Genomic DNA, 71,844 nt, shown 5'->3' with positions numbered 1-71,844 from the left:
TGCAGAACCAGGCACAACGGGCAGCAGGTGCAGCTGGAACAACTCTGGACCCACAGGTTGTGGTTGCAAGTTCCAATTTCTGGCTCAGTTCCAGGTGTGCCACATTCCAAGCAGGATTTCCTGGCCAGAGGTGTCTGTCTGTGACAGGTTGCTTTGCTGGATCAGAGGCTCACCACTTCTCTCTGACAGGCTCACATGTTGGTGTTCCTCTCATAATCTCATAATCTCTTGTAAGGAAAATTGCAGGGGGATGTTTGGTAGTGGGGGAAAAGGGGGAGGAACATAGATTGACCAAGGAAGGGGCTCTGTGCAGGACAGCAGAGCACTACAAGAATGTTAGAGAAGCTGTTGGATCCTTGGAATTGTCCAAGGCCAGGCTGGATCCACCAACTTTGGAGCAGCCTGGGATAGTGGAAGGTGTCCCTGGCCGTGGCAGGGCATGGAATGAGATGAGCTTTGCTGTCCCTTCCAACCCAAACCAGTCTGGGATTCTGTGACTCTAAGGAGGGGGAGACATTAGGGAACAGGACAGGCACTGGCCTTAGAGCACAAATTCCATCATTCAGTATGGGAATAGGGGGATTGGAGCTCTGGGATTCACAGGGATGTGTTCCATATATTGCACAAAGTGCTGCAATGCCTTCTCTGGATTTGGGCCGAGGCTTTTCACCATATACAATAGGCTGCAAAGACAATTCCTTTGTGGGGCAGGGAAAGGGAATGTGCTCCAGAAACCCAGCGAGGGCAGGGGGTTTGTGCAGGAGTTTCCCACCTCATTCTCTCATTAGATGGGGGCATTCATTATTCTCAATTTGAAGAATGTTTGGGAGATGGGAAGGACACCATTGTGTTTTCTCCCAGACCCTCTCACACCTCATGCTGCTCGTGCTTCACTTTACATTCTTTAACCTCTGGATATTTCTCCTCTTAATGAGTGTTTTGTGTTTTCCTGTCTTCTCTCTTTGTGTCCAACACTGATTTTATTGCTCCTTGAGCATCTTTCTCCATTCCCCGTGTTTTGCCTTCCCTCCCTGTGGCCAGCCAGCTTTGCCTCCATCAGTGAAGTGACAATGTGTCCCCAGTCCCACAAGCTGCTGGGCTCCTGAGAGGCCAGAGCAGCTCTGGAGCACAGCTGCAGAGCAAGGGGAGCCACCCATGGCTCACATTTGTAAACTGCTTGTCGCAGCTCCTCACTCCCCAGCCCGTGATGCTGCCAAGAGCAATCTCATCTCTTAGGCACCCATCCATTTCCTCTCCTCCCAGACCCTCAAGGTATCTGAGTCAAACCCCCCCTCCGCCCTGCCCCATCTGTCTGTCCCACATTCTGCTTTCCTCGGGGCCCATCTTTTCTTTCCAGCAACAGCAGCTCCTGCTGCTTGAGTCCCCACCTCCCAGGGACTTGGGCTGAGCTGCTGAGAAAGAAAAGCTCTAAATAACAGGGGGAGGGGGTGATACCTGACAATCTCTGCAAAGGAGACACTTAACAGAACAGAAAATTGATAAAGGGCTTTAAGGTCCTCAGTGAAAAATCCACAGCTGCAATCAATAGAGCAAAGGAGTTTTTCGAGTATATTAGCAACCAAAATTCTGGTAATGACACAGATCCAATGTGAGGTGAGAATTGCTCAATAAGGATGGAAAAAAAAAGTGTGTATGTCTGTGTCTGTGTGTGCAGATGTTTTGTGCTGTATTTTGGGAAAAAGCAGATTAAAGAACAGTATGTCATTGATGAGATTACTTTATTGTTGGCAAAGAGGATTGTTTGTCTCTAATAGGGAGTTCTTAGAGAACTGGTTTTGAATGAATAGCCTTGGTGGTAGAAAAGCTTCCTGCATGTGATATTACTGGAATCTTCATAACTTTTGATTTTGGCCAGGTGGGCTGGGGCTTGAAGCAACCTGGGACAGAGGAAGGTGTCCCTGCCCATGGCATGGGTGGAAGAGGATGAGGTTTGATGCCCCTTCCAACCCAAACCAGTCTAGGATTCTACGATTTAAACCAAGTTGGCATTTCAAAGTTTAATTCTCCAATAAAATCTGTGTAGGATTTTCTGGTGGACATCCTTGTGGTCAGTTCTGGAAGAACTTTTGGTCAGTTCTTCAGAGAACTGAAGCCAAGTTGGGTGTTACATCTCAGACCTGTGGAGGATGAACCATTGGCTGGAGTGGCAATTAATTAATTAATTACACACTGATGAGCAGATACAGGCAGAAAGGAGCAAATAACATTTGACAAAGTCTAGTGAAAATGTTTTTATGCAGGCAGATCTACACCACTGGTAAGAAGCAGTGGACACTGGTGTGCTGGTCCCAGTAAAAGGCCAAACTCCTGCCCAGCTGTTCACTCACTGCTCCCTGCAGCAGGAGGGGAGAAGGTTTGGAAGATCAGGAATGAGAAAACTCATAGGTTAAAATAAAGATGGAAAACCTCTTACTAAATATCATGGAAATCATCCTAGAAATCACGGAATGGTTTGGGCTGGAAGGGACCTCAAAGATAATCAAGGAGGGATGGCCTCCACTAGATCTGGTTACTCAGGGTCCCATTGGTGTGGACTAAACAGACTCAGCTTGGGGAAATTATTTTAGTGCCAAATTACATATAAAAACATAAATATATATATATATAATTTAAATAGTTTTAATTTTTGATTCAGGTAGTGAGAATCAGAAAGACAATCATTAACCCACAAAGGGAAACAACCTTTCCTCCTCCTTTCCTTGGCTGACCTCATTCCAAGTGCTGCTCTGCCCCAAAGGTCTCACCCAAGCCTTTCACTGCAGAACAGGCAGTGCAGCACGGGGCTGCAGCTGGGATGTACAGGCTCCTTTCCCTCTCATTCTCTCCCTCTGCTCTGGCCTGGCTCCTCCACAGGCTGTGCTTGCAGCCTGTGACCAGAACTCCTGGTCTCCCATGGAGTTCTCCCCATCAGAACCTTGCCACAAACACCCCACAGACACCTGTTCAAAGGGGGTCTGTCTTTTGAAACAGCAATTTGGGATCCAAGTAGGCAAAAGAGGTCTCTTTTCGTGTTTCTGCAGTGCTGTTTTGAGGGCACATAGAAACAAAATGGTTCTCGTGGGTTCATTTGCTTTGGCCCAGTTTGCAAATTATCCTAAGTCCAGTCTAAATCTGTTTTGATTTCCTGGTACTAGAACCATCCATCAATGCAGACAAGTCTTGTCCACTGTTATTAATGTTCAACTCCTTCTTCTTCCCCTCTCATCCCTCATCATGACAACACTCTTCTGGCTGAATTCATGATGGACTCCTGCTCTGTGGTGTCTCTCCCCAAACTGAGGAGCAGCAGCCCAGTTCCAGGGATGGAATTTGCAATGCTGAGTTGGGGGGACAGAGAGCAGGGATGATGCTGAGCACAGGGATGTCCATAGCCCTGCCTTGGAGATGACAATGACACAGGATGTGTGGAGCTTCTTCCACATGAGTTCACGTGTCTATCCAAGAGCAGCACTTAGGCAACTTGTGAAATTGGGATTTGGAGCATGAAACTTATTCCTATGTTTAGACACTTAGACCTCTGTCTTCTCATAAAACACGTACGGCTGTGTTGTACCCTGCAGTGAGAGCACCTGCTCGAGGGACAGAGGGCAAATCCTCCATCCCTGCTGGGACCTGGGGATCACTGCAAGCATTTGGGAAAGGGAGAACAGCAGTACCTCCCCCCACCACCCTCACTGTCTGTGAGCATTTACAGTTGGAAAAGGAGCATCAATACATTGTGCGTGTGTGTTTTGAAACTGAGCATAAAATCTACATGTTATTTGAACGAGCAGGTGGGAAATCTCTTCTGTGGGACCTGCTGGAAAAAAACTATGCCTTGAGGTTCTGCTCTGACTGTTAGGTGTTTTACATCTGACATTTACTGTGTAAGGGAAAAAACCACGACATCCAAAGGGCAGAGACTCAACGGCAGATCTCTGGGATGCACTCAGCTCAGTTCTGTGCTGTAGGCTGAGAGCAAGACACGTTCTGCATTTCAGATCTGTGCCCAGCAGCACCAGCTCCTCAGTTTGGGTCCAGGGAAGCTGAGAGCAGAGGACGTGCCATGGGATCTCTGTGTGTGGCTGCTCACTTGTCCAGGGCCAGGCTCTGCTGCAGCTCAGAGAGGCCCTGGACTCATGTAGTGAATGAAACCAGGGCCTCAGGGAACCAACAGCTGAACCCTCCAGGAGGGGAGGAGAAACAGAAACATGGTAAGTACATTAAAGTATCATTTCAGCTCTTAGAGAGTGTCCAAAGGAAGTGTAAGAGAAGCCTTTTAAAGAGGGGCTGAGGACACAGGAGGAGACTGAGGGGAGACTCATCCCAGTTACAGCTTCCTCTGAGGGGAACAGGAGACAGACACTGATCTCTGCTCTGGTGACAGCAACAGGGCCAGGGAACGGCTGGAGCTCTGTCAGGGCAGGGTTAGGCTGGAGATCAGGGCAAGGTTCTTCCCCCAGAGGGTGCAGGCACTGCCCAGGCTCCCCAGGGAATGGGCACGGCCCCAAGGCTGCCAGAGCTCCAGGAGCCTTTGGACAAGGCTCTGTGTGGGATTGTTGGGGTGTCTGTGCAGGGTCAGAAGTTAGACTCAATGACACCAGTGGATCCCTTCCATTTCAGCACATTCCACAATTCTATCACCTCCTGTTACACAAGAAAATGCCCCTCCTCAGCTGTTTTCAGGAAGGTTTATCCTAAAGGTTGATCTTGAGCGAGGTCATGGCATGAATGTAAAACAGGGAATTGTGGTTTGGATCCATCTGTTGGCTTTTCAACTTCCCTACCTCTTCACATGCCACATGGTATGGAATAACAATGGAAGTTGCCAGCTTTCATGTGGAAGGGGGTAAAGCAGCCCCAGCTCCAACCCCAGCCCCAGCTCCCACCCCAGCTTCTGTCCCTGTCCCTGTCCAGCTTCCAGTTCCACTCCCAATTCCAGATCCAGCTCCATCCTCAGCTCCAGTCACAGTCCCTGCCCCATCCATAGTTCCAGTTCCAGTCCCAGTCCCAGTCCCAGTCCTGGTAGTCTCAGTCCCATTCCCATTCCCAGTAGTCCCAGTCCCGTTCCCATTCCCAGCCCCAGTAGTCCCATTTCCAGCCCCATTCCCAGTCCCAGCCCCATTCCCAGTCCCAGTCCCAGCTCCATTCCCATTCCCACTCCCAGTTCCAGCAGTCCCATTTTCAGCCCCATTCCCATTCCCAGCCCCATTCCCATTCCCAGCCCCATTCCCAGTCCCATTCCCATTCCCAGCCCCATTCCCAGCCCTGGCTCTCTCTGCTCCCTCCTGGGCTGCTCTGAAGGCTCCTGGGAGGCTCTGCCTCAGCTCTGTGCCTTTATGAATGTGACACATCACTCAATATCCTCGACCAAAAGCCACTCTGTTGCCATGGCGACTGCATCCTTAGCCCAATTCCTGGGGCTCCTCAGGACTGTTTGATATTCACCTTGACACCTTCACAGAGACCTCGGGGAAGCACATTAATGTGAGAACCCCTCATATTCCTGGGCCAAGGTGATTCCTGCCAGCCAGGCCTTGGTCCCAGTGCAGGAGAGAGGCTCCCACCCCTGACTCCCATCCATCCCCCCTTCCCTCTCTCCCTCCATGGCTGATGAGCTGCAAAGCCAAACCTGGGAAGAGCCTGGTCTCCTCTCTGATCAGAAATGCTGAATTCTCAGAGCTCTGCCCAGGCTCCTGCTGGAATATTGACCCCAGCCAACAGATTTCCCTGTGTTCTGAGCCCTGCATGTGACTGGCTCTCCTTGCTTTGAGCATTCCTTCTTTCTTGATCAGTTGTTCTTTTCCCCTCATTTTCTGGGCTAGACATTCAGTTTTCTGATTCTCTATCCTTCCCAGGGAATTCTTCTGGTAACTTTTCCTTACACATTCCTGGACTCTGCTCCTGTGTGTGTCTCTCCAGTGGCTGATCCACTGCCCACACTGTCCCAGTTCCCTGACTCCTGACAGTTCATGGGTCTGGCAATTCCATACCCTGCTTCTGGATCCTGCCCTGGCTCCTTACACCCATCACAGAAGGATCACAGGCAACCAGAAAAAAAGATCTTTAATAACAGGCAAGATGCTCAGTCGGGAAAATTGTGGTTGCCCTGTGCAGGACCAGAAGCTGGATTTTATGATCCTTGTGAGTTCCTTTCCAGCTCAGGATATTCCAATTTGATGATTCAAAACTTTCAGGAGACATGGTCAGTGGGAATGAGGAATGGATTTGTCTATAGCCATTCCCCAGCCTTTCCCACCAGCTGTTACTGATGGCACCTGTGTCCTTGTGCTCTGTCTCATCCTGCCACGTGTCTCTCCAGCACTCCTGCCTATGGATAATTTGGGTTTCCCTAATGCTGTGCCCCCCACTGGACATTTCCAGAGATCTGCTTCAAAAACCAGTCCCAGAGTGAGTGAGAGCCAGAGCTTTGCTGTAAGGCAGAGATACTCTGGAAGGAGGAAGACTTTGGGCTGCTAGGAATGTCTTCCTTTCTTAGTGGTGGCCCTGGCAGTGCTGGGATAATGGTTGGATTAAATGGTCTTAGAGAGCTTTTTCCACCTAAATACTTGTGTGATTCTGTGAAAGATCTCATCCTACTCATCCTATATCCTGTTTCCTCTTCATTTGGATGTGAAATTGTGGTATTTTTACAGTCCCCTGTGGCAGGAAGGAAATTATGAATCTGACTCCGTGTTCTTAGAAGGCTAATTTATTATTTTATGTTACTATGTTATATTAAAGAATACTGTACTAAGCTATACTAAAGAATAGAGAAAGAATACATTAAAAAGGCTTAACAAGATACTAATGAAAAATCTGTGACCTTCACCAAAGTCCTGACACAGCTGGATCGTAATTGGTCATCGAGTAAAAACAATTCACATGTTGGATAAACAATCTCCAAACCACATTCTAAAGCAGCAAAACACAGGAGAAGCAAATCAGATCATTATTGTTTCCATTTTTCTCTGAGGCTTCTCAGCTTCCCAGGAGAAGAAATCCTGGTGAAGGGATTTTCCCAGAAAATATGACAGTGACATGAGATCTCCATAAAAAAGCTCTAAACCACATGGAATCTATAACAGGTGTCAGGAAGCTGCAGAAGGGAGGATTCGGCTGGATATTAGAGAAAATTTCAGCACAGGAAGGGTGGTCAGGCATTGGCACAGGCTGCCCAGGGCAGTGGGGAAGTGTTCAAACACGTGGGTATGGCACCTGGGGACATCATCTGGTGATGGCCTTGGCTGTGCTGGGGGAAGGGTTGGACTCCATGATCTTAAAGGGCTTTTCCAACTTCAGTGATTCCATGACTCTGTGAAAGGCAGAGGAGTTTCTGTTCCCAGGTTTGGAGCACACACTGATGCCAAGGAAGGTTTTTGATTGTGCCTTGTTTGGGGATCTGGAGTCCTGTGTGCCCAGCAGCCACTCCTTGTTATCTCCTGGAGCAGAAGGATGTTATCCCACTTGTTCCTCAGCATGCTGGAATTGGGAAACTGAGGCACACGACACATGAATAGCGAAAAAGCAGCACTGTGTTGTCCACACTGCTGTGGAGGGGCTGGATCAGGTGGATGGAGGGCAGGGGGTGTTTGATGATTCCCTCGTGCTCTGGGCTGGTGCTGGGAGAGGAACAATTTAAGCTCAACCCTGAGGAGATGGGGCTGCCCTGAACTGGCCTCACAGCCAGTCCCTCAGTCTCCTCCTGTGATGTTTGGGCTACTGCAAAGGTTTACACTTTGCTGGGAAATAATCAAGGGAACCTTTTTGATAGGAAATGCTATTTGAGCATTTGAGCACAAGAATCCCTTGCTTTTGATGGTGCTCTCCCCAGGAAGGTGGCTGAGGGCAGGAGAGCCTCCTCTGCTCTGTGGCTGTGGCTGCTGCAGCAGCAGGGTGGCCAGGCTGGAGCCTCTTTTCCAGCTCTGGAGAAGGGAATATGCATGAGCTTCCCTCAGAGCACCCCTCACCCTCCCATGCTGCCGCCAGCCCACTGCTGTTCCCTCTGCTTTCTGCCTCTGGAAGGTTTCCAGCTGCATTTTACTCATATTTACCATCCCAGGGCTGTGTTCTGTGTCCTCCTGCACGGGCACTGTGAATTCCCAGCCTGCCAGCAAAGCGCTCCAGAGGAGCTCTGCATCAGCCCCATCACTGCACCCTCCTTGTAGTGGGGCACTGTCCTGGGGAAGGGCAGCTCTGGATTTGGGGATCACACACAGCTTTTGGTGTTCTTTCATGTATTCTCCCCACTGGGCTTTTCTACAAGGCACTGGGTGTTGTCCCCACCTCAGCTCAACTTCAGTGAGGCACAGAGCCAAGCCCTGGCACTGGAGAACTCCAGCTTCAGGGGGATGTCTCAAATGCAGGCAGACACGAATCTGAGCCATCTTTTGTGCTTACAACTGGCACGTTGTGCCACCCCCACACTCCCCATGTGACTCCATCCCACACAACTCACTTTCCTGGATCACAGACACACAGAATCACAGAATGGTTTGGGTTGGAAGTGACCTGAAAGGTCTTTTTGTCCCCCCCACCTGCCATGGCAGGGGCACCTCCCACTGTCCCAGGCTGCTTCCAGCCCTGCCCAGCCTGGCCTTGGGCACTGCCAGGGATCCAGGGGCAGCCACAGCTGCTCTGGGCACCCTGTGCCAGGGCCTGCCCACCCTCACAGGGAGGAATTTTTTCCCAATATCCCATCCATCCCTGCCCTCTGGCAGTGGAAGCCATTCCCCCTTGCTCTATCAATACCTGCCCTTGTCCCAAGTCCCTCTCCAGCTCTCTTGTTCCTTCACAGACCGTGAGGACAGTGAGGTGCCTGTCCTTGCTCCAGGCTGTCCACGGCAGCCTGGGGATGGAGCCCAGCATGGAGCCCCTGCAGGGATCAGCCTGAGGAAACCCTTTGGTGATGGTTCCAGGGACTGTGTAAACTGCAGCCACAGGGTGAGAGCCTGGAAATGGCAGCAGCAGTGGGAGCACAACAGCCACAGGCTGTGCTGTGTGCTGGGTCCCCAGGGTGAAGGAGGAATTGAGAATCTGACTCCATGTTCTTAGAAGGCATATTATATTATATTATATTATATTATATTATATTATATTATATTATATTATATTATATTATATTATATTATATTATATTATATTATATTATATTATATTATATTATATTATATTATATTATATTATATTATATACATTACATTACATTACATTACATTACATTACATTACATTACGCTATACTAAAACTATACTAAAGAATAGAGAAAGGATACATACAAAAGGCTTAACAAGATACTAATGAAAAACTTGTGACTGCTTGACTGCTTTGAGTCCCAACACAGCTGGCTGGGATTGGTCATTAAGTCAAAACAATTCACATGAAACCAATCAAACAGCCACCTGTTGGATAAAACAATCTCCAACCACATTCCAAAGCAGCAAAACACAGGAGAAGCAATCAGATCATTATTATTTTCATTTTTCTCTGAGGCTTCTCAGCTTCCCAGGAGAAGAAATCCTGGTGAAGGGATTTTTCCAGAAAATATGACAATGACAACAGGCAGGATGGGGAAATCAGTGGTGGCTTCTGCCCTGGAGAAGGAAGGTCTGGGTGGGCTGGGAAATTCCTGCCAAACCCTTCTCTAGTGGTTGTTACTTCTGAAATACTTGGTGTACCTGTGAGAACATTTGACCTCTGATAGAGCAGGTTATCAGGAGACACTGAGGGGCTGAGTGGGTGCTGGGCAGGGAGAGAGGAGGGCTGGGAGCATTGGGGTGGGTGCTGGGAGCACTGGGTGGGTACTGGGAGCATTGGGGTGGGTGCTGGGTAGGGAGGGAGGCAGGCTGGGGACACTGGGATGGTGCTGGGAGCACTGGGATGGGTGTTGGATAGGGAGGGAGGTGGTCTGGGAACACTGGGGTGGTGCTGGGGGCACTGGGTGGGTGCTGGGACCCTGGGGTGGGTGTTGGATAGGGAGGGAGGCGGGCTGGGACCCTGGGGTGGGTGTTGGATAGGGAGGGAGGCGGGCTGGGACCCTGGGGTGGGTGTTGGATAGGGAGGGAGGTGGGCTGGGAGCACTGGGTGGGTACTGGGAGCATTGGGGTGGGTGCTGGATAGGGAGGGAGGTGGTCTGGGAACCCTGGGGTGGTGCTGGGGGCACTGGGTGGGTGCTGGGACCCTGGGGTGGGTGTTGGATAGGGAGGGAGGCGGGCTGGGAGCACTGGGTGGGTGCTGGGAGCACTGGGGTGTCTCTGCTGCCAGGACTGGTTTGGGCTGGGATTGGGATGTGCTGTCCCAGGACTTGATGCAGGGCCAAGCATCAAGTTTAGAGCAATTGCTCGAGGGCATATCTGAGCAAACAGAGCCAGTCTGGATGCAGAGCAGTCTCTGGGGCTGTACTTGGAGACCCAGAGGCCGTGTTCCTGCAGGTGGGAACACCAGGATGCTGCAGGCAGTTTGTGATGAGCAAACGAGGTGATAGCACCCCCCCACCTCCTGAAAGCTTGCAGACACTGTTCTGCTCTCACACCACATCCAGCAATGCCTCACAAGCCTGGAGATACCTGATTTTACACCCAGACCCTTCAGACAGACTCTGAGGATGCCCACCCCTGAGCCCCCAGCAGCTGCTTGATGTGTGCAGACACGAGAACTGACCCAAGATGGCACAGAAAGACAGAATTCTCTTGTCATCTGCCCTTCCAAGCTTTGCTTTCAGTCCATCTGCTCTCTCTTTTGGCATGACTCTTGGAACCACAGGAAGACATGGATGTTCTCCCCAGCATGGCCTCTCCTGTTAGGAGGGAAAACAGGGTCAGGCAAAGGTGTGGTGTGCAGGCAGAGCCAGGGATGGTCCCTGCATGATGTGGCAATTGCTGCTGGCACAGGAGCCTTGGCAGGAACCACTGGGAGAGTTCAGGAGAGGAATGCAAGCAGCACATCTTGTAGGAAACAGGGAATCTTGTTCCCAGAGGGTGATCACCTGCTGCCTTTCTTAGCTAAACTTGTATGAGAAATGACCAGGGCTGGTGCAATCCTCCCACTCCTGCCAGCCCAGGGCCAAACACCTGTAAGGAAACATGAGGTGGTGGAAGGTGCAGTGGTAGTAACAGCCTAGAGAAAACCTCCACTTTCATGTCAGGAGGGAGGAAAATTCTGAGAAGGTTAAAAAAAAGGATGGCAAATTCCAAAGAGATCTGCCTGGAAGCAGGGTGGTACCCTGGAGAATTTGGGCAGGGTTGTCATGGGTGAGTGGGAGCTGGCAGGATTTCCTGACAGACACCCAGATGGCTTAACAGAACCCAGTGTGCCCCATTTGGCCCAAGTTGCTCACACCTTTCACACACAAGTGTGAGCCCCTGGATTTCTTGGTCTTCTTGGAGCTGCATCACATTCCTGTGAGCTCCAGGGACCCAGCACAAATATGGGAATTTGGAGTTTAACAGTTTTCTCTGATCCTGTAACGTGGGAGTTTAAGGCAAGAAAAATTAAAGGGATATTCCACGGGTCACTGGGGTGATTGCGGCCAGTTCCCCAGCTGAAATTTGTAGATTCATATTGGGGGCAAATAGGAGAAGAATGAGAAAATGAAAGGCACATCTCCAAAGCTACATAAATAAATATATATATATATAAAAGGAAAGCATTTCATCCATCTGCTTGCATTTTCCTTGGTGCTTCCTTTCCAGTGCTTTAATAAGCAAGACTCCTAAAGAAATGCTACGGAAGAAATTTCCTTCCCCCAACAATCACTGTCCCTTATCAATTCCCCCCAAATGAAAAGACTCTTTTTAAAAAATAGCAGAGAAAGAAAGGAAAGAAAGGAGAAAAGCCGCAAAGGTTTCTGTGATTTAACAAGGCCATTGTGGGATATATGAAAGAAACTGAGGAACCCACGGGCTGACTTTGATGTGGAGCCTTTGAGACGCTGAGCAGGGAGAAGCAGCCCTGACCCAGGCGATGAAAGGGGCGAGCAGGGCTGGGCACACCGGGCCGGGGCTCGGTCTGCCGGCGGTGCCAGCCCCGAGCACGGCTCGGCCCGGGCTGGAGCATGGGCTGGGGGTGCCAGAGCTGCCCGATCCGCTCCGCTGGGAGCAGAGAGGGATCACAGCGCGCCCGGGAGGCGCAGGGACCGCGGGGAGCGCCGGGCTGCGGAACGGCCGGGGATGAGCCCAGGCGGGGAACGGCCCCGCGGGAGGCACGGCTGCCCGCACCGAGGGGGGTACTCACAGGATACACACAGCGAGGGGTGGTACTCACAGGATACAAGTCACAGTCAGGGATGGTACTCACAGGATACACACAGCGAGGGCGGGTACTCACAGGATACACACAGCGAGGGGGGTACTCACAGGATACACACAGCGAGGGGTGGTACTCACAGGATACAAGTCACAGTCAGGGATGGTACTCACAGGATACACACAGCGAGGGGGGTACTCACAGGATACACACAGCGAGGGGTGGTACTCACAGGATACAAGTCACAGTCAGGGATGGTACTCACAGGATACACACAGCCAGGGGGGTACTCACAGGATACACACAGCGTGGAGTGGTACTCACAGGATACACAGCGAGGGGTGGTACTCACAGGATACAAGTCACAGTCAGGGATGGTACTCACAGGATACACACAGCCAGGGGGGTACTCACAGGATACACACAGCGAGGGGGGTACTCACAGGATACACACAGCGAGGGGTGGTACTCACAGGATACAAGTCACAGTCAGGGATGGTACTCACAGGATACACACAGCGAGGGGCGGTACTCACAGGATACACACAGTGACGGGGGTACTCACAGGATACACACAGCGGGTGGTGGCACTCACAGGATACACACAGTGACGGGGTACTCACAGGATACACACAACGGGCGGTGGTACTCACAGGATACACACAGCGAGGGGCGGTACTCACAGGATACACACAGTGACGGGGGTACTCACAGGATACACACAGCGGGCAGTGGTACTCACAGGATACACACAGCGAGGGGGGTACTCACAGGATGCACACAGCGAGGGGCGGTACTCACAGGATACAATGCACACAGCGCGGAGTGGTTCTCAAGGGATTCACACAGGAAGGGTGGTGTGTGAATCCCAGGATACAATGCACACGGGGAGGTGTGGTACTCAAGGGATGCACACAGCGAGGGGGGGTTCTCGCAGGATACAGCACAATAGGAGGTGTGCTACTCACAGCATACAGCACACACAGGAGATGTGGTACTCAAGGGATGCACACAGGAGGTGTGGTACTCACAGGATACAATGTACACAGCGAGGTGTGGTACTCACAGGATACACACAGCCAGGGGTGGTATTCACAGGATACAAGTCACAGTCAGGGATGGTACTCACAGGATACACACAGCGAGGGGCGGTACTCACAGGATACACACAGTGATGGGGGTACTCACAGGATGCACACAGCAAGGTGTGGAACTCACAGGATACACACAGCAAGGGGTGGTACTCACAGGATGCACACAGGAGGGGTGGTACTCAAGGGATGCACACAGCAAGGGGTGGTGCTCACAGGATACAATGCACACAGGAGGTGCGGTACTCACAGTATGCACACAGGAGGTGCGGTACTCAGATGATGCACACAGGAGGTGTGGTACTCACAGGATGCACATAGGGAGGTGCATACCTCTCACTGTACACAGTGAGTTGCATTACTCACAATGCACAGCACACAGTGAGGTGCATTACTTAGAAGATACACCGTGTGCAGCGAGGTACATTACTCATAGGATGCACTGCATGCAGTGTGCTGCATTACTCACAGGATGCATCACTCCCATGATGTATTACTCCGAGGATGTATTACTCTGGGGATGCATTACTCCCAGGACACATTACTCACAGGCTGCACTGCATGCAATGGGCTGCATTACTCACAGGATGCATTACTCTGGGGATGCATTACTCCCAGGCTGCACTGCATGCAATGTGCTGCATAACTCCCAGGATGCATTACTCCCAGGCTGCACTACATGCAGTGTGCTGCATTACTCACAGGATACACACAGTGAGATGCATCACTCTGAGGTTACATTGCACGCAGAAGGTGACATTACTCATAGTAACACAGTGGGGTGCATTACTCCCAGGATGCATTACTCCCAGGATGCATTACTCATAGGATGCATTACTCCCAGGATGTGCTGCATACAGTGTGCTGCATTACTCCCAGGATGCATTGAGCTGCAAGGCGTGTTACTCACAGGTTACACTGCACAAATGGAGGCGTTTCTCCCAGGATGCACCCCGGAGTGAGAGGCAGGACCCCCTGTGGGTGCCACGGGCACCCTGGAGGTGGTGCCAGCCCCCAGAGCCAGCGCTGGCCGGGCACGGTGCCCACGGCTGGGGGCTGGCAGCTGGGAGGGGAATGCCAGAGGGCACTGCTGGGACACAGCCCTGGCCCTTCTGAGCCCAGCCCTTGCTCATGGCAGCCTAAAGGACACACGGACACGCTGGGGAGGCAGCAAAAAGCAAAAGCAAAAAGCCCTGAGGATGCTGAAGGGATTGGAGGCTCCTTGTGGAGAGAGGCTGGGAGAGCTGGGCTGCTCCAGCTGGAGAAGGCCCTGGGGTACTCCCAGCGTGGGGGAATCCGGGAGGGAGGGTGCAGTGCAGACCCAGCCTCAGGTGGGATGAACTGGGAGAATCCTCCTCCAGCGCTGCTCAGGGTGAGAGACCAGGGCACAGAACAAAGGGTCCAGAAAACCACAAAAAATGGGAAAGGGTGGAGCACTGGGAAATCTCAACAGAACCTGAGGCTTCAGCTCACTCTGCTGGAGCTGAACTGTTAACTTGGAAGATGTTTTATTCCTAGTCCTCCCTGAAGTCTAATTTCCAGATGAGTGGTATGGGTAGACACCTTTCAGTCCAACTTCCAACCCTGCTGTCCCACAGGAACTCTCCAGATGGCCACTCAACTCCCACCAAGACCTTGGGAGTGGATGCCTTGGGGTGGATGCAAGAATAGAATAAAACTATTCTTTAAACCTCCTCTCAGCATCTGCAGTTTATGCATATATTTTTAAATGCATTAAATATTTTTTTAAAATTATTTAAAATAATTTTAAAAAATATTTTAAATTATTAGCCCACCTATTGGTTTTTGGAACCCAAGAAAACCTGCAGCACAAAGGCACCCTGTGCTGTTAATTCTGCAGCTGAGTTAGTCCCGTGTGGCTCTGGGCCACTCAGGTTTGCTGAGGTGTGCCCCAAGCAGCACATCTGCACACAGGGCTGGGCTGGCAAAGCCCCAGGGAAACAGCAGAAAATCACAGAATGTCAGACTGGTTGGGGCAGGGAGGAATCTCTGGAAATCATTTGGATTTCTGAAGGCCATTCCAATGTCCCCTGTCCTTGTTGCCCAGGACAATTTCCAGATTACTTTTGGTTACCTCCAAGGATGGAGATTCCACAACTTCGCTGGGCAACTGTTCAGTGCAAAGTGCCAAGTCTTGTCATTGGCAGAGAGGAATCCAGAGTGGGAGCCCAGGAGTGCCCGGGTGCAGCTCTGGCTGCATTTAACCCATTGGGGGCTGCAATCCCATGGCTGCAGTGCAGGTTGGACTGGACCCATGGCATGCAGCTGCCTGTGGCTGAGGGTGATCCCAGGAATAAAACATCCCAGGCCCAGCTCCAGGAGTCTGTGTGTGACACCAGGATCAGAGCTGCCACCTCACTGCCCAAAGCCACCAGCTGTGGGCTTTGGGTGTCCATTAGCACCAAGGTGATGGGGATAAATGGGAACAACACTGGGATAAAAACGTGGCAGCAAGGCATCCCCAGGAGCCCCAGCCCCATGACAGGGAAGTTCAGAAGTTCAGGAGCATGGCTGGCAGGGAAACATGTTGGAAAATATAGACCTTAATTACAATGACCACGTGTGACCCTGCCTTTGCTGAAGTGCCACTCAGGCAGGGGCTGTGCAGCCCTGGCAGCCCTGGCAGCAGGGACGGAGCAGCAGCACTGAGGGCCAGGGCTGCAGGACACAGCTCCCCACTAAAAACCCCCCTTCAGTCCTTTGGGGATGAAAGTCCCCCAGGCTGCAGGTCTGTCTCCAGGGGAAGAGCTGGAGTAGCAGGGGCTTTGCATGAAAATGTGTCAGGAAACACAGGGAGAGAAGATTTCACCGGCAGAGCATGAGCAGGAAGCCACAGGGGAAATTTGTTGAGATAAGTGCCTGATTTTCAGGTACTTACACAGAATTTCTGTGGTGCCTCTAGCAGTGACTTTAACTTACAGTTTGATTATGTGAGAGACAGCAAGGCTGGAAATAACATATTCATAAAAACATAGGATGGTTTGGGTTGGAAGGATCCTTAAAGCCCATCCAGTTGCTGGGCAGGGACACCCCAGGTGGCTCAGAGCCCCATCCAGCCTGGCCTCGGACACTTTCAGGGATGGGGCAGCCACAGCTGCTCTGGGTAACTCCTTGTAAAAGTAAAACCAAAGAAATCATCAGTGCCAAGTCCTGAGCTGGGAAAAATCAGTTGTGGGAAGTACCAGCCTCTGCAGCAGCCAGGCAGAGCCAGGGCTGAGCCATGGGCAGGACCCCAGGGTGCTCTGATGATGATGCTCAGCAGCCTCTGCACTCACAGAAAGCTCCAGTAAACATTAATATTGATTACCAATTTACAAATGACCAAAGGGCATGGGCTGAAACCCAGCACTGGCAAAACCTCTGCTCTCAGCTATCACAGCTCCCTCACATTCCCCACGAGACCAACCCAGACCCTGGCAGCACTGGGATGTGCTGGGCAGCTCCAGACTCCGTGTGCACAGTGAATTATCTGTGAGGTACCTTCCACATCCTCACTGAGTCCCTTGCAGAGGGGGTGCTTATAAATAAATTAACTCCTTGCAGCTCTGAGGCATCTGACAGCAAATCCTCCTCTTTTCCACATTGTCTAGGGTTTGGTAAGGCAGCATAAGACTTTATTTCCTTAACAAATTATTTTGTATGATCTAAGGTGCCCTGGGTCTGAAATTCACCTGTCACAAGAAGAAAACCCACAATTATGTCACCCTCCTGTCTGCAGCATGCAATTTATCCAGCAAACTGATCTCCTTTTGTCTTAGGCTGCTGCTTGCCAAAGTGCCTTTGGAACTGGTTTCCTATGGGAAATGGCTTGATGAGTTTGTTAGGAGAACAGTTTCCTCCGCTGAGTGAGCTGATTCCTGTCTAAATCTTTTCCCTTGACTGAGACAGATTTTATTAAGCTATAAGGCACTTCTGAGCTCCGTGATGAATATTAGAGCTTGTGCAAGAAGGGGTGGGAGGGACTCGATGCAAGAAACACAGCGGGGTCTGGGGAATGTTCAGGTTAAACAGGTGTTTAAAGGGCCTGTACAGGAGGGAGGGGATCTTGAAGCTCTGTGCAAACACAATGCAGCTGGACAATGAGCAGGAAGGGTCAGGAGGAGCAGTAGCACTCCCAGACAGTGAAGGCTCCAGCCCCTCTGCTGCCATTAGTGGTGCTGTTAAAATTCCCACAGATTCCCAGCTGACCCCAAAACCTCCAAATGTAATTGAGAGCACGTCAAAATGTTTCTGAGCGGCTTTTCTGGGCTGCCTGGGAAACACCTCACCTGGACCTGAGCAATCAGCTGGCCCTGGTGGGGCACTTGGGTAATGCCAGGTGTGAATGGATGCAGCTCCTTCCTCAGCACCGAGCTCTCTATTGCTGCAAACAGGAATTCTCTGTCTCCCCCGCTCCCTGGTGCTGAGCCTGGCTGGCAGCACCGATGGCTGGGTGAGATATTCACTTGTTCCCAATTGCAGGTCGTTGTTCTGAGCCTCCTGTTCTTGGGTAACAGCTGAATTTGGATCTGGTGACTGTTCTGCCCCCCTCACCCCCTCCCCTCCAGGGATTTGTTCTCCCTTGGTCTCACAGTGGTGCTGAGCAGTGGGATGTCTCACCGCCATCTCACCCCTGAAGGAAATTGTATCTTTTATTTTGTTTTATTTTTCACTGCTGCTGAACTAAGGATCAGGGTTTGTGATGGGAACTTGTTTAGACATACTCTTTTACACCCTGTTTTTCCTCGGTGTTTTCCCTGGCTCTTACATGATCCTCTTGGCTGGGACTGCAGTGTTGGGAAAGAAGGAAGTGTTTCACCATAAGGAACATCTGAGTCAGTGGGAAAGACTGAGGTGGCCTTTATCAGAGTGCTCTGCCCTGTCCTGAAAATGAGTTCCCAGATGCCTCAAGCCCAGGTGAAGGCACCTTGTGACAGGTCAGTGTTTTCCCACTCCAGGAAGGAAGCTCAGCACAGAGGCAAAAATCAGAGTTGGCTCCCATTGAACTGGGTGAGCAGCTGGGGAGCAGCTGTGGTCAGGCATCATTGTGTGTCCAAAATCACCCAGCACAGAGAAAATGGTACTTGGGGCAGAAGCAAAGAGTCAGAAAATCACAGAGTCAGAAAATCACAGAATCCCAGACTGGTTTGCTTGGAAGGGACCTCAAAGTGAATCTCATTCCAATCCCTGCCATGGCAGGGACACCTTCCACTGTCCCAGGTGCTCCCAGCCCCAGTGTCCAGCCTGGCCTTGGGCACTGCCAGGGATCCAGGGGCAGCCACAGCTGCTCTGGGCACCCTGTGCCAGGATGGGGAACATTCAAGGTGGCAGTCCCACGGTGAAGCCAGACTGGCATTACTGATATTCTGTGATTACATCCTCCAGCCCCCTCACCACTGTGCAACACTGTGGGAGGATTTAGTGACATAACTGGGGCTCAGCTCTTCCACTGGGGGCTTCCCACAACAGCTTCTTCCTCCTTCAGAGAGCACTGTGCTCCTCGTTCTGGCTACTGGGATTATTCCACAAGTAAGGAGTAAGTCCAGAGAGGGAAGGGGGACATGAGGTGAGAGCTGGAACTCCTCTGCTATGAGGAAAGGCTGGGAGAGCTGGGCGTGTTCAGCCTGGAGAGGAGAAGGCTCCAGGGAGAGCTCAGAGCCCCCACCAGGGCCTAAAGGGGCTCCAGGAGAGGGACTGGGGACAAGGGATGGAGGGACAGGACACAGGGAATGGCTTCAAATGGACAGAGGGAAGGGTTAGGTGGGATATTAGGAAGGAATTCCTGGCTGTGATGGTGCTGAGACCCTGGCACAGGGTGAAGCTGTGGCTGCCCCTGGATCCCTGGCAGTGCCCAAGGCCAGGCTGGACAGGACCTGGAGCACCCTGGGCTATGGAAGGTGTCCCTGCCACGGCAGGGGGTGGGATGAGAGGGTTTTAAATCCCTTCCCACCCAAACCATTCTGTCATTCCATGGATTCTGTGAGTTCCTTCCATCAGTGCTGCTCTGGTAAGGGCATTTTCCACATCAGGCCCTCCTGGGCTGCCTCTTGCCACAGCCACTGGGCTCAGCCAGGAATGTCTGTGAGTGATGCCCTGGTGGGACAGGCCTTGGCTGCTGGCTGGGCACTGCTCTGTGCCCAGTGCCACATCTGGGGCACTGGAATTCTCTCTCTGGAGGAGACAGGGGGTGGTTGGAGCTTGTGGACAGGGTAGTTGGAGCCTGTGGACAGGGTATTTGTGTGGGTGCCATAGCCTGTCCCTGCAGCTGAACTCCACTCACTCCTTGGTTCCCTCTGGCCCTGAGGAGAGAAAGGAAGGTACAGCAGAGCAGGAACCAAAGCTGCATTTGCCTGTAATTTAATCACAGCACTGCTGAATCTCCTACCACCATCAGCTCCCTTGCCCTTTTTGTACAAATGAAACAAAGCAGAACACGCTGGATCTTGCAGGAAGGAGGCCTCAGATGCCCAGAGTTCTGTGCTCAGGGGTGCAGAGAGAGGATTGTATGGATCACCACAGCCCCACTTCATCACCAGGGAACCCCAAGCCATCCTGGAACCCCAGGATAGGTTTTCTCCAGTGATGGACACGGTGGTGAGGGCACACATAAAGCCCTGCTGAGCTGGGGTGAGCAGACCCCAGGGAGCTGAGCACTGCTGGAGCTTTGGGAAGCACAATTAAACACCTCCAGGCCTGTGACTTACAGTCTTTGGCCCCTTCACAAGCTACCAACTTATCACAGAAAATGATGTGTCATCCTCAGGTCTCAACTTGTCCCTTCCTGCTGCCTGCAGACACAGATTTTTGGCAGTGTTTCCCTCCTTCACAAGCCCTCTGTCTCTCTCCCTGCTCCCCAAGTTCCTTGTTTCCCATCTCTCCCATAAGACACTTGCTGTCTGCAGAGAAAGGCAAATAGGAGCTTGGAATTGGGATTTTTTGCTCTTTTTAATTTTTTTTTCCCCTAGGGGCTGAGCCCTTCCCCCTGTGCTGCCAGGGAGCTGCAGACCAGCCAGCCAGGCCTTCCCCCAAGCCCTGGGGAGCTCTGGGGCTGCTCTCCCCTCACACAGCTGCAGAAATACATCTTCCCTGGGATTCACATGCAAGCTGGGACAGGCACCCCCTGGTTCAGGGAAGGGGGACAGAGCTCTTGAGGCAGGAAATCTCTCCGTTCAGCCATGCAAAGCAGCCCTGAGGAGCTTTTGCAGGAATGCAGGAGAAAGGTTCTGTCCCACAAGGGAAGAGTCTGGACTGACTGTGGTGAGTGTGCCAAAACTCAGTGAGAAACTGTCAGGAAGCAGAAAAGGGTCTGATTTAATTTAACTTCCAGGGGAGCTGATCCTGCCCCCCTGCATCCTCACATGCACATGTACAAACACCAGGATTGTACCTGTGTGCCTGGGTGGGGCACACTGCAATAAATTGGTATCCAAAATCCATTTTCCACACTAATGCAGGCACACAGGGAGGCACTGTCAGGACACAGCAGCTTTCCAGATGCAGCACAGAAAGGGTGTCAGCTGCTGTGTCCTGACAGTCCCTCCCTGGGTGCTCGTGATTGTCAAGGATAAGAGGCTTTTGGGCAGTAGTTTTGACCCAGAAGTCAACATTTATTGCAGTGTGATCTTTTGTTTTGGACTTTTTCTTGCCTCACCCTCAGTAAGTCTTAAGTGAGATTGATTTCTGTTGCCTGTGTTTCCTTGTTTGGGCCCCTGGTGGATGTGGTGTGTTTGTTGGGATAACGTGATGAGAAATAGCACAGATGCTGTGGTGTTTGTCTGCCAGAGCTGCTGGGGGACAAGTTTCTGCTGCCAAGTCACCTGGGCCTTGGGCTTTGTACAAGCAACACTCTCCTCTTGTGCTGTCACTCACGTCCCCTCAGTCAGCCTGTGCTCACCTGGAGACAGCCCCCACAGTTCTGAGAGCCCAGGGAGCGTGAGCACCATGGTGCTGGTGCATCTCACAGAGTCAGGGAATTATTATTAGGGCTGGAAAAAACCTCCAAGATCATCAAGGCCAACCTTCACACCACTTAACTCCTGTTGGGGAAGGTGAAACAGGAAAGCCTTATAAATATGATTGTCTGGCAAAAGATTTTGAGAATATGGAAACTATAAGCGAGATTGAAATGAAAGCAAGCTTTGAGATCCCTCAGTTACTGAACAACTGGAAAACAATGGCATGGCCAGCTGAAGGTGATCCCCTTTTGATGGAACAACACCCTCTGCTTGCAGACAGGCCCAAGGGTCAGAGCAGACCCTACAGCTTGGCAGAAGGGGCCCAAAGAGGAGGTTTTAGGGTTTAAAATGTAACACAGTGTGGTAATGTAATGATTCTTATAGGTTGTATGGAAATTCTATAGGATTTGTATCTTGTACTAGATTGGTTAGTGAGAATGAGAATATTCAATGCAGAAGAAGATTTATGGTATTGTAACGGGAACCTCACTCTCTTACCCCCTCACCCTCTCTCCCCCTCTCTTCTCTCAGCCCTGCTCCAGCTGTGTTTGGCAGCTCCTAGCAGGGCCCTGCACTTGGCCCTTTGCAATAAACCCCAAGTTCCTGACCTGGCTGCAGAGATCTCTGGTCTCTGTCTGTCCCCACCGTCCTACCCCCCAACACTCCTACAAACTCCCATGGCCACCAAACCACAAGTTTTTGAACACTTCCAGAGATTGTGACTCCACCTGGGCAGCCTGTGCCAGCGCCTGGGCACCCTTTCAGTGAAAGATTTTTCCTTGGTATCCAACCATTTCCTCTTGTTCCTTGGGAACAGAGCCCAGCCAAGCCCCCACCCCCAGCTCTTCTCTCCTGCCAGGGAGTTGTGGAGACCCAGAAGATCCCCCCTGAGCCTCTTTTACTCCAAGCTCAACAACCCCAGAAGGAAATATTTAATTTGAAGAGCAGCCTCTCAATTTTCTTGGCTCACCTGTGAGCCCCAGACCACACCAGGGGAATCCCTGCTCAGCCCCTGCCTGGCTGGATTTTGTCATACACCAGAGTTTCATGAGAAGCTTTTGGTTCTCTGTGACTTTTGAGAAGAACTTTGACAAAGGCTTTTGAAAGACTCAGTAAATTGCATCCTTCAAAACTGCTTTGCTGACACACTTAAAGCAGGCAGAGGAACACAATTTTCCTTTAAAGAGGACATGCTGGGTTCTCTGTCTTATGTGCCATAACCAGTAATGAAAGTCAAGCACATCCCCTGCACACTCCCAGGCTTGTTTAACCCTTCTTGCTGCACTGCCTGCTGTGAGGTGCACAAGGCAAGGCAGCAAACTACTGAAAACCTGAGCAAATCTGCAGGTGAAATGAGAGAAGAAGGCCAAATCCAAAAAAGTCTGATTCCAGAGAAGCAGGAGGAATGCCTTTTGAGGAGTGAGTAGGGCTTTTCTTCTTGGCTGGAGATCATATTTACAGTTTGCCCTCCTAGAGTTTTAAAAACAGCAGAGTAAATTGCTAATTAAAAGATACAGCTTGACAAACCAACTCTAAATATCAGTTATATATTGTTTGTAGCTAAAACTCAAGTATTTAACACTAGGATCAGTAGATAACTGATCCATCAGGATCATCCCACTCCAGCCTCAGCTTCTCCAAGAGCCTGAGCTCTCCTTGCTCAGAACTCCCCTGGCTCAGAAGGAAATCCTGGCTCAGAGGGCCTCACCTCTTTGTGCTGACATTTATTTACGTGCCAAGTTAGGAGCAATCTTCAGGTTTTCCTCAGGAGTTTGATTACACAACTCAGGTACTTGATTAGATTGGTGGTTTACAGTTAATAGTGAGCACAGCTTCAAATAATGAAATATTTCACCTGTGACTTAAAAAAAAAACCCAAAAATACCATCTCCTGGCATGGCAACAATGTTCTATAAGGGGGGAAATGAGAGAACATCCCCATCTCTGTCCCACTGACTCCAAACAGTCCTCTCCTGGTTGCTGGAGGAGATTTTCCCTCTCATGGGTTATCATGAACAAGCTGTGTCCAGGTGCTTGGAAAGGCTCCTGCCTCTTCCCTGCTGCCCATCAATCAGTGTAAGGACATCCTGCCCTGCACTGAGATGGCAAACTGTAAGAGCCCAAATGAGGGATGCAGGGCTCCAGGCAGCTCTTTAAAATGCAGTTTATTGTATCCAAGAAGGTACAGCAGTCCAGGGTTGTGGGTGACAGAGCTGTGCTACAGCTGTCAGCTCCAGCTGCAGGCAGGCCTGGAGACCCTTTGGTTTTGGTTACAATCAATTATATACTTTTCTTTACTGTGCATCTTAATGCAGTAGAACCAATCTATACCTTAACTATTATCTCTAGCCTATCATAACTACTATAATTACCATATTCATGTTACTGTTCTCCAGTCACTAAAAGTTAGTACATTACAGTTTAAGCCAGAAGTTGTTTTTCAGTTTTCTTTCAGTGGAACATTCTGAGACCTTTTTTCTACTTGCAACATTTGCTGAGTTGTTTGCCTGTGCTATCTTTCTGCTTGGTAAAAAACATCTTCTTGTTTGAGGTGGGTTTATCCTTTTCTCTAAGGCATAAAAACCTCTTCTAACTAACACACCCTTTGCCTCCTTGGTTATCCAGCAAGACTGGCTCAGCAATTCTTTTCTTCTATATCAAAACTTGCTTCCGTCTCTATGCCTTCATCAGACTCTACATTCAAAAATCTTTCTGCTAAGCACACATATCTGTGAGACTTCTTTGTCAAACTTTCATCCTCCCCAACAGCAACAACTGGGACAATGCCTCACCAGAGAGAGCAGATCCACATGGGAATGCGTTCCATCTTCCCAAACCCTGGGCAGCATGGTTGGGCAAAGCCCATGCCCCAGACCTGGGCTCACTCTGGAGGGAAGGGCTGGGGGTGCCTGGCAAACCCATCTCCTGCCAGGACAAGCAGGGACCCCAGAGCCACAGGCCATGTTCAGTGCTCCCAGGAGGGGAAGAGTCAGACTCCAGCCAGGAAGGGCATCCAGCAGGTGGGGGACTCAGTTAAGTGGAAGGGAAGCAGTGGAATGGAAAGAACTGGAGTAACTTGAAGGTGGTAGAACAGAAGAATAATGTCAGGACAGTAATGGAATAATGGAATATATAATAATGGAATATCCTGAGCTGGAAAGGACCCACAAGGACCATCCAGTCCAACCCCTGCCCCTGCACAGACACCCCAACAATCCCACCCTGGGCATCCCTGGGAGCTCTGTCCCAATGCTCCTGGAGCTCTGGCAGCTTTGGGGCTGTGCCCATTCCCTGGGGAGCCTGGGCAGTGCCAGCACTCTCTGGGGAAGAGCCTTTCCCTGATATCCAACCTAAACCCTTCTGACACAGCCTGGACACCAGTGATTTAAAAATCTTGGGTTAAAGACTGTTCCATGGACAATCCCTAAGGAAGGGCAGTGGGCACAGTCAGACTGGAGTTTGATTAACCTCAGGGGACAATCTGAGCACCCCAGGGCTAGTTCAGTAACTCCATGTGCTCTCTGGGTGACAATTCAGGTGCAGCCCCATTATGGTTGTAGGCAACACCAGGGATGAAGCAGCTGGCACAGGAATGGCCGAGCTCTAGCCCAGAAGAACCTCAACAAACTTCAGATCTGGGCCAAGGGGAGCCTCTCAAACTGCCCTGGGCCAGGGCAGGGTAACCCTGGCCAGCAGTGCAGCCAGGGAAGGAACGGATCAGCCTGCTGGGAAGGACCAGGAGGACAGATGGAACATGAGTCAACAGTGCACTCTCATGGCAAACCAGGGAAACCACAAACTGGGCTTCACAAGGACTGGGACCAGAAGGGAGGAGTTCCTCTCCTCAGTGCTGGGATCCCCTGTTCTTGTCCATCCCCCAAGGCCCCTTCTCCACCCTGAACAAGAGAGTGTGACAGAAGCACACAGGAGATGTGGCAGGGGATGGCTGAGGTGTCAGGGGATGGCTGAGGTGCCAGGGGATGGCTGAGCTGTCAGGGGCTAGCTGAGCTGCCAGGGCTCTGACTCGTGGCCCTGCACAGGTGGAAGGAGTTGGTTTGTGCTGTCACACAAAGCTGATGCTGAGATCCTGGAGATCACAGATCACAAACTGTTGGACGGCACTTAGAGAATGACACCAAGGAGACAACCCGGTGGGATATGAGGGGAAAATGCCAACACAGCATTAGCTCTCACTCCATCAGGTCACAGAGTGAAATGAGAAAAAGAAGGCCAAATCCAAAAAAGTCTAATTCCAGAGAAGCAGGAGGAATGGCTTTTGAGGGGTGAGTAGGGCTTTTTTTCTTGGCTAGAGATCATATTTACAGTTTGCCCTCCTAGGGTTTTGTAAACAGCAGAGTAAATTGCTAATTAAAAGATACAGGCACAGGAATGGCAGAGCTCTAGCCCAGAAGAACCTCAACAAACTTCACATCTGGGCCAAGGGAAACCTCTCAAACGTTTCCCAAAATATCTGCTGTTCCCCAGAGTCCCAGTGCTCCCTGCAGAATGAGCATTCCCCGACCATGGTCTTCCATCCAACTCCCTCATCTGCACAGCAAAGAGCTCCCAGGATAATTGTCCCTCAACATTAAATTGTGTGGAATTCTGTTTACCTAAAACTTCTCACCAAGCAGATGTCAGTATTGAGACCTGCTCCTCCAGGAAAGGAAATGAAAAGTGGAGCATATTAACATCAGTCTGTGAACCATCAGTGTTGTGCAAATTGGACAGCTAAAGGTACAGTTTGGGATATTGCCTGCTTTGTGCACAACTGAGGGAATAATTTATGATAACAATTTTCATATAATGTAAAAAAAAGAAGAATAGATCACCATAGTAGCTGAGAGTGGAAGGGAGGTGGGAAAAGCAATAGAAATGGAAGAAAATTAATTAACCAGTAGCTGAATTTTTTCACATTTGTGTATCTGCAAAAAAGAAAACTAAAGTAGAAAATTTGACTCATTCAGAGCAGACAATGTTTTGCTTGTTCTTAAAGGCATCTCAGGGAATGAATGCAAACTGAGAGGGAGATGTATGCAAATTCATGCAAATTCATCTGCAAATCAGCACATACCATCAGTCTCTTGGCACATTCCCAACGTCTCTGTGCTGGAGCCGGAGGGACTGAGGAGGGACTGAGCAGGATGAGGGGCTGTGGAAGTGTTGTGGTCCCTCCCAGCAGGACCCAGAGCCCTGGGACAGGGCTGGCTGCACTGGGGCTGTTTTCCTGCTGCCCTTTTCTCCCTCCTGCACCATCAGCACCTCCTCCCTCTGTCCAGGGCCACAGGGGAAAGCTGGAGCACGGGAACCAGGCAGGGACTGACACCTGCAGTTCAATTTGCTGACCATCATCCTTCCTCCTCCATTGATTTTACCCTCTGAGGGAACAGAAATCTTCTGTATTTTGGCTTCTCCAAGCCTTGCTCAGAAGTGTCTGTGTTTTTATTCTCACACTCACGTTTCCTTGTACTTTAGATTTCTCTGCATTTAAGGATTCACCTCTTCTGTTTGCCAGCATCATTCCTCACACCCCCACAAAGAAATGCTCATAGTTGTTTATTCTTTGCTTTTCTTCCCAGATCACTTTTTAAAAAATATTCTGTCAGAATGAAACATTTATGAGTGTTCTTCATTATGGGCTTCATTCTTATCTCCTGAGACCAGTGGTCCTTACTGACATCCAAACAGTAGGATTAAATTATTTCTCTTTTTTCCAAAGGAAAATAACAATTTATTGTGAGCTTTTTGGGTATTTTGTAGGGGATTTTTTTTCTTCCTTCTGCTTTGTTGAAGCAGCTTTGTATGAATTGTTCTGGGAAAGTGAAGTATTAAAATGTATTAAGTTACTCATCATTTACCAATACATCAAATCCACCAAGACACATTTTTTTTGGCAGTGTCTGTCAGTACCAACACCAGCTTTGAAGACCATCTGAACATCTTCCCAATCCTTTCTACCATCCCACCCTTACCTGTGGTGCTCCTCACCTGCAGAATTTTGTCTTTTAGGACAGGAAAAGGGACTGGGAGTAGCACAGGGCAGAAACCAAGATTTATAGTTGCAGTCAAATATTGGACTTGACAATCTTGGAGGTCTTTTCATACCTTAATAATTCTGTGGTTCTATAAAATAATAAGAACATTTTTAGGGCTATATTTTTATATAGCCCCATATACATATATTTTATATATGTATTTTATATTTTTAGGACTATATTTTAAATAAATATGCTGTCATGCATTTAGGAGCTCCACAAATAAAGGAATAAGGTGCATCTGGGTTTATGTGTAGAATCAATTGTCAGCAGAGTTTGTCCAGAGAGACTGTGGAGTCTCTGCCCTTGGAGGTTTTGGAGGCAGAATTGGAAAAAGCCCTGAGAAGTCCTTTCTGACCTCACATCTGACCCTGCTTTGAGCTGGAGGTTGGAGCAGAGACATCCTCAAGTCCCTCCAACCAATTACCCCATAAATTTGTGAATAGGAATATTTCCCCATGCAAGCTGTACTCGAGCTTATGGAACGTGTGATCTGAAGGTGAATTCCCCACAGCTCAAAGATTTAGTCCAACTCTGTTCCTCCGCCACAAACCCATGGACAATCACCCTCAAAGATCCCAGTGGGCCCAAAAATCCCAATCCCAGCCCAATGCTGTTGGGGAGACTTTGTTCTTTGGATAGCACAGACATGAACCCCAGTCCTGTGTCCCCTGGCACTCGAGGCTGCCCATGGGTGCCAAGAGAAGGTGTCAGCCAGGCTCTCCTGGTGGCTCACATGTGGCTTGGACCAAATTATTTTTAAGTCTGCTCCATCTTTGGAAATGCCTCTGAGCTCCCAAATCAAGAGCCAAATCCTCCCTATTCCTGCCCCATCCTGTGATATTGATACAGCCTGGAAGTGCCTGGAAGGAGAGTCCAGATCCAACCCCCCTGCACTGTGTGTCATGGGATCACAGACTGCTCAGGGCTGGAAAGAGCCCTGCTTCCAGCCCCCCTGCATGGGCAGGGATGCCAACACTGCATCAGGTTGCCCAGATTTATGATCCAGGTACAGCTATTTATGGATGATGGAGGGTCACAAATGTATCAATGTTTAAATTAAAGCATCCTATTCCTTCACCTCCCCTTCCCTGTACTGGTTTTGTTCAGAACTGCACAGCTTCCATTTAAACCTGCTGTTTAGCTTCTTCCATCTGGTAGTTTCTGGGATATTATTTCCAAACCCTGGAAGCATCCAAAGCCAGGCTGGATGGGGCTTGGCACAGCCTGGTCTAGTGGAAATTGTCCTTGCCCTGGGCAGGTTGTGGATCCCTTTAGGATCCCTCCCAGCCCAAACAACTCTGATTTTAGGATTTGATGATATTTGAAGTTACCTGCCAACCCAGGCTGTGATTCAATGACCCCCAGTCAGACTCTGTGGAAGACCCAGCTCCAAGTGCTGCAAACATCTGGGAAGATCTGTCCTCCATGGCTGAGGATTAGCCTGGTACTGGGCTCCTCTTTACTCTGCACCCCGAGTAAAGGGTGCACTTCCTACATTTCTGATATTTCTAACATGTGCAAACAATAAACAACGTGGCGTGGACAGGCTGGAGTTACACTTCCCCTGTTAGACAGGTGAAGCACAAGGAATCAGTAGGAGGCTCACAAACACTCCATATGCTGTTTCTGAGGGTTTGGACATGGTATCAACACCTTTACTGCCTTAGGAGAGAAAGGATAACCCTGTTGAGGCTGTGAGCTCCAGGACAGCCCAGTGTGGACAGTGGCACCCTGTGACAGGCTGCAGAGGAGCCCAGCACTGCTCTAGGAACTCAGGAGTTGATCTTCACATCTCAGCACTTCAGCCACCCTGAGTTCATGGCTTGTTTCCTTCCCATATGCCACAAGCAGAGCAAACTCAAGAGAAAATGATAAAAAGAAATCAGTATGACCATATTTACCATAGATGAGAGCAAATGCAAGAGAAATTATTAAAAATAAGAAGTGGAAAGGGCCACATTTACCATAAAACAAGACAATTTCATTAGTCATAGAATTCCAGAATGGTTTGGGTTGGAAGGAATCTTAAAGCTCCTCTTGTTCCACCCCCCTTCCACCAGGGCAGGTTGCTCCACGCTCTCTCCAACCTCACCTCAGACACTTATGGATAGTGAAAGTCACTCTGAAGCTTAGGGAACAGCTCAAACAGAGCCAAGGCTGGCTCGTAAGGGCTGGCTATTCCTGGCTATATCTTGGGAGCTGTGGGAAGCATCCCAGGGTCTCAGTCCTGCTGCTTGACCAGCTTCCAGTGGAACTGCTGCAAAGAGGTTTTCCTCATTTTTGATGTGTTTGTGCCCCCCCATCAGCAGCACGGGGATCTCTGGGCACCCAGCCTGCTCCTGCCCTGGCCCTGGCCCATGGGAAGCCTGAGTGAAAGCAGGTCCGTGTCACTGTGTCCCATCTGTGCCACAGGAGAGCAGGAACCTGTCGGAACTCAGCACATCCCTCCAGGTGTCCAGAGTTACCAGGACCCTGCTGGGGAGCTCAGAGACCCTGGCATACAGCCCAGAACATCTGTGGGTTTGATTATGACCCCTGGAGCAAGTTGCCAGCTTTGTATGAGGACCTGAAAGTCACAGAGGTTCGAATAGTGTAATAATAAAATTATGACAGGGTGAAAATGTAGATTTTAGCATTTTTGGTATGGGGGTTATGGGGACAAGATGGAGGAATCTGGGTGTGTCCAGCCTTTCTTCTTCTTCTCCTTGTTCTCCATTTTCTGCAGTGATGTTGGCACTTTGAGATTAGTTTAGAGTAGAAGTGCACTGTCTAACACAGGTGATGGGTATTGAGAATTAAGTGTAAATATGTTATATGCAATTTGTAGTATAAAAGGACAACACACAGAGTGCCTGTGGCTGCCTTGCTGAGCAGACCTCGGCTGGGCAGAAGGAAAATTTTATAGATAAGAATTTAATAAACAACTTCAAGACTGAAAACTGAAGAGCTCTGACTCGTTCTTCAGACATACAGGCTGAAACAGAGACACCCTGCACATCTCGGGGCAGCAATTAACAACTAAACTCCAAGAGGAGCCCTCCTCTCCTCCCTGCCTCAGTTTCATCCGTGTCCAGCAGGATGGACATGGAAAAGTGGTGTTCCCCCTCTTCCAGGCCTGGGGGGCAGGAATGCCTCTGCTTGCATGCAGGCCATCACCTGGACAGGACAATAAGATTTTCAGTCATGTCCCTGAAGGGCAGACCAATGGGACACAGAGGTCATTGGCTCTCTCATTCAGGAATTCATCTTCCTTAAGGAACCTTCCAAAGAACCAAAGTGATACAGCACCAGTTCATTGAGTATAGAATGCCCTGAGTTGGAAGGGATCCACAAGGATCATTGAGTCCAACTCCTGCCCTACAGGACAATCCCAGGAATTTCGCCATGCTGGCAGAAGACCAGAAGGCTTTGTGGGTTTCCAAGACCTTACAGGAAGGAGCCTTAGGTAGCCTGGTGTGATCTCAGAGCTGACACTTGTCTGAGTTGTAGGTTGGACTAAATCACTTCCTGACCTCAGGACATCCTGAGGTCTTCCACTCTGAAGGACATCCTAGGGAAAAAAAAAAAAAAAAGAAAAAGAAAAAGCCCAGATACAGCTCATGGAGGTGCAGTGTCTCCCCCAAGCTGTTCCAGGACATGAGTAAGTTCATCCCACTTTTTGAAGCAAAAGGAATTTTCTTCTCTGGACTTGAAAGACCATTCCTTTACTAATCTCACACCTGCAGCATTTGTCCAGAGCTGCAGCTGTAAATCTGCTGTGACAGCTCAGCACAAGGGGGAGGTCTTGTCTTACCTTCCAGTGTTCCAGAGGTGCTCAGCACACTCCTCAGAGGTGCTGGGATTTCCTAGAGTGGGTCTGGGAGCTGAAACCCCTTGCAGAAAGGTGGATGAGCACAGGAGATACTGGGGGAACTGGGACTGGGGTCAAGGAAGAATGGGGAAGGTGAGAAGACAAACAAGAGGAGAGGATGCTTCCCCTTGCAGGTGGCAGGAGCTGAACTGCCCTTGTTTCACCCTCTTTCCTCTCTGCTTTGTGGGTTAACTGCTGGGATCTGGAGTTTGCCAGTTCCAGAGACAGTGGATCCCCTCAGCAGCACTGCTGGTCTGTTCTGGCCCTGGGACCACCCCAAACATCATCACTCCTCTGGCCCTGGGACCACCCCAAACACCATCACTCCTCTGGCCCTGCTTCCAGTACAAACAGGGCTGGCCTGCACTGTCCCTGCAGTCACTGGGCACCTTGTTTGTTCTCAACAGCAGACTTGAAAAAGCAGCTGCCTGTGCCAGCCCTGCTTCTCCAAAGGGTCTGCTGGAGACTGGGGGAAAGAGCAGCTGGATTGACCATCAGAACTCAGGGGATAAAGACAAGTTGGCCTCTTTCAGTCACTCTGAGAGGATTCACTGTCCTTCTGTCACATGCAGCTCACTGAGCACCTGGCACCACAAGCCAGCTCCAGCTCTGGGCCTGTTCTGAGCCCTCAGCCTGCTTTTTTGCCCAGTGGGACAGCCCTGCCCTCATGTTCACCCATGACCTGCCATCGTTTTCTCCACCGCTCAATCCCCACCCCTGCTTCCCCTGCTGCCCTGTTGTGTCCCATGTCCATACCCTGATGCTCAAGTCATGTCTTTACCCTCTGACAAAAGTCCAGCTGCACACAGTGACACATGAAGAGCTGTGTTTACCTCCAGAAATTGAGAGATTTAGATCCCTGGGCTTAACTGGCACGTTGCTGTCACAGAGCTCCCCCCACAGCTGCTGGGCTCTTCACTGACCCAGGGGAGCACAGGGAGAGGCTTTGGGCTTTGCACCAAGCCCCAGAGCTGGGTTTGCACCCCTGTGGTCCACAGTGGTGTCTGGGACGTGTTCCTGTGCACGTTTAGGGCAGTGGCACCATCCTCCCAACCCGGCCGGTGCTGCCTCGTGGCGAGGCCCACAGCGCGTGAGGAGTTAATGAAAACTGCTGGATTAAAATCATTACATTGTCACTGGCAATCCCTGCTGTTAGCCACGGGAAGGGCCTCGTCTGCAGCTCCCTCACAATAAAATGAAGGGTAATTTCATCCAGTCACCTGCTGCTGACCTATTTAAAGTAGCCGGAGCAGGGCAGAGCAGGTCGCTGCTGCCTCAGCCCCTGGCAGCCGGGTGACACTGCTGGTGACACATCCTGGGGGCACCTCTGTGGGGCACAGGGCGCCCACAGCACCCTCTCAGTGTGGGCAGGGTGGTGCTGTTGGCGTGGCCTCAGGCAGGCTCTGTGCCTGGGCAGGGAAGGGGCTGCACAAACACAGCTGAACCCAGCCCAGGGGTCATAGAGCCCATCCTGTGCACCCAGGGCTCCCTGTGCCTCCCTCCTCTGCTGCTGCCCAAATCCCCCCAGCCCCTGGGGGCTGAGGGAGAGGAACCTTCCCTGTAACCATTGCCACTGGAGCTGCAGCTTTCCAAACTGGGCTTTTAAGACTTGAATTAACTCTTCTTTCTTGGTTGCACAACCAAATCTCTGCAGTAGTGACCTGCACACTGGTGTCTCTCTGGTTTGGAGGTCAGGCTGGGAGGCCCCCAGACAGCAGCTCCAGCACCCTGGATGTGCCAGAGGACAGAGCTCTGCTGAGAAGAAGCACAGCTGTGCTGAGCCCCCTCCTTGGGGTCACACTGGTCACCAGCAGGGATTGCCTGGTTGGGCTGGGTGACTTCAGGGAAACACAGAGCACAAGCCTCCCATCCACCCTATAGAGGATATTATAAGGTTATCATGTCTCTTATATTATTCAGTCTTTTTCAGCTCTTGGAGTCCCTTGGCGACTATGGGAGAAGTGCTGCTTTCATTGAAAAAATTCAGAAAGCTCTTGCAGCCCCACTGGCACAGAAAAAAAGCAGTGGATGTGATCCCAAGGGCCCCAAAAGGCAAATACAGGGGGAAACACTCCTAAAACCCTCATGGCCCTAAGCCAGTCATGGGCAGGCATGAATCCACCAGAACCTTCTCTGCCGGTTGCCTCAGCCCTCTCCAGGGTTTCTCTTACCCATGCGCATCTTCCCTCAGGCTCCCATCTCCTCCCACCCTGAAGCCTCTCTCACCATTTTCTCTCCACCCAAGCAAACTGATATTCCCCTTTTCCACAGGCCACTCCATGGCTCCAAACTCTTCTGGTGTCACTGGAGACAGGTGGAGGAGGCAGCACAGGGGAGGCAGGAAAAAGGACTAATGGGGTGGGTGACACTGGGCACGTGCAGGGTGATGCCACCACCTGTCACAGGGACACTTGGGACCACTTCCAGTGTTAACTCATCCTGGCTGGAGAGAGTCAGGGTCTTACCCAGCTCAGCCTGATCATGTACAAAGCTCCAAAAAACCCACTGCTGGCTGTGACAGGGGTGATGGAGCTGCTGGATGGGTAGAAATCATGGACTCAATCAATTAAATAATTAATAATCCCAATCATTAGGGTTGGGAAAGCTCTCTAAGATCTCCATGCTCAAACACCACTGCCAGGTCTGCTCCTAAACCACATCCCCAAATGCCACATTGGCAAGGTTTAGAACCCTTGCAGGGATGGTGACTCCACCACAGCCCTGGGCAGCCTCACCACCCTTTCTATGAGGAATTTTACCTCTCATCCAACCTAAAGCTCCCATGGCACAACTTGAGGCCATTTCCTCTACTCCTGTCACTTGTTACCTGAGAGCAGAGCTCAACCTCCTGCTGGCTCCTCCCTCCTTAATGCTTTGTAGTGGCAAGCTGTGTATTTTCTTAAACTGATGGAGAAGGAAAGGGTGAGAGCCAGTGGCACAAAGATCATGGGGACAGGGCTGAGTGGAGCTGCACCAGGGCTCCCTGATGGATCCAGGGGAAGACCACTGGGATGGACAGAGCTGGACAGAGCTGGAGAACTGTACCCATGAGGGGAGAACTGACTACACCTTCACCCACTGCCTGAAGGGCTGGAGAGAGGATGGAGCCAGACTTGGGTTGCAGAGAAGGGACAGTGACAATGGGAAAAGGTTGCCCAGAGCAGCTGTGGCTGCCCCTGGATCCGTGGTAGTGCCCAAGGCCAGGCTGGACAGGGCTTGGAGCAGCCTGGGACAGTGGAAGATGTCCCTGCCATGGCAGGGGGTGGAAGATGAAATGAGCTTAAAGTTCCTTACAACCCAAACCAGTGGGGGATTTAGGGGTTCTGTATTACTGTACACAGAAAAACTTCTTTATCTCGGAAATGGACAAGCACAATCACAGAGTGCCAAAAATCTCTGCTGCAGACCATGTGAAGTGAGTCCTGTCCTTGAAAACAGGCTTCCCTTTTTTTCTTGTGAGGAAGATTAATAACTTTCAATTTTTAAAACATATAAAGTTTTCTTGTAAAGGTTTCAGGTTACTCTGTAAAAAAGAATTGTTTAAAAAAATTAAATTTAAAAAATATTTAAATATTAAATATTCACACATTTAATATATTTTTATATATAAATATATATAGTTAATATTTAAATTATCAAATATTTAAATATTTTAAAATATTTTAAAACTCCAGTATTTTGAAATGTTAAAAACTGTTCTGCTGGGCCAGGCCATGTCATTTTAACACTTTTGTGATTGTGTGTGTTTTCCTGCCTTACCTGCAATGGGAAATCATCATTTCCAAGGGCCTTTGCTGGAGGCACAAGGTGGATTACCAGACCTGTGTCCTTCGTTTAGGAATAATAGCCATTAAACTCCTTGTTGCTATGGGGCCGCAATTTCCAGAGGCGATCCCCATTATCGGAGAGCTGGCTGCTGGCAAGCAGTTAATGAGGGAGCTTTGAAATGGCTCAGTGCAAACCCAGCTCCCTGCAGGCTTCAGAGCAGCAATGAAAGAGGAGAGGGAGCCCAGGCTGGGCCCAGCTGTGAGAGCCCCGCTCTGGGATGGGGAGGCCTCGCTGCTGCTGCAGGGACTGGAGCCAGCACAGGGGATTTTCTGCAGAGATTGATCACAGAATCACAGAATTCCAGAATGGTTTGGGTTGGAAGGGACCTTAAAGCTCATTCAGTGCCCCCCCTGCCATGGCAGGGACACCTTCCCCGGTCCCAGGTTGCTCCAAGGCCCATCCAGCCTGGCCTTGGGCACTGCCAGGGATCCAGGGGCAGCCACAGCTGCTCTGGGCACCCTGTGCCAGGGCCTCAGTGCCTCACAGCCAGGAATTCCTTCCCAATACCCCCCTCTGTCCCTGCCCCTATCCCCCCTTGCCCTGGCATTCCAGCTTTTGTCCCAAATCCTTCTCCATCTTCTTGGAGATGCTTTAGGCCCTGGAAGGGCTTTGAGGCCTCCCTGGATCCCTCTCCAGGTGAGCACCCCCACAGCTCTCCCAGCCCTCAGAGCAGTTTCTGCTCCCAGTGCCCTGAGGCAGCCTGGAGTTTTCCAGTGGCACAAAAACTGAACTTTCTCCTGTGTGTAACAACCTGTGGATAATTAGGGAGGTTGTGGCATCCAGGACGGATCTGTTTGCCCTCTGGGTGCAGGTCCAGGAGCAGGGAGAATTTTTGTCTCAACATGTGGGCAAATTGAGAAAGATAAAAAATATGTGGTTTGTGTAAATGCATTAAATAAATGAAATGTATAGAAAGAAAATGCATATAATGAAATGTACATAATGAAATGTACTCTTGTCAAGGAGCCAGAGAGCTCCATGCTTCCTGAGGGACCACGAGCTGGGAGCCAGGAATGGTGCTGTGGGCAGAGAGTCAGGGATTGCCCCAGCCCCATGGCACCTGAGCAGGGGGAGCAGAGCAGCCCCAGCCCCATGGGGAGGGGAAACCCAGAGCCTCCTTCATCAGGGGGGCTGGGGATGGTGAGGCAGATCCAGCATCAATTCACACACCAGGGTCGGCATGAGTGGAACCCACAGCCAAGGAACGGGCACGGCTGCACTGGGGGCCAGCACTTACAGCAAATCCCAGGTGAGGACCAACGGCTCAGGTTGAGGGTTAAACTCAGCCCTTTGGGCCAACAGGCAGGGAGGGGAGGGGGAGGATCCAGGCGAGGCTGGCCCAGGCCATTGGTACTCCCAGGGCCTTGGCAAATCCCCCTGGAAATGAGGCATATCCAATCCTTAGCAGGGAGCAGTGTTCCTTGTTTAGTTTGATTTTATCACCAATCTGTTTTCAAAAAAAAACCCAAATCCTTAGGTGTTGGGGTCATGACATGTGAAAAAAAGAGTAAAACCGTTGTGTCTGTGTTACTTACTTTGAATAAACCTTTGAAAACTTGTCCTGGCTGCCTCCAATATGGAATATTTCCTCTCAGGCTTCTGGCTCTTGTTTCCTGACTCTCTGAGCTGGGCAATGACAGCACATGGCACTGCTGGCCACCCCTCCACTGCCATCTGAGCCACCCCACTGCCACTAATCCTGGACACAGGAACGTGCAGCTGGAGCCCCTCTGCAGCTCAGCTCCATCTTTTGACTTTGAAAGCTCACTTCAACTGCACAAAACCATCAATAAAATGAACCAGCTGGTACCAGGACACAAAGGCTGACAATGGTGCCTGCTAGGACACAAAGGACACCCAGTGGGACAACAAAGTCCTGGCTGGGCTCCGCAATGTGGGGCTGTGGGAGGGGGAGAGCCCCCCTCACCCCCCTCCTGGTTCAAAGGGCAGTGAGGAGAGAAGGGCAATTAGAGCTGGCAATTGCCTTCCCCCAGCACCCCCCGTGTCACTGAGAGAGACTGACAGCCCAGGGAGGAGGGGACGGTGCAGCCAGCCCTGTCCCTGGGACATGTCACTGCTCTCCTGGCATCCATCAGTGCCTGCACCCCTGAGAGCCCCCCTTGTTCATTTCCTAATTCCTTCTTTAACTGCTCAAGCACCTGGACCCGATTCATCTGCTCAGTCTGTTTCATTTGAGGTGCTTTTTCTTCCTGCCAATAAAAAAATCTGACCGCAAAATATCCCCCTCAGTCCCCTCTAGCCAGCAGAACCAGACCTTGCCATGTTCCCTGTGTGGGGACCTGCTCTGAACCAGGGCTGGGCAACAGCTGGGGCCTTCCTGAAGAGCTGTCGGTGCCTCTTCTGGCAGGAAAATGGCAGGAGATACTGGAGAACAGGACTGGGGGAAAGCCAAAAGGGAGACCTTTTCCTTATGTGATTGTGGAATCACAGAATCCCAGGATAGTTTGGGGTAGAAAGGAGCATCTCATTTCAACCCCTGCCATGGTTGTGGTGATGAGAGAGCCTTGGGTGAGCAGAACTACCACCCAGCTGCTCACTTCCCCAGAAATTGGGGGAAAAGAGGGGCAAGAAAACTCACAGGCTGGGATAAGATGGGGAATTCACCAATTACTGTCACAGGTTTAAACAGACACAATTTGGGGAAATGTAATTTAATTTATTGCCTTAAAATTTGGGTGGTGGGAAACATCAAACCAGCATGTTTCCTCCTCACTCCCCAGTCCTTTCTCAGATTCAGTTTTGCTTCTTTACTCCAAACTCCCCTAATCAGCCCCCTCCAAAAAAAGTCATGCAAGGGACATTGAGGGCAGCAGGTCAAGGTCAACACAGAGTGGTTTCTTCCTCTTGCTCCATCCTCCTCACCTTTCCTGTGCTCCAGCACAGGAACCCACAGGCTGCAGCCCTTCAGGAAAACTTCCTGCAGTGTGGGCTCTCATGGGCTGTGCTTTCATCAGGAATATCCATTTTCCCTGGAGTGGTTCCCCATGGGATGCTGTGTGAGTGTCTGCCATGGCACGGTCCCATCCGCAGCTGCAGGGAACATCTGCCCTGCTCTGAGTCCTCCTTGGGCTGCAGGCAAAATCTACAGCCCCATGGAGCCCCTCCTGCTCCACCTTGCTGCTACTCTTCCACTTCTCACTGTGCTTTTTCCTTCCTCCCATCTGGCATCTCCTCCCCTTTCTGAAATGTTTCCACAGAGGCACCATCAGCTTCACTGGTGGCTCAGCCTTGGCCACAGAGCTGATTGGGACCAGCCCCCTGAGGGGGCTCTGTTGGCTGGGACCCCCCCACTGCACACCTCACCCCCCCAAATCCTTCCTGTGAAAGCCCATGTGGGATGGCTGCACCCCCAAATTCAGCCAGGGAAATGGGATGGGAGCTCAAGGAGAAGGAGGAGTTTCTGGAAGCAGGAGAGGTGTGGGGGGCCCAGCAGGTGCTGCAGGAGGGAAGGGGCTCTGTGTGGGGCAATTTCCCACACTGCTGATTTCCAAAGTCTCTGCATCCGTCACCTTAGTGCCAAAGGTTGTTTCTGGGCAGGGATGGAAAAATAATTCAGCTGGAGGGAGCCTGATGGGCATTGTGGCTCTCTGCTGCAGGACAAGCTGTGTAAAACACCTGAGAATGCAGCTTTCCTTGGCTGGCAGTGGAGGCAGATGCAGCCAGACTGGAGAGCTCAGGAGCTGGGCAGATCTTTGTGCCGATCTGCAGCTGAGTGGGGGGAGAGGCCTGAACAGCCCCCAGCCAGCTGTTTGTTTTGGTCATTCCCCATCCCACTGACTCCTGCTCAGAGCTATTCCACAGATTGACCTTTGCAGCCTTTCGGTGTTATGAAACACAAAATCCTTTGGCTGCAGTGCCTGCCTGATGTTCCCTCCTGGCTGTGGCTCCCTGGGTCACAGGGATGCCCTGGGAGCAGGAGGGAGAGGCTGCCCTGGAAACCACAACATCATCTTATGCCCTTTCTGAGGTTTGTCTAAGCTGGGACCCAGTGAAAACCATTTAGTGGAGGCCACTCTCAGGTCCCCTCAAGGATGGGTTGAGAAATATCTGTTGTTTGGCTTAATAAGTAAGTTTTAAATCAGAATAGGTCACTTAGAACTAAAACATTGTGTGGTTTAGCTGCTTGCTTAGCTTTCCTTTCTTGGTCTGAGTAGCTGGATTTGCAGAAGCCTCAAGTCACAAGTTCTGAACTCTCACCCAGATGTGCTTTTGGGTGGAATGGAGTTCATTTTCTCAGTAATTTTCCCTGTAGCTGGTACAGAGCTGTGTCTTGAATGCAGTAGGAGGATAAGGCCGATAACACACTGCTGTTTGAACTGTTGCTGGGCAATGCTTTCCCTGAATCAGGAAGGGTTTGGGCTCCCGAGCTCTGCTGGCTCAGGGAGTCTCAGGAAGCACAGAGCAGGAGATAAGGACGCTCCAGCCACCAGTGGAAGCTGCAACTACACGAGATAAGAGAAGTCAATGGCCTGTGTGTGTGGAGACAGCAAGAGTCCACTAAGGTGTTAGAAGACCCCAGACCAAAAATCACCACTGGAGGCATGAAGAGCATGTGCACAAACTGTGAGGGTAGAAAAGCCCAGGGATCTTTTTTCATGGTCCCTCTGCAGAGACACCTAGCTCAAGTTGCTCCCAATGCTGTAGTACTCAATTTTATTTTTTTTCTGGATGTCTGAGACTGTGCTGCAGGGAGCCAAGGGCAAAGAAATTTTTTTAACAGTTTGACATCTCAGATGGGACCTAAGACCACAGTCTGGGATCCTTTAATCTCCAAAGATCCATTACCAGCAATGTGTGAGCTGGGACCTTTGGCGTGGGAGGCTGTTTAGGAATGGAATTCTCCAGTTTAGTGCTCCCATGCTGCCCCTTGCTTCCCTCTCACCCTCCATCTGTGGGTGGCTGAAGAAGACAATTGGAGGCATAAACGATAAAGATGGAGGGTTGAAATAAGAACAATTTACTGGAAACAGCCATGAGATGAGAAAATAAACAGCAACAGCAACAATACTAAAGACAAAGGGTGTAAGAAACTATTCACTGGGAGAAAAAAACACCCAATAATAGACAATATCCAACCACTTCCTCAACTGAAAGGGATACCTTTCCCCCTTCTCCCAAAAGAGTCCCGTTCCCTGATCCCAGCGATTCCACAAGGTGGTACAGAGCAACCTTCAGGTCCTGGTCATGCCCTTTCCAAGCTACTGCAAAAACTAACACTGTCCTTGTCAGAACCAGGAGCCAGGCTCCAAAGTTGAAATTCCATCAGTAGATTTGGTGAAAACACTGGAGTTTCTTTATACTGGGGGCTGGGGGATTGAACCCCTCTCCTGCTGCTTCCCCAGGCACAGCCTGGTCAGCACAAGGCACACACAGAAAAGGATTTAAATCCCTCTTAATTCTGAAAATGATGGGAAAGTAGACCCAGCACTGAGAAAGGAATGCCTTTAACAGAGGGACTACAAAACTGTGGAGAGAATCTTTGGCACAGCAGCTCTATCAGAAAAGCACACAGATATTTCATATGGAGGAGACAGGCCATTTATAACCAGAGATGGAGCCCCACAGAGCAGTGGCCACCACAAGGGACCTTTGACAGCACAGACTCACATTTCTGAGGCATTGACTGGGTTCCCAGGACAAAGGGATTGTTGGTAGGTGTGGGATAACTGGCCATGAGGCCACCATAAAGAACGTTGGTAGCAGGGACAGAAGAAAACCAGAGTTCCCAGAAATGGGGAATGACAGAACCATGAGGAGCCTGATCTACTCTAATCACCAAAATCTGGGCACAGCTCTGGGGCACAGGAACAAGTTCCACGGGATATTTTGGGCACTGTCAGATTCTGAGATGCTATTGGAGATACTGGAAGGAAGGGATGGTACTGGGGAGAAAGCCCCTACCTGTGAAGATATGAAGAAGGAATAGGATGGCAGGATCTCCTGAGGTGCACAGTCCCCTGGATCTGGAATGTGACTGAGTGCAAAACCATGCTGTCCTCCTTAGAGAGCATTTATGATGTACTTTATGTATAATATAATATAATATAATATAATATAATATAATATATTGATATGATATTATTATATGATATATGACATGACATAATATATATTATGTAATATGATATATTATATAATATTTTAAGATGTCATATATTTATTATATTATTAATATATATGATGATGATAATAATATAATATTATATTAATATAATAGCAGTCTATTATCAACATTTCAGTTCATACCCACATACCACAGCTCCCCATTTTCCACTCTGCAGTACCACTGGAGCCAGGAAATCACCAGCAATCCTCCCTCTGGCTGCATGGCTGGACAGATGCTGTGCTGCTTGTGGAGGGGTGAGGCCTGGCCCATTAATCTGTACTCAGAGAGGCTGGCAGCTGGATTAGTGCTTCAGATGCTCTTAACATCTGCAGCTGCAGGACAGCCCCCAATTCCTCAGCTGGAAGCCGGAGGTAGCAGCAAGGCTGGTAAGAGCTCTTTTTGGGGGGTTGGGGATTGAATTGCTGCTGCCAGGTAGATGGATGATGGAGATTTTATGGCAGATTTTTTGGGAAAGATGGTGGTGGTGCTATTTTCCTGGCACTTCCAATCGTGTCATGCTGTGGGTGGGATTCCCAAGGGTAAGGGGGTGTTGTTGGCTGTGTAGAGGGAACAGGGCAAAGGAGCCTTGCAGGGGGGCTGGCTTGAAGGACCCTGTGGAGGAGCCACAGTGAAAATGTGTCAGACCTGAAGGTCTCAAAGCCTCAGTTTCTTGTGTTTGGAGGCGAGGATGGTTGAGAGAAATGGGAGTCCCAGAGCTTAGGGCTAAACACAAGATGCTGCCAGACCAGAGGCAGAGAGAGGGAAGGTTCTGCTGAGGACTTTTGTGGCTACTGTGTTTTATCTCATAGAATGGTTTGGGTTGGAAAGGACCTTTAGGACCACCTAGGACCACCTCATTCCAACCCCCATGTCCCCCGATGTCCCCCATGACCCCAAAGCCAGTCTTGTCCCTGCAGCTCTTCTTACCTGAGCTGGGCTTTGTTACCTCTTTGCTCTGACTGCTTTTTTCCTGCACCAACTGTGTTCTCTCCATCGCAGAGGTTTATAAACCCTTTATTTGTGGGGACCAGCAGCACAGGGGATGAGAAGAGCCTCCTGAGCAGCCATGGAGGGGTTACAGCTGCGGGTAAGGATGCCCTCATGCACCTCCCACTATCCTTCAGAGTGCCTGGCAGAGAAGGCGGGAGAAATCTCAGCTCCATCTCTGTTCTGTGGGCCTGGGAGCTGGGAATGACTCCCTTGTGTGTCACTGTGGGAGAACTCCAGGAGGCTGTTCAGGATTAAGCCCAGAGAGTGCCTGAGCTCCCGGCTTAGCTCTCCGTGTCCCCTCCCCGTGAGCAGCTCCCCAGGCTGGCTGGAGGCACTCCGGGACCGGCCTTCTGCTGCTTAATCGCCTCCTGTTCAGATGTCAGGAGGAGATGAAGCTGCTATAAATAGATGGTGAAGCCCTCCTGGTTTCAGCTGTGATTCACACACATGGCACAGAAGCATTAAGAAGAATTAACATCCAATCTCTCAGGCACTTTCCTGTGCAAATGCCATGCTGTCCCTGTCACTTAAGCTCCTTTCCCAGGGGAGATCAGCAGCACTCTCTGGAGGGCCTGGATGGGCCAAATGGATGGGGAAAGCAAGAGCAGGACTCCTGGGAAGATAAACCCGGAGCAGGACCCGTGGGGAGAGAAAGGGGGCTGCTCCAGCCGGTGCCAGAGCAGTGCCTGCCCCTGAGGCAGAGCTGCCTTTGGGAGATGCCCGGGGCTCCTGCTGCCCCCTGCCCGGGCTGAGGCTGCCCAGGATGGGGCTGCTCAAGTGCCCACACGCCTGGAGGAAGGACAGCAGCCTTTGGGACTGAGGCAGCTCCTGGAGGTGGTACGTGAGGGGCTGGGGGGGTTTCTGGCTCTCCCTAATCCCTGCTGAGCTGTGCCTTGGCCCAGGAACCCTGGTGGGGCAGGACTGTGACCTGGGTGGTCCAATGGGAATCCCCAGTTTTTCTCCCCATCCTAATTTTGAAAAGCTCGGGGGAAAAAATGTATCCTGCTGCTAGGCTGTCCCCATGGGAAGCTGTGTGTGCTCATTCCTGCAAGTGTTTGCATTCATTTGCATGTGTTTAAGTGCTCGGTGTCCCCCTCCCCCTGCCTTGCTGTGTCTGTGCTGTGAGCTGTGACAGTCACAGAGACACAGAGTCAGGGGAAAACGAGAGGAAAGAGAGACCAGACAGGTCCTGGAGTGGGAATTGTGAGGAGGGTTTATGGGGGATCTATCCATCAGTTTCCCAGGTGTTGGGAATAAGAGGTATTTTCCCTGGAAAAGTAGTTTGCGTGGAGGAATATTCCTCACACATTCGGGTATCTGATGTCCCATCAATAAGGGAAATCCATATCTCTAATCCTGGTATTGCCTGGGTTTTTTTGCTTTCCCACCAGATCACAGGGCAGAGAAGGAAAAATTCCTTTCAGGGCACTCATGATCCACATGAAGTAAAGGGGAGTTTGAACAGAAGGATAAGTTTGACTAAAAGATGAGCTCAAAGTTGGTATCTTTGTGTCCTCAGTTAGTGGCCCAGGGAGTCTGGAGTCCATGAGATGAGGAATATAGACGGAAAATAGTCTTCTCACCTTGTTCTTTGGCACTCAGGAAGCAGGGCTTCTCAGTGAAGCAAGGAAAGAGGCAGGAAAATGGTCAGAGGAACTGAAAATTTGTGGAGGAATCAATGTTATTTAGATGGAACTAAATCCAGGGTAGTCACCCATGAGCAGAGGGCTCTGTCCCACTCCTTGCTGCAGGAAAACAGCTCTGGGTGACATCCTGGAACACACACTGAGCCACAATGTGAGGGGATTAAAGAGATCTCAGCACAGGCTTTTCCTTGGGTGATGGAATCACCTGCCTGCTAAGGCTCTGAAGGAGGTTGTTATATCCAAACAAGAATGGGATTGGTGTCAGAATGGAATTCCCCTATTTAGAAACAAGTCACAGGCTGGAATAGGGATGTGGAGCGCTCAGGCAGGCTCAGGTGTGACTGGGTCTGCAGGCATCTGCACAGTCTTAAGCCATCCTTGAATTTTAATTATGTTATGGAAGAACCTAACATAAACTGCTTTCAGAAATTCCCATAGGAATGCCTGACCAGGCTGAAGGTTTTCAGGAAAAAATTATGATATATTTCTGTTATTATGCAGAAAGTGGAACTGCAACTCAGAGTTCCAGTGAAGGCTGGAAAACCCAGCTGGATCCACAGAACCATGTGCGAGCCTGGGAGAGGCTCTGCAGATTCCCTGGCTGTGAGTGACAAGGCTCAGTTGGTTTGCAGAAGCTTTTGCATGAGCTATCCTGTATCTCCAAAACAGGGGGGGTGTGTGGGAATCTAAAGGGAATATTTCAATCTGTCTATCCTACAAGTGAGTCCAGACAACCTGAAACAGCATAGGAATGTGGAGCATATTGGATGCAAATGGCAGGCCATATGTTTTATAACATTAATTGCCAAACTTTCAAAAGCACCCTCCTGACCTCCTGCAGGCAGTGAAGGAGCACAGCTCAGGCTCAGGCACCTCCTCATTTGTCATCTGTTCCTTGTTTTTCTTCAACATTGATCTGGTTCTCTCACCAACCTGGATGGTCTCCAGTGTTGTGAGAGCTGCACACACTCAAATATCAGGCAGTTTTCCAAAACATGGCATCTGTAAATGCCAAGCTTACAGATGGTACGTGATAGAATGGGATTTACAGACACAACAGAGAAGGGTAAGGGCAGCACAGAGTGAAAAATTCCATCATTCATCTAGAAAAGCTGGATCTGCTCAGATGGTCTGGCTGGTGACTGCCATGAACAGATGCTGGACTCTGGAAAAAAGGGGCTGGAAAGGTATCCAGGAATAAGTCATGGTGATTGAGAAGGGAGGAAGTGAGAGCTGTAACTGAGACTCCAGCCAGGCTGGGATGATGAGCTTCACCTGCAGGGAGGGGAGAAGGCAGAAGGAGTAGTTGGTGTTCCACAAGAACCAGCAAGGGGAAGAGAGTTAATGGCTCACAGAGCTCACAGAGCTCACTGAAAGCCAGGAAGTAATTCCTGGTTCCAGTTACCCCAACAGGAGCTGGTCTGCCCTGCCCTGGCTCAGCAATGTTACCAAAATTATCCAGAATGGTTTGGGTTGAAGAGACCTTAAAGCTCGTCCCATTCCACCCCCTGCCATGGGCAGGGACAGTTCCACCAGACCAGGTGAGTCCTGTCCCTGCAGCAGCTTTGTTCTCCAGCACAGGGGCCTCTCTCCCAGGTGACACAGCAGGTGTTTTCTCTCTCCTAGCCCATTCCTTTTCCATTCCAGCAGGCACCCTGCAGCCGGAGCTTCCTCAAGCTCACTGCCATGGAGCTGAAGTGGATCCATGTCTTGGTCGTGTTCCTCCTCCTGCTGTCTGTGGCCATGACCGGCTGCTTCCTGTGGCAGTACAGCCTCCCCAAGGTGGAGCCCAGTGAGTAGGGGGTTTAGCCTTGGTCATGGTGTGCCACAGAGATGTGGAAGACTAATGAAAGCTTTCTTCCCAAAGAGCACTTCCCCAAACAGAGATTTCCCCAGAGGGCAATAAGGCAAGGCCACAGACGAGGTGAAGGCTGGGTCAATGGAGGCACCACATCACTCTGCTGCTGTCCAAAGAAGCTCCATCACTCCTGGCCTAGGTTTGGATAGGATGGGCTGTTGAAGTGCTAGAGAGGCATTTTATGCCTCTTTTTAGATTCTTTATCTTTTATTTTTCCTGTTGTTACTCCAGTTAGTTACTCCAGTTTAGAAACAGGTTTTTTTAATACCTTACTATCTGCTTCAGCTTCAGGGTTTGCTGTCTTCCTATTCCCCAAATCTTTGCCCTGGTTTAAGCCTCCTGGTTCACACGAGAATTCATGGAATCACAGAATCATAGAAAGATTTGTGCTGGACAGACCTTAAAGCCCATTCTGTTCTACCTCTGCCATGGCAGGGACACCTTCCACTGCCCCAGGTTGCTCTAAACCCCATCCAGCCTGGCCTTGGACACATCCAGGGGCAGCCACAGCTTCTCTGCGCACCCTGCGCCAGGGCCTCAGCATCCCCCCTCACAGCCAGGAATTCCTTCCCAATATCCCATCCATCCCTGCCCTCTGGCAGTGGGAAGCCATTCCCCCTTGTCCTGTCACTCCATCCCTTGTCCCAGGTCCCTCTCCTGGAGCATCTTTAGGGCCTGGGAGGGGCTCTAAAGTCTCCCTGGAGCCTTCTCTCTCTAGGAGAACACCCCCAACTCTTCCAGCCTGGCTCCAGAGGGGGTTCGGCCCATGGAGCATCTCCATGGCCTCCTCTGTTGATTATAGGAAACTCAACTGATCCACTCAAGGCACTGCATGCACAAGGATTAAATATACACAGTGTCAATGGATCAGAGTTTTAAGTAGCTGAAAGGTGTCATAAAATCCACGATGAAGGTGCTAGAAGTATTTCAGAGACCAAGGGTTGAGAAGGTTTCAAACCACACATTTTTGTCTCAGAGTACCTGACTGCCTGTAGGCTGTGCGTATCCATGCCTGTCCATCTCCAAGATTTCCATTTCTCTCCTAATCCCAGTTTCTGATGCTTCATGTTCACATGGTAAGCAAGAAGATGGCATTTTGTCCCAGCTGTCAGAGCAGGGTAGCTGTATTTATGAACACCTTGGAATCAGCTGGGAAAATAGTGCCTCCAAGTAAGGGAGTTCCCATCTCTCTCAAAGTTTAAAGACCTTTGCTGGCCACAAAAATTTTGCTGGCCACAAAAATTTAAGCTGTCTGTGGGATATGGAGGATGCAGCTGATTCAGGAGACAATGAAGTGGATGTGGGGCCTACCAAGTGTTGTAGTGCTGGATTTCAGGTGGCTCTCACAGGTCACTCCTGGCCCCATTTCTGAGGTTATCATACAGGGATGACTCTTTGCCACTGCTGTCCTGAACCCCAGCTCACACTTCCCTTTAGACATGGGCAGGCCGTTCCAGGGGGCTAAACCCACTGCCAGGCACTCCTGCAGCCCCAGTTCTTTACTGTTGCAGAGTTAGTTGAAGCACATCCTGTGTCCATCCCATGTTGAAATAAGCAATAACAGGGCACAGTGCCCCTGCCAGCCATGTTTATGTCAGACAGAAATAATTCAGCAATGTCCTTTCTCTATGCAGAAATATCCCTTAAACAATGCAAGCAAGAAAGCTCATGGGGGCTGCTGGGTGAGGTTCAAGCTTGCCCTTGTGTCTGCTGAGGTCACCTGTGTCACCCTGAACTGTTTTCCAGATCCATCCGTGATGGAGGTGAGGTCAGAAGCTGTGCAGATGTGTCCCCGCTACCCTGAGCCAGTGCCACTGGAGCACCCCCTCCCCATCCTGAAGGAAGCACTGGAGAAGGTCTGTGGGGAGGAGGGAGCAGAGGGACACACAGCTCTGGGCTGCTCTTCTGCAGGGGAGATGGGGGATTTTGCCATCCTGGGGAAGGAGGTGGGGAATTGAGGAAGGGAGAACATGCAAACCTAGAGATGGGTGTGAGCTCCTTCAGGGAGCAGTTCTCTTGCCCAGAGGGTGAGCTGGGATGGACAAACATCATCATTGTCCATCAGAAGGTATGGTGAGCTTCCACCTGCAAAAAATAATGGCTCTTTGCATCTGGTCTACTATTAGGCAGCCCTCATGTCTTTGAAAGTACCTGGCTCAGCTGCTCTCTGGTTCCAATTCATCAGCCAGGACCAAATTTTCTTTCTTTTCTGGCTTTCCCCACAGCTCTGTTTAAAAATTAAAAAGATGCTTATAGATAATTCCAGGGAAGGGAGTGGAGGGGAAAGGAAGGAGGAAGGAGAAGGGGAAGGGGAAGGGGAAGGGGAAGGGGAAGGGGAAGGGGAAGGGGAAGGGGAAGGGGAAGGGGAAGGAGAAGGAGAAGGGGAAGGGGAAGGGGAAGAAGGTCTGCATCTGTCTGGAAGAGAGTGTGATACACTGTCATGATATTTTCAGTATGAGATGGATCTGACATTTTAGCACTGCCTGAACTTCTGGCAGGCTCCATGAGCTCTGAGGAAATACTACTCTGATTGTCTGGACCATAGGAATAATCATGCTTTGACAGGACATTCCCTATTTTTAGCCCCTCTCACGTGCTCTCTCACTTGTCTCCTTCTCACAAGTAGAGGGCAATCAGCACTGTAAACAATATTCAATGTGCAAGTGAATCAGGGATTTACAAAGTGAAAAAAAAAAGGTTTTTGTTGTATTTTATGTTACTTCTCTAATAATCCCTCCTATCTTATTTGCCTTTTTGTTTGCCTTAAGGCACTGAGCAAATGTTTCCATAGGAACATCCACCACAGCCCTGAGGTCCTGCTGCTGAGAGCTCAGGACCAGGTTTGGGCAGTTTCCCTGCACACACCTGGCTTTATCCACACTGAATTTCAATTCCCATCACTTCATATCCACTTTTATGAAGTCTCTGCCTGCCTGCAGGTCCAGGCAGGTCTAAAGGTCAGACTCTGAGAAAAAGAGGACCATGATTGTTGACATGAATCTTAGACTGACATGGGTTGGAAGAGACCTCAAAGCTCACCCAGTGCCACCCCTGCCATGGCAGGGACACCTTCCACTGCCCCAGGCTGCTCCCAGTCCCATCCAGCCTGGCCTTGAGCACTTCCAGGGATCCAGGGGCACCCTGTGCCAGGGCCTGCCCACCCTCACAGCCAGGAATTCCTTCCCAATATCCCATCTAACCCTGCCCTCTGGCTGTGGGAAGCCGTTCCCCCTTGCCCTGGCACTCCATCCCTTGTCCAAAGTCCCTTTTCATGGTCTCCATGAGAGCAGAACCTTCTCAGGAGGTGCTGGGGCACCAGATGAACACATCTACAGATGTACCAGATAGGCCACTGGTCCATGGGGAGGGAGGGCAAAGGACGCTGACAGAAGGGCTGGACACAAGCTGGATGTTTCCACTTGCTGCTCTCAGTGCACTTCCCCTGGCCATTCAGTGAAGAGATCCCGAGGACATGAATCAGTTTGGCTTTTCTTGCCTCAAATTCTGGGTCTGGAAGTGCATTTCTTATGTCTTAACCATGGTGTGCAAAACAAAATGTGTGCCTGCAAATGCAAACGATATGTGCAAGATGATGACATAGCTTTGAAAAAGTCCCAAAAGGGCAAGATTGATGCGTTCTGCTTGCAGGGGGTGGGTGCAGAGCTGATGAGGAGTTCTGTGCAGCTCAGTGAAGAGTTCTGCATGGCCCTGACACAACAGGGAGCCAGGAGCAATCACAGCCCTTCAGCTGCTCAGAGCTGTTTCTCAGGTTGTGGTTTAAACAGAAGCCCGTGGGAAACAGTAAAAGAAAAAAAAGTTTCTAGAAATTGGGAAAAGTAGGCTTTAGAAATAGAAAGAACAGAAAACTTGGAGTTAAGTTGTAGCTGTAAAGTCTGAAAGTAGAAAAAGTTGAAATTGTATAGCAAGCAAGGACATTAAACAATAGCTTGAATCTCAGGTTTGGTTAAGATAGACCTCAAGACTGTAGGAAAATATGTTTAGCAAGACAGACGAAGGTTTTAAGCTTAGTAATGTAGTATTGTGTATTGTTAATAGAAAGAAGACAAGCAAGCATTTTGTGAAGTAGGTGTATGTGTACTTCTAGTAATTGGCTAAAACAATTGTCTGTAAGCTTTAGCAATATGCTATTGGCTAGAAAGTTTTTTAAATGTTCTATGACAAAGAAATCTTTGGTTGTTGCTGGCTGTATGTGAGCTTTGTCATCTTCGTATTGTCTCAGCCATGTGATGAGGCTGATGCTGCAAATAAAGCTCAAGGAACGTATCCCAGCAGTTCTGTCCCATTCATGAATGAAAGAGAAAAAATAAGAGCCCAAGCTCCAGAGTGTTTCATGGCATGGGAAGTGTCATGGGATATCTGAAAAACCTTTTTCTCATACATCTTTGACCCTAAAATACCAGTGCAAATAACAGATGTGTAGAATACAAATTTAAAAATAAGAAATTGCAATTATTACATGTTTATATTTGGTTTTAATCATAAATATTACAAGCATAAGCACCACATTCATCTACACAGTGGATATGTAGACTGAAAAAGGACACAGGATAATTCAACAGAAGCAATTCTAGAAGAAATAGATAAACAGTTAAAATACCTTTTTTTCCAGAACACCATTCATAGGACGACTCTCGAATGCTTGGGAGTGATGAGGGTGGTAGATTTCTATTTCTTGGCCTTCTATTTCTTGGTACAGAGTGGATGCATTGTAAGACTTGTTCTGGGAGCTCATGGTTTCCCTCTCTCCCCAGGTGGACCAGATGCTGCGGCAGAAGATGCACAACTCGGGGCTCCCGGCCATGTCGGCCATCGCCATCTACAACGACACCGTGCTCTGGACGGGCAACTTTGGCAAGAGGAACGCCTCCGACCCTGCCTCGGGGGCGCCCAACGAGTACACCATCTACAGGTGAGGCTCCTGGCACAGAGTGAGAGCCAGGAAAGGGAACACACCTACGGAGAGCTGCTACCTCTGGGCAGGGAGGAATGGTGCACCTGACTCCATGTTCTCAGAAGGCTAATTTATTATTTTTTTATGATACTATATTATATAAAAGAATACTAAACTAAACTATACTAAAGAATACAGAAAGGATACTTACAGAAGGCTAAAAGATAATAATGAAACTCGTGACTCTCTCTCCAGAGTCTGACACAGCTTAACCGTAATTGGCCAAAGAGTCAAAATAATTCACAGCAGAAACCAACTAAACAATCACCCATTGGATAAACAATCTCCAACCACATTCCAAAGCAGCAAAACACAGGAGAAGCAAATGAGATAATATTGTTTTCCTTTTTCTCTGAGGCTTTTCAGCTTCCCAGGAGAAGAATCCTGGGCAAGGGGATTTTTCCAGAAAATGTGATGGTGACAGGTACCTGCAATAGAGACACCATCACAAACTGCAGGTCCATGCAGGAAACTCTGGTGGCTTATGCTGAAACTTTGTGGAACAAAGTGAATTCCCAGACTGTTATATGCTGGTGGCTTACTGAGTTACTTTGGATTTATTTATATTTTTTTTTCATTTAATTATGACAATATTTTAAAATAGAATAGCAAAGACCCTTAAGAACCTGAAAACATACGGTTCCTTACATGGGAATGGCTTCATGTCCAGGGCACAAACCTGAAGACCAAGAGCTGGCACAGATTTGGAGAGCAGACAGGAGACTGCCACAGGATTCAAAAAAATAAGATTAAATGTTGATTAAGGAAAAACTGATGTTTGGGATTAATATCTGCAGAGCACATAAAGCAGACCCCTAAGTTTATTTATTGTTCCAGTGAAGTCAAATTCATATTGGCCATTATTTTTTAGGTTAAGACGGAATAAAGCTCTTTATGTGTGCTAAAAAACCAAAAACCAAGATGAAGGAAATGCTTTCTTCCTCTAAAGATCCATTTTCACTGAATTGTTACTGTGTTATCTAAGAAACATGGGCTGCACTCTGAGTAGAAAATTTTGTCCTCAGAATTAACAATTTTGGACCATTTCAGCAGCTGTGACTATCTGTTTCTGCCCCAACCGTATAATGGAAAAATGACCTTGCACTATTTTTCCTCCAGAACCATTGAATGATTTGGGTTGGAAGGGACACTCAGCATCTGGTTCCAACCCCCTGGCACAGGGCAGGAGCCAGGACCACGTCCCTGGGTGGGCTCGAACCACCAACCTTTCAGTTAACAGCCGAACGCGCTGACCGATTGCGCCACAGGGACAGCCTGGATGGACCCAAAAATTGTGGGAATCTGGCATTTAGGGACAGTTTGGTAGTGCTGGGTAAATGGTCCAGCTTAGTGATCTGAAAGGTCTTTTCCAACCTAAATGATCCTGTGATTTTAACATTAAAATTCCAGTAAACTGTGTGAGAGTGTTTATGGTATTTACTAACCAGTAATTTACAATTTATGTCATTTTATGAATGCCAAGTGAATAGAAAGAGATCAGCAGCCCACTGCGCTGCTGGTGACATTCAGAGGTTATGTTGCAGTCTATAGAGATTCACATTTAAGGATATTAATTCAAACTTCCTACCTGTGTTTTAGCCATTCCCTCTAGAATGAACAAAGGTGTAACACATAAAATCACTGTGATCTCTTCTTTCCTCTTGATTCACAGGCTTCTCAATGCTAAATTTCTCCAAATGTTTCTTCCCTAACAGAATTGCCAGTGTCTCCAAGATCTTCCCCACCATTATGTTGTACAAGATGTGGGAGGAAGGAAAAGTCACATCCCTTGATGACCCCTTGGAGCGTTATGCCCAGAACTTTGTTATCAAGAACCCTCTGGGGAGGCTCAAGGACTCAGAGCAGAGATACACAGCAGATGGCCTGGTGTTTCTGGAAAAAGGCTCGGTGCCCCTGAAGCCATCTCTGGTCACCCTGCGCAGAATGGCCAGCCAGCTCTCAGGTGAGGCAGCTCCCTCCGTGTCCCTGGGCCTCTCTGCCCTGGAAAGACACCTCAGAGAGAGCAGACCATATTCCAGGAATAAAAAGGAGCTGCTGGGAGGCTGTTTCTCAGTCTGGACCCTGCTCTGTGCATTTCCCAGGGATCAGGCAGGGCTCTGGGAAGCAGGGTGTCAGCAGCGTCATGGAGTGCTCCAAGGGAACTCCTGTCCAGGGCACCTGCCAGGAAAGGGCTGAGATGAGGAGGCTTTTTCCTCTGCAAGGTGAACACAGATTCCTTTCAGGTGAACACAGATTCCTTTCTCCTCACTACCATGACCTGAAATCAGGTTCCAATTGCACAACAGTATTTTGTACTACAGACCTGAGCACTCCCATTTTTCTGAGATGTAGAGTTGAGGGTCAAATCTCTTTGCTTTGAATAGAAAGACCTTCATTGCTGAGCTAAATTTAGCTGTCAGTGTGGTTCCTGATCCGGGATTCCTGAACTATTTATAGCTTGGCATTTGCTGTCAGAGAAGTGTTAATCTGCTGCTACCTTTAGAATTGGGGAACTCATACATCAAGGGAGAAGGAGCTCACAGAACTAAGAACTTTACCCTTTCTCTGAAACAAAGTTGCTAATACTTGACTGAGGGATTACAAAACGTAATGGCCAAAGAGACTGTGCTGATATCACGTGTGGTATTTTGGTCAATTTCTGTAACACCTGCATTTTTCCTGATTGGAATAAATGCCCTAAAATTAGGACCTGAAATCAAAATAGCATGGCTGCAACTTGCAGGACCTCAGGATGGGGTACAGCATCATCTGAAAAAAGCCAGTATGAAAAAGAGGGCTCCCCAAAATGGAATGATACTGAAACCTGGAAAGAAGCAGATAAACAACCCAAAGTGGCCAGTGGCCACATCCCTGCCCAGCCCCTCTCCCTGCAGACAAGGTGTGGCTCCATCCAGCCTGATGTTGTCTTCAGGGGCACCAATTTTGCCTGGTCCCCTCTGACTATCCTGAGCACCTGAAGCTGCTCTGACTGCTCCTGTCACCCAGAGAGGTGTGACATGCATCCCAGAAATGTTGTAAGGAGCATAAGTCAAGAGAGTACCTGGTCGTGGCATAATTGCTTGTACTGTGCAGCCCTTCCATTGCTTCCATCACTGTGTTAGATTTGTGCCCCTGCTCAGCTCCTTTTATGCTCCTGTGTATTTTTGGGTTTTACAATGTGGCCCAAATTTCCCAGAGCACCCCCAGAGGACACACCAACCCTTGGACCCTGACAATTCAGCAGAAGGAGGTGTACAGTTTCAAAATCCCAACTGCAAATCAAAGGAATGTTCTGGTTCCACTTTCCGTTTGCTGTGTGTCAAACCCCAAAAAGGAATAAGTTCTGCTTAGCACTGGCATCAAAGCCACTGCATGACACATTGTAAAGTGGGTTTCATCTAAATTCTTCCAGTGAAACTGATATGTAATAGATCCTCATTATCTGGTCTCTCCATTGCATATTACAGAAGTAACTCCAAAGGTTTTTCTCCTCAGCACTCGATGGGCCCATTGCTGGAGGGAAGCTCCAGCTTGTTAAGACTGTGATTTTCCAGTCCACACGAATGACAGGATGGGATGTGATTGTAAATTATTAACAACGTGCTTGTCACTTCAATTAGCAGCCCATGAGGTAGAAATCAATAACTGGATTATTTTATGCTCTGGTTTATCATTTCCAATGAACCTCAAGGAGACACTGCACTGCTGTCACAGAGCTGGTGAACTCTCCCACTGCTCCAACATTTTCTTTGCTGCCGCTGGGGCAAGTACATAATGAAGGAGCCCATTGTCCACTGGAAGGTGTCAGTGCATCTCTTATCTGGTCGTGCAGCTGCAAAAATGACCCCAGAGCAGGGGGCAGAACAGTGCTCTCACTCCAGCTCAAATGCCAAGTTCAGGCCAGCTGAGAAAAATAAGTGTTGCTGCCAAAAAAGAATGGGGCTTCATTCAGCCTTGCCAGGATGCAGGACAAGAGGAAAAGGCCTCAAGTTGCACCAAGGGATGCTTAGATCACATATTAGGAAACAAATTTTCAGAGGAAGGATTGTAAAGCATTGGCAAAGATTGCTCAGGGAAGTAGTGGAGTCACCATTCTGGATGGCATTAAAAAAATGTGAGAAGTGGCACTTGGGGACATGGGTTAGTGGTGGAGAGGACAGTGCTGGTTTAATGGTTGGATTCCATGATCCTGGAGGGTTTTTCCAACCTTACTGAATCCATGAGTAAGACATGGTCACTGAGCACACTATTGTGAGTCATTTTTCTGTCAAAAACATACATTTCCCAATTTCCTCCCAAACATCCACGTTGAAGCCCATTGCAAATGGCAGCAAGGATTCCATTCCAAAAGTGATCCAAGTTCCAGCCTAGGCAAGCCATAGATCCTGTGCAGAGAAGCTGGGGATTAAAAAAGTACAGAACAAAAATTTTAGGGAATCTGTGTTCAGAGACAAAAGCAAAAAGAACTTGATATTTTATGCATTTAGAAACCCTGAATAATTAAAAGTGGTTACCTTGGTTTTTTCTATATTCAGAAACCCTGAATAAATGTTGCTAAAGATGAGGAGAAAGATAAAAATACTTTAAACCAAGCCTGGAGTTGTGCAGAGATGTTAGGCCCTCTGTGGTGAAGTGTAAAGAATGAAATCCTGTTAAAAGGAGCTGTTACACGCATTTGTAGTCCAGGGAATGCAGACACGTGGAAATACAGGGATTTCCCAACACCCCATTTGCCCCTCTCTTCCAAACCACACTTGGGGATCCAGGAAAATTTCCATCATTCGTCAAGGCAGTTTCACTGAGATGCAGCAGCCCAGAGCTGATGTTGGGGTTGGACCTATGCAAGGCAGAGTCAGGAGCCCATGACTTGATGCCATGTCCTTGATGCCATGTCCTGCAGCCCAGCAGGAGCAGCTCCTTGCCGTGTTTCCAGAGCTCTCGTGTCCACCACTGGTGCTTCCATTTTGCCATTGAACCTTGCCTTTGTTCTGTGCTCCCCAGAGGCATCATTTCCATGATTTCTCTCTTTGTGTGGCCCAGGTCTGCCCCGGAGGCTGCGATCCACCAGCCTGCTCTGGAAGGGCAGCACTCAGGACGCCCTCGCGCTGCTCAAAGACGACGTCCTGGTGGCTGACCCAGGAACCAGGTCAGACACATTCCTTTAGGAGCTTTTGGTCTGGATCAGGGTTCTCCACCCTCAGCCCCATCCCCAGCCTCCATGGCTGGTGGATAAAGGCAGCTATTTCCAAAGGGAGCTTCAGCCACCTCCCCACATGCCTGGAAAAAAGACTGTTGGAGGTGTCAGCGTTGGGTTTGGTGTTTTAAGCCCAGATGAGCCAAATTAAACTGCTGTAGTTCACTTTATGAGCCTTAAATGATGCAGGTTTTCAAAAGTGGAAAAGTACTTTAATTTAAACAGTTTCAATCATCACAGGTTTCGGTTAAAATCATGTCTGTGGTGAGTTGTGTGTCTCTAAATTATCAAAAAGGTCTCTGAATGCTTGTTTCGATTCCTGTATCTTGTTAAAAGTCTGTTACGTGGGTTGCAAACACTCAAAAATATCATGGATTCATAGAATCCCAGACTGATTTGGGTGGGAAGGGACCTTAAAGATCATTTTTTTCCAGCCCTCTGCCATGGGCAGGTACACCTTCCACTATCCCAGGTTGCTTCAAGCCCTGTCCAACCTGGCCTTGGACACTTCCCCACAGCCTTCAATAGGATCCAGTAGACAGCAGATTAGGGAAAAGATTCAGACTAACTGGGAAGAAACTTTCTAAGACTGCAAAATTGTTTGGTAATTAATTACAGCCTGAAATAATTTACCCAGGATGGCTGAGGATCTGCCACTCACTTATGCTAGTTCTGTCCCACATCATGTAGGAGGCTACAATAGATATTCCTTAAAGGATTTTAGGATTTTAGTACCATCGTCTTCTTTGGTATTTTTATCTTTATTGTAACTTATCTCCATTGGTATCTTTATTTTATGATCCCCATGAAGATAAATAAGGACATCCCCTCACAGTCTCTCAATACCTTATATTTAATTGATATGTTGGTAGTTTTCTCTCTCTCTCCTTTTTCCTGGTTGTGCTTCCCAGCTAACAGATCATTCTTCCCAAAGGAAGTTCACATTCACTGATACAGATGTTTTAACATATTTTTCTATGTTGAAATCCAGCTCCATTTCAGATACAAGGTTTTAAATACAGAATGTGATTGTTCTAAGGGTAAAAAAACATATGCTCACCATGCTTACCATGCTTTTATTCAACTAAATGGGCTGGAAAAGGTTGAAGTGGTACCAAATTTATGATCTAAATAAGTCTCAATGAGATGTGTGGCTTCACACAATTAAAAAAACCAACAGGGTTGAAAATTTAATGACTTTTGAAAATGTATTTTTAAAAAAATGCCCCTTCATGTTTTCATGCCATTAAACTTCATTCAATTCTGAAAACATAAATCACTTGATGGTTATTAAAGACTGGCGTACTCAAGTTTCTTTAATGATTCCACATTGCTGGATGCTGCTTTGTGGGCTTTTAAGTGCTCTTTAAGTGCTTTTACCATCTTAAGGTAGCTTAGGTATCTAAGTGATTATCCCATGGCAAATCCCCAAAGAGGTTTACCCAGGATTTTGAGACCTTTAAGGTGAGCACCTGGAACTCCCCACGCTGCTCTTAAAAATAATGGATGGTGAACAATTATAAACAGCAAGTCAGGTTATGCAAATATAGAGGAGTTTTTTCTTTTCCATCTCCAGCTCTCTCTGTACATCAGGGTTGAACAGCTCTGCTGATGTTCCCGTAAAACATTTCTCTTTCTTGATTTAACAACAAATCATGGCAACAACATGCAGCTTTTCTTGTGGGAATCCATAAAATCAGAGGGTTTGGGAAAGCTGCAAAAGGCTGGCTTCAGAAACAGCAGAGCTGTGATCAGAGCCAAGCAGAGCCATGAGATAGGTCAGAAGAAAAATTATGTACAAAGTAGAAAACTAAGGACAAATAGAACAACGGTCTGTGTATTAACACTTGTCTAGAATAACTGCCTAAACTGCAGAAAATATATATCTAGCAAGATATTTGGAAGTTTTAAGCTTAATAATGGAGCTCTGTGCATTGTGTTTTAAGGTTTACAAGCAGGTATCGTATTCAAAATAAGCAAGCATTGTTTTAACCACAGGTACATGTGCTTATAGTGGTTGGATAGAACTACTGTCAATGTGCTTTTGCTTTGTGTGATTGGTCAAAAAACTTATAAAGTAAGTTGTAACATTAAGTTCTTGGTCTGCTGCTTGGGATGTGAGCTGATGGCATCTTCCCATTGTCATAACCATGTAATGAGACTGATGCTGGAAAATAAAACAGCTCAAGGCACATTCCCAGCAATCCTGTCCCATTCATGATTTGTACATAGCCCTTGGCCAGTGATATTTCTCTGTCTCCCCTTCATCTGCCATTCCATAAAATGTGAATTTTTCCCTAAAGAAGAGAGACCCAGCCACTGATTTTGCATATCATTGATGAACAGCTGATCCCAATATATTCCCCTTCCTTCCAGATGCCACTACAGCAACCTGGCCTTCTCCCTGATGGCTCACGTGCTGGCTGAGCACGCGGCCGAAGGGCAGTACCAGCGCTGGATCTCGGAGAACATCCTGGAGCGCCTGGGCATGGAGGACACAGGGTTTGACATCACGGCGCCCGTCCGCTCCCAGATGGCCGTGGGCTTCTACGGCAGCCAGCAGCCAGCCCCGCTCTACGACCTGGGCTGGTACCGGCCCTCTGGCCAGATGTACTCCACGGCTGCCGACCTGGCCAAGCTGGCCATGGTCTTCCTGGGCACCTACCACCGCCGGCTGCTCGAGCCCGACACGGTGAAGACGATGCTGACACCGCTGCTCAAGTGCTCCGTGGAATACTTTGCTAACAAGACAGGCACGCCCTGGGAGATTAACGAGCAGTTGGGATATGATGTCATCAGGAAGGATGGGGACCTCGATGGTTACTCAGCAACCTTCTCTCTCATCCCCAAGCTCCGCCTCAGCTTCATTGTGCTGATGGCAGGGCCCAGGCCGCAGGGTGGGGACATTGTGACTCAGACATACGAGTATCTCATCCCTGCCATGGAAACAGCATTCAGAGAGGCTGACAAAAGCTTGGTTCCTCCTCCAAACCCAATCCCCTATGTTGGCTACTACACCTATTCCAACCTGACTTTCTATGAGATCAAGGTTGGAATTGGGGGGGTGCTCCTCATGCAGCAGTTTGGGCCTCACGTGGAAGAGCTGATCCCTGAAAAGTATCGGACAATCAAGCTCCACCACTTGGAAGATCGCGTTTTCCAAGTCGTTTTTGACAAGGAGTTCCCATGTGTTCTGCACCTGGGCTCTGCCTCCATCTCACTGGAGACACAGAATGGGCAGCTCTTTAACTTCTACCCCTTCGACCGCAAGGGTTTGTCCCCTGGCTTTGACGCCCCGGGGCTGAACACCTACAACGTGGTGCGTGTGCTGCGCAAGCCCGTGTTCTACAGCTAAACACTCCCTCCACTCCTGGGAGCTGGCTCCAAATCTGTGTCTTACCAGACTGCCTCTGTGGCATTGTGGATGCCATTCAAATGGGAAGAATGGAGGCAAATGACTCTTTTGCCAAACAAATCCTTCCCACTTTTAAGACTACTTTAATTACTTGTCATTGGCCCCAGCAGTGCACAACAAGCCAGCTGGCACCTGGACACACCTGCAGGAAAAAGAAGTGGAAATGTGCTGGATGGATGTGTTTGGATGCCATAAGAAAAAGCCAGGCACTAAAGTGTCCACTCTAATATTGTCTGTTTTATGACTACTGTGGTGATCAAGTACTATCATCAAAGGGCTGAGAATTCCCTGGGTCTCTCAGAAAATGTCTCTTTGTCAGTGGGATATTTTTCCAGGGCTTTTCAAGAGCCTGTCTATCACAAACAAGATCCCTTACGTGGGTTTGCCAAAAGCATTATGTGCTAAAAAATGGCACCAGACTGACACCAGGCCCTGCTTGGGATCCCTGGGGAGTGAGGGTCTGTTTCTCTCCTGGATCATAAAGTTTGAAAAGTGCAGAGCAATGTGGTTCTCTCTCGGCTGGATCATAAAGTTTGAAAAGTGCAGAGCAATGTGGTTCTCTCTCGGCTCCTTGGCTGGTCCTTCAAAGGATGTGGGAGCAGTGTAGGAGCTCAAGCTCACTGCTGGGTGAAGGGGCACAGGAACATAAGGTGGGATGTTGCAGCTGGACTCAGCTCTGTAAAGGTCTCGGTAACCAGGAAAGTGTGTGAGCATGGTGTGGAATTTCAGGAGTCATAGGAACTTTTCTGTATGTTTTGGGCAGGATGTCTGGCTGCAAATGTACCCATTGGGTTTCTGCAGCTGGGAGTGAAGATCTGAGGGAAAGTGCACCAGCCTGTGGAGCACCACCTTGGCAACAGTGCCCCTGCACCTGCAGAGTCACTGGTGCATTTCCTTATCCCTTCCTGTGCCCACGCCATGCCAAGGCAGGCAGGACAGGGAAATGGGTCACACCAACCCCAGGCAGTGCTCCAGGTGTGGGCAGAGCGCCCGGACTCCTGCCCAGGAGGAAAAGGCCCTGGAGGTGCTGCTGACAGTGGCTGAACATGAGCACAGGCGTGCCCAGGTGGCCAGGAAAACCAACAGCTCCTGGCCCTTACCAGCCATGGTGTGACCACAGGACCAGGGCAGTGATTGTCCCCTGTGCTGGGCACTGGTGAGGCCCCACCTCAAATCCTGGGGTCAGTTCTGGGCTCTTCATGACAGGAAAGACCCTGAGGGGCTGGAGTGTGTCCAGAGAAGGGAACGGAGCTGGGGAAGGGTCTGGGACACCAGGAGCAGCTGAGGGAGCTCCTGGAGCAAAGGAGGCTCAGGGGGCCCTTGTGGCTCTGCACAGCTCCTGACAGGAGGGGACAGCTGGGGATGTCAGGCTGTGCTCCCAGGGAACAGGGACAGAACAAGAGGAAGCACCCTCAAGTTGCACCAACAGAAGTGTAGGCTGAATATTTGGAAATGCTTTTCTCAGAGTGTTGGAATTGGAACAGGGCAGTGGTAGAGCCACCACCTCTGGAGGTGTTCAAAAGATGTGTGAATGTGGCACCTGGGGTGATGTTTAGTGGTGGCCCTGGCAGTGCTGGAGGAACAGCTGGACTCAATGACCTTGAAGGTCTGTTCCAACCTCAGTAAATCAATGATTCTGTGCTGTGAATGGCCAACACCACCTCACTGTGATGAGGACAATGTCAGACACGAGGGCAGACAGGATCATCACAACTTCACAGTCCTGGCTCCTCAATGCCGCTCCAAAATTAGGGAATATTGTGGTTTCAGCCCTGGGTGGAGCTGAAATAAAAGCAAGCAGAGGAGCAGGGCAGGATAGTTCTGACCTTAAAGTGAATATCCAAACCGCAGGGCATGGCAGAGGCTGCACAGCATGGAAATCCAGAGGGAAGTGTGACAGGCACTGCACAAGGTCTTAAAGAAATTGCACAATCAAAGACCCTTCCAAGTGTGTGTTCTGGTATGAGGTGTATCCTGTTGCAGAGCAATATCCTGTTGCTGCTGGTCCACACAGACTCTTGGAAGTGGATATGTCCCAGAGAGGATGAGACAAAAATCCCTCTCTGATCCCTTCTCTCTGGTTCTCTCAATGCTTTCACTCTGTGGGCTGTTCTTCAGCTTCAGTTTTGAATAGAGACCATGAAGGCTCAGAAATTCCTGCCTTTTCTCAGATAATTTCAGTTCCCTGATCAGTACCTGGAACCATGCAAACCTTGCCTTACAGAGCTGCTGCTGTGTTGGTTTCCTCTGGACTTTGTAGAAGATCACATCCCATACCTTGTACAACACCGTGTGTCCAGTATTTAGTCTGGGCTATAGGAACAGCAATAAATCCTGTGGAAATGCCACTGCCCTGTGTGGTCACGTCCAGAAGGATGAGTGCAGGCACATTTGGTGCTGATTTCCTGAGGACAATATCACTGCCATGACACTCCTGACACAGCCAAGCCCATGGGATGGGATGTCTGATTGCAAGATCCTGGAGTGGTCTAATTCTGGTTCTTTTGAGTGAGGGCTATGAGCCAGTGAGGGGCTGTCCTTCTTGCTTTGAAACAAAAGATGTGATTGTTTAGCCTCAAAAGCTCCCAAGAAAAATTAGGATTTATATCCCATGTCACTCACTGGCCAGGAGGAAGCACCACAACACTGGACAACCTCCGTGTGATGGAAAGCTGGAGATGTTTTAGTTTTCCATCAGAACTGCAGACACCAAGAAATCTTTTCTAGTGAGTCACCCTCACACCTGTTCACCAACTTTTGGGGGCTCTAATTCATTCTCATTTACAGCAAATCATATTCTTTACCACTCCTGAGTCAAATCCATTTCCTGAGCTGCAGCAAAGCTTATCTCACCAAAGCCTGGCTCACCCTGGGAAGGTGAACAGGACTCAGTGTGGGCAGGAGAACCCTTCCCTGGCACAGAGGGGGAAAAGGGACCTTGAAAGGTCTGTACAGAGGATTTGGGAGAGGCCGTGCATGGCAGACAGGAAAAGGTGGAGTTCTGGGGTAGTCCACTCAGTCATGGAGAGCAGCCAGTCACAATCCTCAGTCCAAACTCCTTTTTGTAACTTGGTGCCAAAGGAGCATCCTGAGAATAGCAGAACCTGCTCTGTCACCAGGAGGGAGGGGGATGACAGGGGTGACCTGACTCAATTAGCAGGTGTTTTACACCAGCTCTAACAGCTCTATGTGAATTTGCCTTTTATTTTACTTGAACTTTTACAGAATCTAAGTTACCACTATGAATAATGTTTAAGGTTTTGTGTATGCTTGCTGCTGAATTTAAAAATATCCCACTGTTATTTCACCCATGTCAGAGACTGGCTCCACAATCCGTACAACAAACATGCAAACTCTGCCCATCTGCTCACATTTCACTGAATCTGTGCTTTAAAAAGTGATTCAATGTGTCTGCAACAGCCTATAGAAACACGGGGCTTAAAAATGTTCTCAGAATTACTCATCAGGGAACCAAACAAATAGAAAATGCTTCATTAACATTCCCAGCATCAAAACCAGACAAAAACAAAATTCACTTTATTGGTTTAAGAGACCAAATCCTGCCCTAAGGAGCAGTAATGAAACCACATAATATTGTTATAGTGTCCCTTAAACTGTAGTTACTCTACAAGTTAAAAGACTCTGGACCACTAAGAATGAGAATAATCTGGCAAAATATAAACACCTACATCTCAGAACTTCAAACCCTTTGAACTCCTTTCTCAGTGAGTTTTAATGACTCCAGTCAGCAGAGTGGATTCCTCCATGTCAAAGGGTAAAATTGGGATAAATTGATGAATCACACTCTACAAATCCCCAGCCCCAGCTGGCTGGGATGGACCCAGGCCCGTCTGTCATGAGCATCTCTTCAGCTGGAAGGGAAACTCTTCCAGAACCTCTCTCAGGTAAGGACAAGTTCTCAACTTGCTCACCACCATTGCCCTGAAGACATGAGTGTCACAGATTAACAGCTCAAAACAAAACAAGGTGGTGCTTGTGCTCCCATTCTAACCTGACATTCCTTATGATGACTTCTTCCCCTTTGCAAGGACTCTGCCTTCAGGAGTATCAGCTCAGGTGAGGGTCACTCTGATATCTGATATGCATTAAGGGATGGCTGTGCTCCCATTCTGTCTTGCAGCTACACCTCATTTATAAGGACTTTGCTCCCATTCTCTTTTGCAGTTGTGTCCCACTTATCCCCAGCCCTCACTGCTCCAAGCTCCCTGTCCCTCCAGCCCATGGAGCCCTCACCTTTCATTCATTTCCTCTCAGAGCCTGAAGTAGGAATTCACATTATATCCCCCAAATTCACATTATCCACATTATCCACCCATTGTCCTGAAAAGTGCTTTTTCCTCAACATGCAGTGCTCTGGTACAGTCACCCCAGCCCCTCATGGCTAATGAGCAAACTTGGTTTTAATGGTCCAGGTAGAATTATTGCACAGGCAGAGCTGAAATGCAATTATATTACAGTCACCAGCACTAGCCAAGCTGACAAAAAATTATGAAAAAACAATAAAAGTAAATTGATGTTTCATGCCCAGAAACACTCAAAGACATAAAAACAGAAAGGAAAAAAATCTTTTTCCCCTGGGCAGGATTCCAGGCCCTTTTGCAGATACAAACAGGAATTGAGGGAATACAGCATAGGTGAAGTATAGTCACAAGCTATCACTGAGATGGTGTGGGCAACCTGTAATTAAGGGTCTAATTATTTACCATGGACACTTGGGAGTCTCCCAGAGCTGCCCATTGCACACACAAAGGTTTCTGGTTTCATGGCATTTTGAGGGCTCTGGGCATTCATTCCAAGCCAAGACACAAAGATTACCACAAATACACATCCGGACATTCCTGCTGCTCCTCCAAACTTCTTGGGAGGAATTTGGGTGGAGTTTGCAAGTCTGAAGTGACCTGAGCCACCCTCTCACAGGGATGTCACACAGTCCCTCTCAGTGCCATGCTCTGGGTGACAAGGTGGTGTCAGGTCATGGGTTGGACTCAATGACCTCAAAAGTCTTTTCCAACTTAATTGATTCTGGGATTCTGGCATCCTTGGAGTGTCTGTCTCTCACACTTCTCCATCATTCCCACTCTGCTCGCTTCAGCCCAGGGGCTGCCCAGTGCCACAGCACAGGGTAAGAATCTTCTCCCCCTCCTTCCCACTCGTGCTCTGTCTGTAACTGCTCTGGGCAGGTGCTGAGCCTCCCCTGGCAGCCATTCCCCATGCAAACCCAATTATCAGGATTGTGGGTTGGTGCCAACTCTGCCTGGCAGAGCTCCTGTTTAGTTCCCAATTTATTCCTCCAAGGAGTGATATTTCTGCTAGGGATGGGCAGGCACATTTCGTTTAATTTCAGCTCCACCTGAGCACCGTGGGTGAGATGTGAGAGCATCCTGCTGGCAAAAGGTTGTGGAAAAACATGGGAAGAGAGGAGTCAGCGGGAGGATGGAATGAGCACAAGAGGGAGCCGAACATAAAAATGTCCAGCCACAATTTCCAATCACTTTCAGCTAATTATCAGATATACTGATGAAGATGTAAGAAAAGCAGTTGGTTAAATCAAAAATCTGAAAGATGGGAGCAAAGTGCTCCCAAACAAGCAATTGGAAAATATTTTGCCCTGCAGGCCCCAAACTGGGAGAAATGAGCTCTGCTGAGAAGAGCAGGTCAGTTCCAGGGTGACAAATAGGCTGTTTCCCACAACTTGTGGAAGAAAGCTGCCACAGCTCCTCCTGGGGAGCTGGTAAAACTGGGGAAATATTCACCATTCCAGTGTCAGTTCTCTTGGCCAGAGTGTTTAGTTGCTGTTGGTTTGGGTTCAGCCCCATCACTCCCAGAAATCTGCTGACACTGTGTTTATTGTAAGAGATGAACCCCCTCAGCTGCCATTGCACCTCAGTGCCCCTTCCCTGTGAGGGTGCAGAAAAGCCTCTGATCACTTAACACCCTGCAGGTTCCCTGGTGCCTGCCAGGAAATCTGGGACAAAGTGGGACACAAAATGTCTCTGGGAACACCTCACACACTGATGGGAGTCACTGGCTGGAGGGTGGGACACACTGTGGGACACAGGGGAAGAGCATTTGAGGATTACACCATTCAAGTCTACAAATGTTTATCTGGGGGAGATGGGAAAAACACCAATCAAGGGGCTTTGGAGAGCAACAAAGATGAAAAAATAAAGAGATGAGGAAATAAAAGGAGCCTCCAGCTTCCCTTTTGCTTGTCCAAGCTGGAAGATGTCAGATCTCAGTCTGAGCCTTCCTTGTGCCAGGTGATGCTACATGAAGTCCTGTATCTGCTGAGATGTCCTGACTGACTTGTGGGAGTCAGGAGGGGCTGGGCTTCATTGTGTTAATGGCCACTGTTTGCCATGACGGTAAATTCAAAAATGGGAGATGTCCCTAAAAAGGATGTGCACAGATTTTGGGATGGCTCCCAGGATAGCAACCTTTCTGGATGTTCACAGCCAACACTGACTGATCTAGAGAATCTCAGCACAAGGAACAGTTTTGGTGGGAAAGTGTTGGGATCTCTGCTGCTCAGAGTAACCCTGAGATGTGTTAGAAAGTCTCTTTTCCCAGCCTGGTGCTTGAAGAAGGAGTCAAGGCTCTACATTTCTCGGTCTCAAGGTTGTTTATTGCATCTTATCTATAAAATTCTTTCTCCTGCCCTGCCGAGGTCCATCCAGCAGGACAGTTCCAGGCACTCTGCCTCCCCTGGGGCAGTGTTACATCTTTATACTAAAAACTACATGTACAATGTTTACAATTACTTCCCAATACCTATCACCTATGTTAGACAGTGAGTTTCTACTCTAAACCAATCTGTAAGTGCCAACATCACAGCAGGAGATGGAGGCGAAGAAGAAGGAGAAAGGCTGGACATGCCCAGTTCCCTCCATCTTCCTCCCTGAACCCCCGTATCAAAACCCCAAAATCTACTTTTCCACCCCGTGATAATTCCCCTATTATTCTACCTAACCTGTTGTGGCTTGCTGATCTTCATATAAGGTTGGTAACTTGCTCCACGGGTCATAATCAAACCCACAGGTGTTTTGGGCTCTGTGCCAGGGTCTCTGAGCCCCCTGGCAGGGGTCTTGGCTTCTCAGGACGGCCAGAGGGATGTCCTGGGTTCCCACAGGAAAGGACCTTAAAGTTCATCCAGTGTCACCCCCTGCCATGGCCAGGACAGCTCCCACTGTCCCAGGGTGCTCCCAGCCTCATCCAGCCTGGCCTTGGACATTTCCAGAGATGGGGCAGCCACAGCTGCTCTGGGCACCTGGGCCAGGGCCTGCCCACCCTCACAGCCAGAAATCCCTTCCCAATGTCCCCCCTAACCCTGCCCTCTGGCAGTGGGAGCCATTCCCCCTGTCCTATACATGGAGGAGGATTTAATTAATCCAGGAGTCAGTGATTTCAGCATCAGGATTATTGTCTTTATCCTGTTCTTGCATGGGCTTGAAGGAAGCTCAGGTAACACCCATCTGTCCTGACACCCCACTCATGTCTGAAACAAAGAGCGAGTGAGGTTCCTGCGAGGTGTTTGGGTGTCCTCAGGGTGATGCCCTGCCCTGGGAGCTGTGCTGCTGCTGGCACAGAGCAGGAGCTCGTGTGGGGTGTGAGCTCAGGGCTCCCAGAGCAGGAGCAGCTTCAGGGAGTGCAGAAGCCCCTGAGGAGCTGGGGTGAGAAGGAATCTGAGCCGAGCCCAGAGTGGAGATTCACAGGCACCACGGAGTGCTCCTGCCCAAGTGCAGCTGGCATTTAATCTGCTGCTCCAATAGTCTGGAACACGAGCAGGATGGAAGCAAGCCAGGCCACGCTGCATGTCCTGGAAGCCACCCAGGGCTCCCTGGTGCAGAAAACAAATGCTCAAAACAGTCATGGGTGCAATCAGCAGTCCCAATCACGCAAGGGCAGGGCACATCAGACAATTCCTGTGATGGCATTGAGTCACTGTGTGCTGAGGTGCTCCTGTGACACTGTGACCATCTGCAAGGATGGCCCTGGAGCCCTCTCAGAATAAAGGAATGCTTGGAACAACCCACTAACCCAATAAAAACTGGGGGTTCCATTAATGGAGGGTGAAAGGGAGGTGGAAAAAGGAAAAAAAAGTGGAATATTCGAGCACAAGGTGTGGGAGAGGGGCTGGCAGTGTCTGAAAGGAGCAGGGGCTGAGTGGTGAGCACAGAGCTGCCTGTAAGGGCTCTCGGGTTTTGGTTGTTCATTGCTGCCCCCAGATGTGCAGGGTGTCTCTGCTTCGGCCCGCGCGGCTGAAGAAAGAATCAGAGCTCCTCAGTTTTCAGTCTTGAAGTTGCTTATTAATTCTTATCTATGAAATTTCCTTTCTGCCCAGCTGAGATCTGCTCAGCAGGGCAGCCACAGGCACTCTGTGTTGTCCTTTTATACTACAAACTACGTATAACATATTTACACTTAATTCCCAATACCCATTACCTGTGTTAGACAGTGCACTTCTACTCTAAACCAATCCCAAAGTGCCAACATCACTGCAGAAAATGGGGAACAAGAAGAAGAAGAAGAAAGGCTGGACACACCCAGATTCCTCCATCTTGTCCCCATAAGCCCCATACCAAAGATCCTAAAATCTACATTTTCACCCTGTGATAATTTTATTATTATACTATTTAAACTTCTATAACTTTCAGTTCCTCATACAAAGCTGCTCCAGGGGTCACAATCACATCCCCAGGTGTTCTGGGCTGTGTGCCAGGGTCTCTGAGCCCCTCAGTGGGGTCCTGGCAACTCCGGACACCCAGAGGGATGCACTGAGCTCTGACAAAGGGCAGCAACCACCCTGGAGACCCTCACAGGAAGACTCAGTGTGTGCAAAGAGCTCACAGCCACACCAGAGCTCACCTGTGACACTGCTGGTGCTCTGCTCAAGGGGCTTCTGTTAGCAAAAAATACAAAATTAGCAGTATGGTTAGATGTGGGGGAAGCTCACAGGGGATGCTCTTTTAACATGCCAGTGTACCTCTTTGTCCCTCAGCACACTCAGAATTGGAGTGGTGACCTCAGGAGTCAACAGCAAACGTTGAAATTCCTCAATTCCTGTGCAACACAGTCCCTGGGCCAAGTCTCCACTCAGCTCCACAGACTCTCCTCACCCAACAAGATATTGAAGACTGAATTGTTCTCAGACTCTTTCTCATTTCCATCTTATCCTAGAAAATTCCCCAGCACTACATTACCTCTGCAGAATGTATTTTTGAGGTAGGAGACCACAGGAACTCCTGACCTGCTGCTTGTTGGGAGGATTTCTGTGCCCAGCTTTGTTGCAGACATTGGAGTCATCTACGGGGACACAATGCAGTAGTTGAAGACTGGGCTGGGGATTTCAGCCCTTCACAGCTATCTGCAGTTTCTCCCTAAGAAATTCCTTCCTATTCCAGTTTTTTGAGGAAATCCTCACACCTTACAATGCTCTGTTTGAGCATTGATTGATTATTTTGTAATCTCTGCATATCAGCACTGAAGTGCTACATCAGGGACTCCACTGGGCCCAGCAGTTATAATTTTACAAAGTCCTTTTCCCGACAAATAATGTAACTCAGAATCCCAGGAAACCACTAAGCAAATTAAAATCCGATGCACAATAAACAATTCAGCTTTAAAAAATACACAGCACAATAAATGAACCAGAACTGGCCCCGTTCCCATCCACAAAGGAAGATTAGTGGGAGCAGTGTGACCTCTGCAAAGCATCAAAACATCCAGGAGTGCAGTATAAAAGTGTCCACCCCCTTTAATTGCTGCTTTGCCTTGATTGAAAAATATCAGATATTTTCTGAAAGGGACCATAAACCTCCCATAAATTTTGTTCCAGAGAAATGCAAATCCCTTTCTGTCAGTAACCCAGCACCAAGAGTGTGCCCAGTGCAGAGAAGCTGAGCCCTTGTGGAGAGGAGATCAAGGCCCCAAGATCTGAGCTGGATTCATCCTCCTGCTCAGGACTGAGAGGCACTGGGGCCAAGAGTTCTAGGGGGTGGAATTGGATGGGCTTAAAGGTCCCTTCCAACCAAAATCATTCTGGCAGTCTGTACAATTCTATTTATTTCCCCTATTATTCATCGTGGATTCAGGACAAACTTTGACATTTCTGGCAAACGCATGCATTTCCCTAAAAGTTTGTGGGGACTCAGCACATCACTCCTGATGTCCAGAGTTACCGAGACAACCCTTGGGAGGCTCGGAAATCCTGGAATGTTGCCAGAAGTGCCTGATGGCTTGAATTTGACCCTTCGAGGGATGTGCCACCTGTTTGAGGACATGAGAGTCACTTGGGAATGAATGGTGCAAGAATGATGTATTTACAGGGTGAAATATAGATTTTAGTGTTTTGGTACAGAGGGGTTGTGGAGACAAGATGGAGGGATCAGGGCGTGTCTTGTCCTTCTTCTTTCTTCTTCTTGTCATCCATTTTCTGTGGTCATGTTGGCACTTTGGGATTGGTCCTTGGTGAAGGTGCACTTGCTAATATGGGTGAAAGGTATTGGGAAATAAAGGTAAATATGATGTACGCAGTTTTTAGTATAAAAGGAGACGACGGCCCAGTGGGAGGTGAGAGTGCCCTTGGCTGCCTTGCTGGTCAGACCTCTGTCAGGCTGGAAGAAAATTTTATAGATAAGAAATAATAAACAATTCAAAGACTGAAAATCTGAAGAGTGCAGACTCATCCTTTGAAGCACGGGCTGTCCCAAGGCCATCCTACGCGTGTCTGAGCAAACAGCCGAACCGGACATAAAAACTGAGCAGGAAAAATATAGGATTCTTGAGTGACAAAAGAGATTCATTATCACTCCCTGTACCCAAAACACTGGCAAAGCAATTCCTGCAGCTCCAATTTCTGTCCAAGGGACTGTGCTGTCCCCATGGGCAAAGCAACCCTGGGATTTCTCAGCCCACTTTGGGACATGTGGTTTGGGAGCTGTCTCCATGGTCACAGAGCCCCAACACCTCCCACTGCCATTGTTTTCCATAATGATATTTGTTTTTGCAGTTTTGACTCGCATCTTTCAGAAGATTTATAACAGCTCAGCACCTGGGAAGGGATTCCCAATTGGCTTTTTATTTTTTTATAACCTGACGAACCTTAACAAATTCACTTTTGCATCTGTTCCAAGGTGTCCATGGGCAGGGACACGTTCCACTATCCCAGGTTGCTCCAAGGTCCAGGACACTTCCAGGGATGGGGCAGCCACAGCTGCCCTGGTCCTCAGAGGGACAATTTGGATGGTGGAACCCCAAACAAATGACAGGAGATGGGTTAATTGTGAGGAGTCCTTTGATTGTGGGTCCTGCAAAGCTGGATTTTCCTGTTTTGCACATGGAAAAATCTACCACAGATGTGTTTACAGTGATGTCTTTTCTCCTGATTTATTACAATGGAAATTCAGGAGCCATCTGTGCCTATTTTTTTTTTTTTTTTTTTTGTAATATTAGAAAAGAAAAGGTACTGAGGCAACAGAGCCAAGCTTACTAAACTAGGAAATTTCAATTGTGTTGCATAAGGATGTATTTTTCTTGTTTTGTTTAGGCTGTATTTTGCTAATGCTTATTTTATTTGAAAAACCGGAAAGCATTTTCTGATCCTTATTTTTCATTTGGAAGCTCAGAACAAACTCAATTTTTTACCTACACCATGAGATACTGTAGTAAATATATTTTTTAAATCTTTTGTTTGTGGAGATAAATGTGTATAAAAACTGTAAATTCATGTAAATGTATGCAAATATAGTATCTTGAAGACAAAGAAAATGCTGTTTCAGGTGTTTGGGTGGTTTGGATGAATATGGCATAAGCATCTCTTTGCTGTTGTTTATGTGGTTCACCACAGAGATAAAACAACAGCAGGCTGTGGCAGAATTCTCACAATTTCCCACTTGTGATTTAATTTCTGGTCTCACAATCACAACTTCAGAAATCTTTATGAACTAACCATGGCAAATACTCCTCTGGCTGTGTGGTATTTTCAGGGTGCCTTGTCAAAGGGAGGAAATGATGAATCTGACTCTATGTTCTTAGAAGGATAATATATTATATTATATTATATTATATTATATTATATTATATTATATTATATTATATTATATTATATTATATTATATTATATTATATTATATTATATTATATTATATTATATTATATTATATTATATTATATTATATTATATTATATTATATTATATTATATTATATTATATTATATTATATTATATTATATTATATTATATTATATTATATTATATTATATTATATTATATTATATTACATTATATTGTATTGTATTATATTATGCTATACTAAAACTATACTAAAGAATAGAGAAAGGATACAAACAGAAGGCTAAAAGATAATAATGAAAAACTCATGACTCTTTCCAGAGCCTCAACACAGCTGGATAGTGATTGGTCATTAAGTCAAAACAATTCACATGAAACCAATTAAACAACCACCTGTTGGATAAACAGTCTCCAAACCCTATTCCAAAGCAGCAAAACACATTTGTAAAGACAAATCCACTATTCCTCTCACTTATGTAGCCTCACAAAGGATTAAATTAGAATTTCAACCCAGCCCTCACAGAGGAAGAGCTTTGCAGGCTCTGC

At 48.8% G+C, this 71,844-nt stretch overlaps 1 protein-coding gene and 1 non-coding gene across 2 annotated transcripts; one reads left to right on the top strand and one right to left on the bottom strand.

The window, feature by feature from the left end:
• Nucleotides 1-42,174: 42,174 nt before the first annotated feature.
• On the top strand, nucleotides 42,175-59,147 carry LACTBL1 (lactamase beta like 1). The gene is given in 7 exon segments (XM_059487661.1): nucleotides 42,175-42,219; nucleotides 45,416-45,560; nucleotides 47,373-47,482; nucleotides 50,399-50,556; nucleotides 52,314-52,561; nucleotides 55,639-55,744; nucleotides 58,169-59,147. Coding segments are annotated over 7 exon segments (1,791 nt in total).
• Nucleotides 51,797-51,870, bottom strand: TRNAN-GUU (transfer RNA asparagine (anticodon GUU)). The gene has a single exon. It is a non-coding gene; the product is annotated as a tRNA-Asn (tRNA).
• Nucleotides 59,148-71,844: the final 12,697 nt, after the last annotated feature.

Source organism: Ammospiza nelsoni, chromosome 22 (assembly GCF_027579445.1).
Source record: "Ammospiza nelsoni isolate bAmmNel1 chromosome 22, bAmmNel1.pri, whole genome shotgun sequence".
In the NCBI taxonomy this organism is placed as follows: domain Eukaryota; kingdom Metazoa; phylum Chordata; class Aves; order Passeriformes; family Passerellidae; genus Ammospiza; species Ammospiza nelsoni.
This window is presented reverse-complemented; position numbering and strand designations above follow the sequence as displayed.